Genomic DNA, 56342 nt, shown 5'->3' on the forward strand with positions numbered 1-56342 from the left:
CAAAACGTCGCAACGCCCGGAAGTTGCTGTAGGACATAAGGATGAAGATCGAAGTTAAATGTTTTACCATTTTTTTTCTTATGGCCAGTCGTATTTCACGAGCAGTCAATCTTGCAGGAGGACATAAATTAATATTTATGTATCTTTGGTTTTGTAAAGACATCTAAACTTTTCGTCACATAAGTAATTTACACGTACGTTTTACTGGCTGTGCTTTGAGATCAGTACGCCTGAAGTTATGCAATGCAGTTCCCATTGTCAGGCATGGTGAAAAATGTTGCATAGTTTCAGGCTGTATTGATTGATCGGAAGCAGCCTGATTAATATAAAACTATAAATATTCATAATTCAAACATGTGAATATAGCTAACTTTCCTGACGCTCACTGTGAGAATTGTGAACAATCAAAATAATATTATAATATAGCATATCGACAAAATAAGAAGCCAGAAGCATGTTCAATGCCCAACAGAATATGATGCCATGGGATGTGAAACCAGGCACTCTGGCTGTAACATTTGATTCATTCTATCATATGAAACAAAGAATAAAATTCTCAACCCAACAGGATTGAAATCCAGCTCGATATCACCGTAAAACGAATCACTTACCCCGATATATGCTAGCACTGCCCGTGCGCAGGTGACCCCATCCAGCGACGGAACATCCAGCCTCATTCCCGCACAAAAGTGTATTGTCTCGTCGCATTTGCCACATTTTTTATCGCATCAAGTTTCCCATTGTTTTGCATCTTGGTTCTTTTATGCTGTTTGCCATCATTGTTATCCAGTCTGCGGCGAAAACTCGCACAAACTAACCGCAGGCTATCGGGTTTTATTTGCTAAATTGGAGACCAGCAAACCTGAAAAAAGAAGTTTCCATGGCTTCCAAAAAATAAATGAAAAGAATGGATCCTTGCCAAGCGTACGGCGCGTCGGCAAAACTTTCACTCACGGTGTTGAAAGGGATAATACACGATCTTTGACAACGCTTCTTCTCAACTTTCGAAGGGAAAGTGGTCGGGAAATAAGCACCACACCTAAAAAAAGTGTTCCGCTGCAGTAGATAAGAACAATTGAACGTAAAACTCACCCGGTTCAAATCAGCTCCAAAGAAACTCTTTTCAACGAACCATTCTTTCCATTGATTGACGGAAAAGGATTTCTGTTTTTTTTTTCGGCTTTGCCTTCAGGTGACAGGTTGGCCGATTGTTCACGAAATCACTATTACCGTGGCGGGCTGCTACTGACATTCCAACCGGTTGTCAAAGTCGACGTCGAGTGGCAGCGTTCCGTCAACGCTTACTCAGCTTCTTTTCAGCTGAAGATCAATCGGTTTTTTTTTCTCTGTTACATTCATCTGGATTCAAAGGACGGGATCGTTCGGGCGTGTGGCTCTGCAGGGCACGTGATGCATTAAGAAATGGTTCCAATTGAACTCGTGCAAATTCTATTCTGCCGTGCAAAGATGTGGACTTGGTGTGTCGCATGACTGTTTCTTTGCTTCATGAGCATTCAAAGCTACCACTTCAGGGTTGAACAACGAATTTAAGAGATAAGTTTAATAATTAGTTATAACAAAATGATTAGAAAAACCACCAAACAGGATGGTTTGCTGATGTGGAAAACAAAATTACTAGAAACATCACTTTGGGGAATGTTTATCATTTTAGAAGTTATTACAAGATTGTTCAACCCTGACCCGAGCAGGACCTAAAGTAGAAAACTCGTTGGTGTATTGTTACAGCTGCAATAGCATTCACTTGTCACCTTCCGTTCTTCGTTAGCCGACAAAGCTACAATTATCCCTTCCCGGTTCTTTTGTAACGGTTCACACCCCAACCCTACCAATGCCACCCATTCTTTCTGCATGCCAAGTGGATATACTTCCGGTTGGCTTATCATGGCTTTCGACCGCAGGACGACGCCACGGCACGGCAATACAAAGGCTGCAAGGACGACGATCGTTTCGCGAATTGTCCTTCGCTAACACTAACTTTTAATCCGCATGTGTCCACGTGTGAGTGGTTGCATGTTTGTGCGTGCTTTTTTTTTTGGCGTTCTCATCCTGTTCGGTCTATTTCTAAAATCCCGGACACCGTTTTGACGGTACTTTATTTTCTGTTCTAGCCGGCTTCTCTATCAGGCTGTGGAACGATTTAACAAAAAAAGTCTAGGATTTAGATCACTTTCTTTTTGTTAGTAGCTTTTTTTGTGTTGGGTTGATAGTTAGCTGCTCGTTCGTGTACCATTGCGTCCTTCGCTTTCGAAGTGCTGGCGTGTTCTTTTAACTGCTTCCTTGAATCGTACCGATTCCGAGGTGTCATTCGTGCTTCACTATTTTTTGCGCTTTCGACGTTTTGCCATTTAACCCACACCAACGTTCGGGGGTCTTATTTAAGGTATCCGGGGTTTTCCGGCTACTTCTTGCATTCTGCCCGTTCCTATCTCCACGTGCGGTCTTCGAACAGTGTTCAAACTCAATTTTCAGCTTTCTAGTTTATTGACTTTTCGTCGAATTCACTCCCAATTCCGTAAGCTACAGGAAGCGTGGAGCTGTGCTGGAATCCGTGGAGAAGATCCGTGGCGAAGCGCATAAGAAGCATGATGGAGCGGACCGCACACCAACGGAGAATGCTCCCCGGTGATACCTCCTGGCCGGAATAGTGACAGCTGTCGTAGCGGTGAATTGTTCCCAAGTTCCGTTTCGTTTGCTTCGAATGGTTCGTCTGTTGTTTAATCGTGTCCTTTTTGAGTTTGTATGTGTGTGTGTGTATGCGTGGAGCCACACTCCCACACTGGAACACTGCTGGGATATGCTTGTTCCGTTCCCTTCACGGTACTTCCCACGGTGGCAACCCAGGGCCGCACCGAAATGCAAATGCAAATGAGATCGAATCCCTCCGCCCCCAACCGAGCGGATGTTCGCAGTACCGATGTGTCCCGTGGTACACTAACGCGCTCCATTAGGCTTCCGACGAGTTTGAGGCGGGGAGCCGGTACCAGCCGGTACCGATTGTGGTTCAGAAAGGTCCTTATCCGGTAGGTTTGATGGTGCGGCCGTCCGTGCACTGGTGGTGGTTGGTTTTTGAAGCTGTGCGAACATAATGGCAGTTGGTAGGACGAGTTGTTACCGAGCGCTATGCATACAATAGTATCGCATTGCCACGCTGTTTACCACCACTTTGTTTGAAGGTGTGCTGAGCCGTGTATTGGCTGGGTGCAAATGGTAAGCTTTCGTTTGCAGGGTTTGTGTCACCTTCCAGCGCTTCTCCCATTCGGTGTGCACCATTTCCGGACGTGGTATTCGATAGCTCGAGACCACGAGCGATTCGATAACTGCGACCCGTCACTGAGCAGTGCGAGATAGGGGCCGAGTTCAAATGTGCGCCTGCAGGGTATGCAACGCACATCGCACCGTAAGGGTTCGTATAGGAAGAAACGCTTTTAAGCGGCCACGTGAGATTAAACAACGTCTTTCGGAGTGGAAAAACAAAGCAAACGCGCAAAGACATTATTGCTCATGTTTCATTAACCGGCTGTGCGATCAGTGTGATGACAGTATGTATTCGGTATGTTTCAACGATATTTTGGTGACACTTCATCGCAGCACGATACTGCCGTGGGACGCACACGGCCCTTCCTTATCTGAATGCTAATAATACCGGCTCTAATCGAGCAGCATCTGTTTGTATTGCCAGGCCGGCAGATGCGTTCCCTATTCAATAAGCATCATCGTGTCGCGTCCGTATCTTTGAGTAGCGGCTTAAACTATCCAATAACCTTACCGTATAGGACCGAGCTCGGTTCCTAGCGGCCGTTTCGCCGAACGACAATAGTTAGATTAAATATCTTCCAGCTCTGTGCATCGTAACAGCACGCAAACAATGCTGCATTCGTTGTGCACTGTAAGTCGTAATACTACCGGTGCGGGCGTTACGCGACGTTACGCGACGTTACGCAACCTTCTCTCCTTTATCTAAACATTATCTCACTTTTGATGTCTTCAATCGCGATAATATACAGTGCGAACAATAGATTAACCTAAGGCTAAAGTGCAAAGCTATTCAATGTCGTGATCTGAGGCGTACCTGCGTGATGCTGTGAGGATTGTTTTATCTACAATAACCGCTACCCTACTACTACCTAGTGGCCCTACTCGTTTCTACTGCTTGTGTTTTGCTGGAGCGCAGCTCGCGAAACCACTGCACATAGGAACAGACAGTCTTGATTTTGTGTGCTTTGTTTGTGTATTCTCATGCAAGCCATGAGTCAGCAGGTCACACAGCATAATCGCTTCCAGAGTGGCCGCTTCCGTTTGCTATACTCCTGTGATTGCAGTGCGTCCCAGATGGCTGTATCGAATACCTCTTTAATGTGTTCCTGGAAAAAGCGAAAAGAAAAAAAAAAACAACATACCATTAAATACGTGCACACAATTTGTTTTGTTCTACAACACTAAGCGCGTCGGAGCAAACTAGGTGTGACTAATTCACAATTTTGCCATCACATGAAAGTCGTCCAAAAGTATTCCAAACATTGTTCGGAAGCAATTAAGACATCGTCCACGCTGGTTAGGCCATTAAGTTAGTCCTTGTCATGTTTGGCCAACACGGTTAGTTTCATCTAGCTATTGAGCTGGTTGAAAGAATAACTAAATAAACGATAAGTTAGTTGACAGCACATGCAAACACACGGCACACATTTATCCGGGCCACCTGCAACATCTCCCACAGTTTGCTACTCGTGCAGAACCAGCTCGGGCCACAGCATTAAACACACCGTACCATCACGCTGGCTCTTAATCCCCAGCGGTCCCTTCCTCTCTCTCTCTCTCTCTTTCTCTCCATTCAGCACCATCTACTGAGCTAGCCTAACTGTTTCCGAATGTCAGCAGGTCGTTGCTTGTGTTCCGTTCCACCCAACCACCCAATCAACCACGAACCATGGGCGCGGAAGGGCCACGACAAACCCGAGCGTCTGCTTGTCCGTTGTAACCGTGTCCGATGGTCCTATGGTTTGCCTTCGTTGACAACTTGTTTTATTGCCGCATGGCCAGTTCACGGTACACGGGTCAATCTGGTCGAAGACGGCCCCAAAATCGTGGAACCTTGAACAGGTGGTGGAGACCATGAACGGCACAGTGAAGTGAAGAGAACAGCAACGACAACAAAAAAAAACAACCCTAAACGATACAAACACAGACCGCTTACCGCTCATTCGTCCGTGAAGGATGACCTTACGGAAAACAACAACAACAAAAAAACGAAGCAAAAGCCCCACTTAGTCGAGTTCATTACGCTCCAGAATGTGACCATACAAGCGAACGCGGAAGTAAAACACACGGTTCCGAAAAAACGGTACCCCAAAGTAGGAGTGGAATGAGCGAAAAGCTCCAACCGGTTAGTTCAGCTAATATGTCGCTAGTCCCCAGTGGTGGTAAAAGTTGTCGCACGTGTCGCAAACATATCGGCAAGTTTGCTGACGACGGTGCATGTGGCAGGACATCGTGTGTCCTTCAACGTGCAGTGTGATTTATTCGTTACTCGCTTGTTTTGGAATTTGAGCGGAGTTTAGTCATGTGGATGGGCTAGCCAAATGGGTGGACAAACTTCAGATTAGCAATAAGCTTGATAAAAGCCACATTAATATAACAACTAGTTGTAGGAATTGATGTTTCAGGCAGTTTGTTCTGATCATCCTGTTCGACTCTTACAGCTGCCTGTTTGAAGCTGAATTCAAACATGATGAATTGTTTCACTATAATTACCTTCTTGTGTGACGATGTTTCAATGTATTTAGCGCCTATCTTTCGGGCAAAGTCCCAAGCAGATGAGAACAGGATGGGTTTCTCGCCCTGAGCCTGAAATGAGGTGGAAGAAATCAAACGTTATTGAGGTACGTCCCAGATGCTTTTTTTTTAAATACTGTCGACAATTTTCTACGCCTCAATCATTACCTGTAGCTTGCTGATCGTATTCTGATCGTTCCGTAGATCGGATTGCGTCCCGACAAGCACCACCGAGACACCCTTCAGCTTGCTAATTTCCGGCTGCCATTTGGTGGCCAGCGAACGGAAGCTGACCGGCTGGACGACGGAAAAGCACAGCAGGATAACGTCGGAACCGGGATAGCATAGTTGCCGCAGTGTGTCGAGCGCGTCCTGTCCTGCTGTATCGCACAGCGTCACACCGATCGGTCGTCCATCCACGCTGACGTCCACTGTGAGAAGGGAAGAATATGCGACGAAAATTGTGAGAAGGAGCAAACTAAACTACAAGCTCATCAATTGAAGAACTTATTCTCGACTCGGATAGCCTCGGATAAGTACCAGGAGAAAAGAAGCATATACGAAACGAGCATGTTATTACGGGTCTTGTCCCTTTGGGAAGAATTCTTCAGCAAACAAAAATGTCCAGTAAGCTGTCCTCTAGCAGCGAAAAGGTTAGTCAAGTGGTAGCTACCGCAAAAGGACCTCACTTTCTGTTAAGGATTTTATTCTTTTAATTCCGAACGATGCCACGAAACTAAACCAGAGGCCCACTGTCGGAGTCTTATGCGAGGCCAGGCGGAAAAAGTGATATAAACTCACTTACTAACTTTTTTCCCCCCATAAAACGAACAAACGGGAAGGTTTGTCACGAGAAATTTCTTCCACAAGCGGTGTCGATCGTTGTCCCGTTGTCGCATCAAGTTTTAAAGTTTATTTCCAATTAACGAAATGGTCGTAAAATGATCGACACATTGCACCGCACACTGATGTTGTCCTCCCGCACAAACGGTGAGAAACAAGATGTATTCACCACACACACAAGAAAAATAAACTCCACATTCTCAGCATCATCAACCTTACTTCGATCCTAAACATGTCTTATCACACAAAGCTCAAACACGATCCGCAGCTTGAGGGTGGGACAAATGAAAAAAAAAAACTAAACTTTAAATCCATATTTTAATCTAAATAATGACCCGCAATCGAACGAGGTCCGACAGCCGGAACGTCGTTCCCGAACACCTCATCTCGACGGCTCGAGGCGTGGCGGAATGGCCGATGGCCTTTGCCACAATGATGAGTTCCCGGAAGGGAGCAAAAGGGTCTCGCATTTGACACAGGTGGCGCGCATCGTTTGGGATTTTGGGTTCGGGACGTCCGATAATTTTGCTTTTTTCTTCTCCTTTATTCAACCCACTATCGCCGTGTTTGCCTTCTTCTTTACGGGCTGCATTTAATGAAACCGCTGTCAGATGGGAATCGATTAGAGAGTTTGTGTGTGTGTGTGTGTGAGTGTGGGTGATTTTTGTTATTCAAGTTGGAATGAAGTCGTGACAATGAAGATGGGATCTGGAGTTTTTTTTTTTCATCGCTGATAACTTTTAACGATACGAACAAAATGGGGGTTTGAGCTGTGAAAAAGTATCAAATTTCGGGACTGATTGGGGAAAATGTTTAAAGGGTACAAAAAATTGGAGGTAAGGAAATGAATCTGCGCTTCGTGGAATTTATTAAGTCCTCATTCCTTTTGCGTTTTGTTTTATAAATAAAATAATTTTAAATATTTTATATTAAATATTAAAGTTTTAGACGTTAAAATGATTGTTAGTTAAGTTACCTATCTGACAATGTTGAAGAGTTTTGAAAGACAATATTATTTCATTTTTAATATGAATGTTAACTGTGATATTATTAAAAATGTGTGATTATAGAATTAAATTTACTAGACACAGGAATAAGAATGAATTATAATTTGTTTCTTAATTTAATTAGCTACAAACGCAGGCTTGGAAGTTCAAAAACACATTTTTAATTTAAATTCGTTAATTGTTTATACTTATTTGAAAATTGAAGTTATGTTTTAAAACTTTATGTTAAAAAACAATTTTTTTTTATAATAATAAACCAATGAAACAATTCTCGAAAAATCATTTAAAAATAATCGATCACTTCGCGGTGTGAACATTCGACTCAACATAACAAATAGCCATAAACTGTAAAGGTGAAAATGAAGAGCACACAAAACAACATGCATAAAAGCTGAGCAAGATAAGCTCGGCTTCTCCACTGTGTCATGGTCGCACGCTTTTAACCACAGCCGTATGCACCGAAGGACGTGTAGGTGGTCGATTAAGCGAACGGATTGCCCGGCCCCCGGCACTATGGTGAGTCAGCCCATCAGGCATTCTTGCTCGCTAAGAGCCTTAAGCAGAACCGGTTCAAAACGTGCTAAACTCAAACTCGCCAGGTGCTTGTGTGCGTGTGTGTGTGTTTTTTTCTGTCCCATTATCTCAATATAAATAAAACCCATCCGCGACACGAGATATCTTAATAATGAACATTTTCTAGGTTATCGAATCGGTCATCCGTTGACAGAGTCGCTCACCGTCGGTGCAGTTTGCTTGCAACCCGAAACTATCTGAACTCGAATGACCCCTGCTCGGGGGAGGTATGACTCCGATTTTTTTTTTCGTTCTCTCTTGCACTATGCTCGTACGCTGCTAGTACCAGACCACCATGGGACCTGTTCAGAAAACGTCAGGATGCACAACGGAATCGATTTTGCGTCGTTCAGGTTGCATCACCCAGCACAACAGCAGCAACATGGTCAACGGTGGCGGATGATATCAATGCAATTACCGCTCGTGCCTCGTGGCGCCACCGTCCACTATCGTCCCACTATCCACTTTTGCACCCAGCCAACAGCGCCCTGTCTTGCGAATGCACCACACTTGCACTCGAGTGCTCTCGAGTGACGTTTCGAGTGGCCTGCATTTCGCATTTGCGTTCGGGGTCAGCTTCATGCGATTGCATTGAAATAGATATTGAATTATTTCGCTCGAGCATCGACTCGTTACCTCGAGCTGTGGTTACGTTTTGGGGAGGGCGAGATGCACCCAACACCCAAACCTTCCCTCCCCATCCTTTGCCCAGCCGGTTCACGGGGATTGGAATGAAAATTCAGACGCCCTCGACGCCGGTGTATCGATGCAAGTGAATGAAAAATGGAAAAACGATACACCGGCGAGACCCGGACCAGTGAGACGCAACTTCGATCGACACTCATTTGCATAAACGGGTGCAACTGGACAGGTTGATTGACGGAAGAATATTATCGTTCAATGTGACGGAAGGCAAACGATGGCGCATCGGCAGTGCTGCACGGCACTGGTACGGTTTATGTAAGCAAATCTTTTCAAGGACCATAGCGCGTAACGATAGTTTAAGTGCGATATCGGCTCCGGGTGTTTCAATGCGCTGGAAACGCGATATTCATAACCGTTCGATACCGCTCGTGGTAATGTTGAGCTTTGTGGCCTCGTTAATTGCTACATTGTGAAGTAGTCGTCAGTAATAGTTTATCTTTAAATTGAATATTTCAGTAGGTAGGAGATGTATCGATTATGCTCTCGACCAATATCAGAAATTCCACACAAAAGCGCTGTTAACGGCTTCAAAATGTTCGGGCTGTTACGCGTTTTATGAAGAACATAATAGATCACTTCAGGTAAACATTCTGACTACATCAAGTTGATGGTCCGAAAATTATGAGGCCATGTATTTAGTTTAGAATTAATGGAAAACGAACGAACTTTTTCATCGCAAACAAAACTACAGAAACAGAAACCGTTTTTCAGAACCATGATTCTTGAACCATTTTAAATTTCCAACGCGCAATACTCGTCAAAGTCATAATAATGGAATCAGCTCTAGTGTAGTCTACTACGTCTACGTCTGATGCCATTCTTTTAAATTGATTATGCATTTCCTTTAGTTCTCGAATGTGTTATAATTTCCCAATTTAGCATAACACTAAGATGGACGGCGCCGGTCTTCACACGAACGGACCGGACCAAAATCACATCCGGACCAATCACAACATCACGGAAAAAAGTCTAATGACATTGATGTTTAAACAGACGAAATTTAAATTTTGATTTCAAACAGACGTTTCAATCTTTAATGTGATTCGTTATGTGACAAAAATGTCTTTATACGTCTTATGTATAAGACTACACCGAGCAGATGAGAAGTTAAAAAAAACAATAATTTTAACTTGTTTACTCTTCCTGTTTGTGATCATATCATCATTTTCGCCTTAAAAGCTCATGATAGGAACAACCCACTGAGAATTGTTCACAGTTGCCCAGTAACCCAAATAGGGGGTGGCCTCTCCGAGCTGGAAAATGACCGTACCAACGGGACATGTTTGTTTACCACCCTGGAGTACAGATGGTTTCATTCTCACAGGACGTTTCTCGGTTCCAATGAAAAGCATCCCATTTCAACAACAGTCCTAATCGTAATCCAATAGAATGGGGAAGCGTTTGTAGATGTGGCCAACATGGAAACATTGGAATTCATCCCATCGACACCATCTCACCCACCAACGTTACGCCAGTGCAGGCTATGCTTTTTAATCTTGAAAATATAAACCTCCGCTCCACGGGGCAGCCACAACAAATAATCGAGCCCAGCATCAACAACAACATGCTTCGAGGCTGGCAAAAACCTATACCGCAACGGAACGGAATGGCGACCGTTACAAAATGGTGACCACCAGTCAGGCGCAACATAAAAGAACGTTTCAATTACGGACAGCAGCGGAATGGCCGTAACATCCAGACAAACAAACGCAGCGGGTGGGTGGGCAGCGATGCTGGCTTTGCAATCTGGCCACTGACCGCCAAACGCCATTACACGGCCGTATCACCTGCACCGATCCCGTTGAATCACCTGTCGTTCTCGGAAGGTGCCCAAACATTCCCGGTGATCCATCTGTCTTAATCTTCGGTGTCGCTTATCGATATCTATCTCGGGCAAAGTTTTTGGTTTGCGTTGGCAGCAGGATTTTCTTGCCCGCGTTTTGCGCATTTTGTTTTATGCTGCATGTTGTTTGCAGAGTTTTTTTTTTGTTGCGCCCAAGACTTTGGTTTGGTTGGACGTCTTATCGATATCGGTGAGCCCGTGACGTGACGTGGGTTGAAAATGAGCACGCTTGCCGCGTGCAGATAATATCTGCGATAAAGCGCGTAGTCCAACAAAAAACCAAAAAGGATGATACCCGAACCGAACGAGAAACATCCTACCATTCATTTGCCGTTCTGAAGAGTACATCCGTCACACGCAACGGCCCCAACCGCCGAATGTCTTCTTCGGTATCTGTTTTTTTTATTCGTTTTGCACCTTCTGCAGAAGCTGTTTGTTTCCGGTATCGTTTCACTCGGTACGGTGGCTTCATTTTATTTCGCCATTTGATTCAACTCCTCACGGTGTCTTTCCGATTGCTGACGCATTGGAACGGATCCGGTGTGCGTACCATGCGTACCGGCTCGATTTAGAAGGCGCAAAAACACGGTGCAACACACTCAATAAATCTTGATAATTTCACCAAACGTTCCATCCACATAAACTACACACACACAAGATGAAGCAGCGGCACTGATGTAACGTGCAAGAACCGATTAACCAGGTTCGGTACATGCTGAACAACGCAAAAAGGTAATATTGGTGAAGCACAGCACAACTGCAACAACGCGGAATGTGACGCCATCGAACGCCGGAAGATGATGTAATGCGCGCTGATTTATTTACCATTTGGGCAAATTTTGATGATTTTTGTTTTCAATTTATTCCACACTGTTTGCATTTCATTTGATCGGCACACCATATTTCATCGTATCGGGCCGTACGTGATGGTGAATTAAATTTACATTTACGTGGGAGCTTTCGTTCAGATCTTTTCCGCCCTTTCTTACTGAATCGCGAGCCGGAGCTGGATGAGGTGCAGTGGAGGTACGAGTAAATCTATCAAGAATGAAGCGTTCAATATCGTGCCTTGTCTTTGCCACATCTTAACCGAGAGTGTGGTGGCTTAGTTTATGAACTCTTTACAGGCAGCGTGTGTGTGTCGCACTTGAAGCATGTGGCTTTTTAGCATATTGACATAGACGGAGAATGGATGTCTTGAACAAATGTTCGCTGAGCGCTGATACCGCGTAATGTTTTAACTACGGTATGATTTATTTTTATTATTTATCTCGTAACGTTCCATCAATTTGTGATGTCATTTTATTACGATTACGATGTAGATAAACTTTTCCCACAAATTTAACAAACATTTATCTGACTTTTATTGCTATTAACTCTTCCTGACTTAAACAGTAATCATAACAGGAGGTGTATATGGATATCTTAAAGATTTCCGTCCAAAAGTGGCATTAGTTGCCCGTTACTTGAAGAGTTCATAAAATATCTAAAATATCACAAAACATCAGAGACAATAATTCTTCGGGGGCTCATGCTCATATCTCCGCTCTTAAAGCTTAACCACTGTTATCAACCAATGCATTCGTGGTGAAAAGTTTAACTCACCATTTGAAAATTGGTTTTTCCACTAACTAACTTCACGTTGCGCCCCGCTTCCAGGATTATTTTCCCATTCCAGCATAACATTGTAACGCAACGGAAAGTTGCCAGGCAGCTGTGGATTCCAATTCACCACAGCTGCTCAAGGTTCCGGTTCGTTTCAAACAAGCACGATAGCATGGCAGCCCGACGGTCACCATTCCACCCGGAATCACGTTTCGCTGCGGTCTCGGAAATTGTTTGGAGAAGAATTTTCCACCAGCATATATCACGTTTCCGTGGCCTTATCGCTGGCAAACCCGTGCCGGGCCGCGCCGAGGTGTCAAGAAGCATCAAGGGCTGAGCCCCTGGTCCGGTTCCAGACCCTGCGTATGCGTGCGGATGTGTGTGCGCTGGTGGAGTGCTCGAAAGGATCACGAGATCAACCAGCTAGCTGAGCGTGCAGTGTCGGGTTCGTTTTGTTGCTGCATTCTCCCACTAGATCGCCGCTACCAGCGCCGAACCCATCGCAAAGCTTATCATAGCACACGCAGCATTTGTGCAAACAGCGCCAGAATCTTCGGATACTATATTCTGATCAAATATTTGCTGCTACCTTACACGCCTCGAGGGCGCTTCAGGCGTACACTGGCTCGTACACGTGCAGCACTAGGAGAAAGTTTTTTTTCCCCAAAACGATATGTAAGCCATCTTCGTTACGTTACGGTCCGCTTTACAAGCCAAACATCCAAAGGCTGATATCGAAGTCGACTGCAAACAGCTTCGACGACCGGTGGCACAATTATCCTTAATTCTGGCGTAATACGAAGTCACATCCTTTCCGGTAACGCAGCTGGCGGTAGCTGCTCCCATCGGTTTATTGGTTCGAATTGTGAAGAAACATTCCCGGCATACCGGACACAATCCACAGCACAGCAGCTGGCCGCGCATACCGACGTTCGCAAGCTGCCGGTGGTGGATAGAGGCAATCAAAATCCATAGCCATACTGGCGCGCGTGGAAGCGTAGTAGCTGGCAACTATTTGTGACTTTCATCGCGGCATTCTTGGCAAAGTATTGCAAATGAACGGAAAAGTGTAAAGTCTTTGGCGAGCAGCTCCCAGAGTTCGATGGATCGAATCTTGTGCCCCAGGACATTATGAGTGCCCATCACAGAGAGGTTCTATATTAATTCACTTCAGATTGAAGGTTGTTGTTGATGGATAAAGAATGTTTGCTTATGGACGGTGTAGCAAATTTTTCAAAACGGTTATTTTAGCTATGTTATTCATATTTGTTATGTGTCTGGTATAGTGCAGTTTTGACACAGTGCGGAACTTATGACGTAATTCAACATCCGAGGGAAAAATAATTCTTTAAAATAGCTGGGTTTAGTTCACCTTAGTTGAAATATTTCAGAGTACGAATATATGACTGAGTATTTAATATTAGTTGGGATTTTTGTCCTTGCGCATTTGTAGTAATTAATGTGTAAAAATCCAGATTACAGCGAGCAAATTTTAAAATTTTGAGAACAAACGGGAGTTGTTGAGACGGGAAATTTCGTTAACCTTTTATCCCGATCCTTTCGTCGAACGTTGGGTAAATTCAATGGTGCGATATGTACAGAGGCATCAAAGGACAGAGAACAAATCAAAGCGCAATCGCAATTGAAGCCACCATAATTTTGTTTTATAACTCGGTAATCTTTAATCCGAAAGTTTTAGTCGATCGTCGTGTATGCATTTGCTATTAACCGAGCCGTAAACCAATAATATCTCTACCATCAGCGTGTGTCAAGATTTCCATTGATTTCCATTGAAAAATTAAGGTTAAATTAAGGAAAAATAAGGTCTCCCATAGCATTTTCCAGTATTAGGTGTAGACAGACCAACCCCGTCATAAGCTCAGGGAGAACCTGGGATATTTGCAAAGCCCTGTGGCTATTGCGGACTTATACCGTCGGGCATTTCCATGTTCCAAAATTTTACTCTGGTAATGCTATTCATTGCGGCCTTGAAATCAACGAGGAGATGGTTGGAGTGGACTGTTCCACGACCTATTTGTTACACCAGCAAACCATTCCACTAGATGAGACAGTATTTGTTTAGGCACAAGGTCAATAGGAGAGATTATGATTTTCAGCAAGGTTTTACATTACCCCTTATGTTTCATTGATTGCAGTATGATAACATCGACATTCGTTTGATATGTTAATTCAATTTCTATTAAGAAAATCAATACTTTTCATCAATCAAAACTCAAACACAACTACATAAGTAAAACACATAATTCAGAATTTAGAAATGGTTCGATTTACTTTATTATCTTGGGGTAATTTGTCTCTCAATAAGTATTGATCAAAGACACAGCTTTCAAGTTCCTCATTCTCATGAATATTTTTATATTTAACAATCTATATGAAATCTTTCCTACCAACAATTACATTATCCGAGGCGTCTTTATGATTATTTAAATTCTTCGAAAGTACGTCTACATCACATCTTCTTTCAAGATAAACCTGAAAGCTTTAAAATATTATCCTCGATCCTTAAAGCCTTTGATAAACATTAATGAATTAATCATAAAAAGCTTAAGACGAAACAAATGGAAAAAAAAGTTCTCGAGAATTTAGCATTCAGCACCCATTAATCAATGTTAGTCTGCGGGAATAAAAATAACACCCTATGCCAAGAACATATTCCCAATTAAAACGAGAGTAAATAAGCAAATAACCACGAACCATTCGATCCACACCGGCGCGCTATTTCTGCCTGGCGGCTTTTTGCTTAGCAAGGATGCGTTAATTAAACCAACATCGCCATGAAACAACGTCATAAAAAGCGACCTGGAGTAACGCGGAATTTACATTGCTGGACCGGCTTCGTTACACACGACGCAGGAACGCTACAGCTGTGGTGATGGGTTGAAGATTATTGTAACGCCCAACACCCGCTGGCAGCGAGGACGATGACGATGGAGCCGCAAAACACGGCTTCAAACATGGCGCTGGCAGGAAACGGGACGGATGCCTTTGGTCGGCCGGTTGGGGTATGTGCGCATGTAATAAAGTAAACGGCTTGAAAAAAGCGCGAAAGTGTGTTCAGTGGATGAAAACAAAAAATATCCATAAACACACACCAACAGAGATCCGCGCGTAACATGGACCCCCACTTAGGGGGCTCCATGTTGGAAAGCGACCACCACGGCACACCCACGGCAAAAATGTGCAATGGTTGCAGTATGAATATTTATGCATCCCAAAGCCTCTGGTACACCACCTCTGGCACACACTCATACTACATTCTTGCACACACCTGACCCATGCATCGACTGCATTATGGAACGTCAACAGATGTGCGTGCGTGTACGGACAGGGCGCGTGTAGGTTTGTAAACCACCGCCAAAGGAGACATTGTGGCGCTCGGTTCAATGTGCCGCCCCGATCGAAATGTGTGTGAAAACGTGTGAAAAATATGATGCAGCAATGCAACACGACCAAAACAAAAACCGGATCCACTGTGGAGCGTCAACCTAAAAGGAACTGTGATAGTGAAAATACTAAAAAAAATATCGAATAACGAAGGGTGATCAGCCCTTGTTCCAGACCGAACGGTAGATCGGGACAAATAAAACAAGCGTAATAACGGTGTGGATAAACAGAAATAAAAAAGGAAAATCGAGAAAACTCATTTTTGAAATTAAAAATTTACGCGCATGTCGCGCCCATTCGCTTGTCAGACACGACGTTGGCCCCGATTGATCTCAATAGCATTCAATAAATTGCACTTTTTAATTCCCTTTTCCGTTCATCTTCTTTCCAACTCGCCCTTCCAACAAGCTCTCTTTGTGAGAAAAATGAATTAATAAAAAAAAGCTCTCGCACACATCGCTCGCCATGCGGAATTGGTGCGAAATGATCGACATTTATTATTATAATTGCGATCTGAAAACGGTTACGAAAGGTCACCAGGGGGAAATGCAAAAAAACGCCACTCGATGGCATTAAACCGATGTAAAATGGCGAGTGACTGTGCACAAAAAGTGACAGATGTCAAAAGCTTACACAATCTTATGTTTTATCATCCCCAGGCCGGTTATGAGGTTGCACTGCCTGCTAGGAAACGGGAGGGACATTATTTCAATGCAGAGGATTTTGTAAAAAGAAAAGAATGAGTTTAAAAAAGATGAAGTAATAAACTGTCAGAAAATAAATTGTTTTCCTTTTTTTTCGCTGGAGTTTCTCCTTTTCTTGCCATAAACAACACCAGCAGTGGCCGGTGGATGGTGAGCAATTGAAATCACGTTTGCGAAAATACAAACTTGCGCTTCGGCCGGCCCCTTTTCGAGTTGAACATTTTTGATACGGAATTTGTTTTATTTCCCTTATCTATGGTTCCGGCTGGACCTTCCCATCCTACTATCCTCTGCTGTTCACTATCCGAACCGAATAGTTTGACGTTGGGATGGATTTGCTTTTTCTAACTTTCGTGCGACCAGCACGAGTGTACTGCTGCGACGAAGTTCAGCAGATTTGGGAATGTCCGTACTCCATTTCATGGTACGATAAAGTGCAATGAATTCTTTCCGCTCTCGCCCTTCACACGCTCCAAACTTCCGGAACAGCGTCGGGTCGGAAGTTGCAGCATCCAGGGGCGACAGAACAAGATGTCCTGTTCTGCCTCACGAGTTGCATCGCTAGCGGGTGGACAACAAAACAAAATGAAGAGATAGAAAAGTTGACCTCTCTCCGGTTGGCGAGAGTTTGTGATTTAAGGACCGGCGGCTTTTGTGATGTTTCCCACAGGTTTCCTTCGCACCGAATTTCCCCCCGCATCAGTCCTGGACCACCCGAAATGCTGCACAGAATGAGTAATTCCCATTCATGGTGCCGGCGGTACTGCTGTTGTCCACTTCCGGACGTAACACCGGCAGAAGGATCATGATGGCCATTATGTTCGCTTTTCGCCGTCCGCCTCGTTTGGCTTCCGTCCGGCGTGTAAATAGTTTCCGGATAATCACAGTCACAGGGATTGCCGGACAGTAAATTTACACCCGACTGAAGCGGACAATCGGCATAAGTTTGGTTTATCGGTTAAAAAGCTAAACGCCTACAGGGTGAAGGTGTAGCGGAATGTTAAATTGAAAGGAACGGACCGGATGGTTGAGTGTGACGACGGGGTTATAGGAATCTGTACTTATGCACCCCGCCGCACAACGCACGTCGGTGCACGCTTGAATAAATCAATTGGACAATGTTTCATTACATTTCACCCGGTTGGGATGACGCATGTGACTTCCATACGGTAAGATGTCACTAGCAGGAGGGATTAATCATTATCGATGGTTGGTAATAAAAGTTCCTGAGTTACCGAGTATCTGTGAGTAAGCTGTACTGTTTGTAATCTATCTGCGCCAGACAATCTGTGGGACACAGCAGTGAACCAAATGCAACATTGTTTATTCATGGAAGCTATCCTTCCGTGTTTTTCAAAGTCCTACCTTTGCGGCTAAAATTAAGACATGTAAAATAACTTACCATTGTACTTATCGAATGCCGTCGGTACGTATTCGTGTGTGAACCGGTCCTGTATATAGGAGAGTATAAGGTTGGTTTTACCGACAGCACCGTCTCCCACGAGGACACACTTCACGTTCGGCGGTACGTTCGCTTCGGACGTTCGTTTTTCATGCTTTTGTTTCGATTTTTCTTTTTTCTCTGCAAAGATATAAGAATGTACACAAACATTAGAGTGTGGAAATGAATGACCGGGTGTCAACTTTCAAACGAGTCCTAAATCTCGGAATATTCATGAGTTTCCACAAGCTCAAAAAGTGGGATAGCGTCAATATCATGAAAATTATTACGTTTAAACCATCCCTGGATTATTTTTCAATTGAAGTTAAATATGTAAAGGTAGAATCTTTCTCGAGCTTACACAAGGAGGTTATGACTGCACGTGCGAAGCTTTCGGACATGACAGATGCGTCAGTTGAGAACAGATTTCGCTTCACGTAGAAAATAATCTAGAAAAGGTTTTAACTTTACCAATTTAACTCGAAATCCCTGCACCTCTTGTAATAAAATGATGTATCACGTCATGGCGAAAACTGTCATAATGGAAATATAAATAAATAAATATTCCAGTGCTGCAAACATTAGGAAATATCGATTCAGCTGAAATTCTTTATTTTATCAACTATATTAATTTATAATTTAAAGGAATGCTTAAAACAAAGCTACATTTCTACTAAACCGCTCAATGCACATAATTGCTGAAGCTCCACATTTCACGGAAACCGTAACCCATAATAGGTTGGCTTTTGCCACAATAGAGTCAATTCAAATAATTACACAGAAAATTTAATCGTACTGCAATCCTACATTTGCCCTGGAAAAATAAAGTACTAGAAGCATCGCGCATGGTTGCTCATCCATCTATTTCATTATGAATAAGTCAACTGTTTGTACTCATGAATGCAATTGTGCTATTGCAATTTCAGCTGAAAATATAGCTACGTTCAGAGAACGCATATTAAAAAGCTTACTTTGTAAAATATTGTTATGGCATGATGACTGTGAGTTCGTGTTAAAAGTTCGCTAGCTTTCCAATCAAAATACTCATTTAGTGCGAGCAAAGTAAACAACAAAACACGACGCCATAAATGGTATTTTCTATTTGGGTAACCGTGAAAAGCTCCGGTCCGGTATTTCCACTAGAAAATATTGAAATGCTCCCACATTTCATGCTTGATACATTGTTTCCGATTTAGTGTGGTGAGTTTTTACAAAACAACCAAATGCAACATGCTAGCGTACTTCCGTTTCCGCGGTTGCATACATTACAGGCGTTTGAAATGGATTTGCATTTTTGCTGTGCTTTTTTTCTCTCTCTCCCGTTGAGCAACATTGTTGCAATCCATCAACCCTGCCCAGGCAAAGGCCCCTAAGGACGTACGTCGTTTGGATGAGAAATGACGGACGGACTTTCTATATTCCTTAACCCATTTTTCATTGACTCGACCACAGTGACTTTCCGCTCAGCAAACCGCCCACGCGCACAAAAACAAACCAAAAACAAGGAAATAGAACCCCCCCTCGCCTCCCACACTCACACACAGAAAGAATAAAAATGAAAAAAAAAAAACAATTTCAAACTAAGAAACAAAACGGCGAAATATTTCTGTTTGCCAATTCGAAAACTTTTGCCCGCCCATTGCATCCATCTCGCGGTACTCAACCCCACCCTTAGGGGTGCATGGATAAAAGGACGACGGAAAATGGGCCCTCGTGTTGCGTTTCGTCTGCGAACACTCCCGCTACCGGTTGTGCCATTTGCGACAAAAGAAGGTCAAAACTTTGGTGTGGCCATTGTAATGGAGAGCGAAGAAGAAACAAATTAATTTTTAAACTCTTTTTAATTTGTTCCAGACGCGGAACTGGAAACAGGCTGACCGCCAAACTCCGAGGCATCGGGGTGTGAAACTGGGAAAACATCGGCCACAGTGTGTGCGAGTGTGTGTGTGTGTGTGAGGGTAGTGGCAGTCATTTAGCACAAAATCCCTAACACGTTTCGTGTCCTGCTGCGGGTTGGAATTTAATTTTCCACCTGACCCACTCGGACCTTTTCTGGTCGGATCGTTGCTGGGCCACCCAAAAGCGTTTGCGTCCAACTGTTGGGGATTCGGTTTGGCTAATTAGTCAAACCAGTGGTTTCGAGTTCTTTCCCAGTTTTTCCTGCATTTTTCCTCCATCATATTCCGGAAGCGTAATGCAATAAGCTTCCCGAATCAGTTCTGGCATTTGGCACATTGTCACCACAGTGGAATAGTTTCAGCTTTTGCTTTTTTTTTTGCAGATCACTTTCACGAGGTAGAGATTTTTCTTTTTGCGGTTCTGCAAGCGAACATGCACATCGATTTTGTCAGTTTTGAAGTCGCTGCAAACGACCCTGCCCGGCTTCGGTTATGTCATTATTTTCCTGGCCATCTTCCAGAAATGGCTTTGCCAAATGGACACTGTTTGCCAAAGCTGACGGGCTGCGCGACTGGATCGATGACGAAAAGCACGATAAACTGTTTGTGCTTGGACGGTTCATTCCCGTCGTCCGAAAGTGAGCTGAATGAAGCACAAAAAAAAACACAGCAACAAATCAACTCTCCCACCGTTACCGGGGAGGACTCAATCAAACGCGAAATTGTCCGAAAGAACGGTGGAAGCAAGGTGGAAAAACAGGGGTGCGGATCTGGGAGCGCGACCCGAAACATGCATCCGTCCAACTGCCAATCACGCTGTACCAGCCAGTGTTTTTTTTTTTTGGCACGGCGTAGAAGCACATTCCAGGCAGCAACAACAACAGAGTGCAACTCTTTCCATGCTTCAAGCGGTCTGTTTGTTGCTGTTGTTTTTCCCTTCTCCATCCAGCGCGTGCAGTGAAAAGCACGTGAATCCCAGTGGGACGGAAAATTGAAACAATCGTACAAGAACTTGGACGGTGTACTTGCTGCCCCGCGCACGGAGACGATGATCGATTGCCCAAACGAAACGGGACCGAATTTGCATAATAATGTATTCGATCCCTTTCTTCGTGTGCGTTTCTTACGGGTACGATTCCGGCAAACGTCACGTTGGGCATTTGCGGGGCATAAAAGGCCAAAAATTAACTTCAGTTCTAACATCAAACTTAAAATGGCCATTAGCAATTTAAAATTTTTGAATATCTGTACTATCTTCTAGATGCGGATAAAAAAGTTTGTAAAGTCAAAGTCAAGTCAATACTTTTATTTGTCATAGCTTCAATTCATTGGAAATAGTGGAATAATGGTACAATTTCATTAATTTGTTTGAGATTTTTAACAAATTTGATGGTTTATTTTAATGAAATATTTGAAAAGTGCGTAACACTGTTATAGGTTTAATGCTATTATTGAAGAGGTATTAAGTGATGGCGTTATATTATACATCAGCGTATTTACTAAACAATATATAGGTAATTTACTCCACAAACCTTTTAAAATGCGTACGTTATTAAACGTTTTCCGATGTTCATCATGATCGTGAACTACTAAACCAGATGCAATAGGTACTAGGCGACCCCATAGCAGAACATTTTGACATTGTAAATTAAAGTAAAGCCACTCATTCGAGAAATAAGGTAGCGTTCCATTCAATTAAAGAATAAAACGATCAAACTTTACATTTCTTGCTAATTATTTGGAAAACTCTAAAAAGAGCTTAAATTAAGTTTTTAACATAGTTTCATTTCTGATTACTATCTCTTAGTTTTATTAATATAAATAAATAATTTTAAAAAAAGATAATTTTCATTAAATATAAAAACCCTAACGTTCATAAATGTCTTGTACTTATTGAAGTGTTGGAGTATCACTAACATAGGGTCAGCATCAAATATTGAAGCTATGGAAGCTAAAGCTACTGACATGAAAGCTACTGATATATGACTAACAAGAGTATCCACTAACATGTAACAACAAAAACTTTGAATCTTTAGGGCCTTTTTGGTGGTCAATTAAGTCCAAATTTGAAACTTGTATATATTTCTATGAACATGAACATGAGGCTTAAAAACTAATCCATTATTTACATTTGTGATCAATATGATAAAGGTTAATGTTCAATGATGAATCGATCATTAAATGGTCCTTTTTGCAATAATACAAGCGAAGTAGTAAGTTTATTAACCATTCATCTATTTTTCTCCTTTTTTTGCGCACGGTTAGTGTAGTACAGAACTAAAACAAAATGTATGTTCACTGTAAAATATAGTTTTATCCCGACATTTGTTGGGCACATCCCAGTGTGGCATGACCTGCCAGGATCTGAGCGTCCCGGCAGACGGATTGTGTCGTTTGATTTTTGGATTCATACGATCCCTGCTAGAAGGGAACTTTTTTATGCCCATCGTAGGTCACCAAATCACCTGGTACCACCTGGTGCCACATCTTGCTGTTTTCAGGGTCAACTTATACCCCGGGTCCATTACGCCGTCGTCTACCGAAAGTCATCCCGCAGTACCATTTCTTTATTATGCTTTTGAGCAATCGGAGAAACCGGGGACAGTTTGATTGAAAAATATATAGTTTGTCCTTTCGGCACATGGGACAAAAAATATTATTCTATAATTTGGGACCATGTGTGAGGGTAGTGAAAACATTTTCCACGAGGCTTTCCGTTCCAGGAATACATACGTCTATGAATCGTGGATACAAAAAAAATCGGGTTCGGTTCGGGTTCTAGTGCGTGTTCTGTGTCGATATTTTCTCTTGGCAAACACATCAGAAAAGAACCCATCGGCGATACAGTAATCCATAAAAATCAAAGGCCATCCAACTCCCAGCGGAAGTACGGAAAACCGTCTGCCTTAACGCAATCTCCTTTATTCCCAGCCTTGGCACAACTCCTTTCTCGTTCCGCACACTTTCTTCGCTTTTTTGCCATTCCCTGCAGCACGAAGGAAGGACGAAGAACCAACGGTTGAAGGCAAAGGGAAAAAATGCCAAAAGGAAAACGAAATTTTCCTAAAGTGCGATAAAGCAAAAACACACACACACACACATCTACCAACGTCACAAGATTCTTTCCAAACTCAAAAAAAAATATCCTTATAAAAGCACGCAAAAAAAAAATGGATCAACATCATCAAGACTTTCTCTCCACAAAATAACATCCCAAAACTCATCCCGTGAAGCGAAAAATGCCGCAAAGCAAATAGCGACGCAAAATATCCCAGAAACGACATTATCGTCAGTGACCTTTGGTTAGGTTATTAAAAATTGTATTCCTTCACTTTCCCGTGCTACGCGGTGTGTGTGTGTGTGTGTGTGTGTGTGTGTGTGTGTGTGTGTGTGTGTGTGTGTGTGTGTGTGTGTGTGTGTGTGTGTGTGTGTGTGTGTGTGTGTGTGTGTGTGTGTGTGTGTGTGTGTGTGTGTGTGTGTGTGTGTGTGTGTGTGTGTGTGTGTGTGTGTGTGTGTGTGTGTGTGTGTGTGTGTGTGTGTGTGTGTGTGTGTGTGTGTGTGTGTGTGTGTGTGTGTGTGTGTGTGTGTGTGTGTGTGTGTGTGTGTGTGTGTGTGTGTGTGTGTGTGTGTGTGTGTGTGTGTGTGTGTGTGTGTGTGTGTGTATGGGTGCGTTTTGATTATTCGGTCGGTTTGTTTTCACGCGCAAGGACTCGTTCCTGTGGCGCGCGTACGATCCTTTCGCCTTCCGGGCCTGTGTTGCTGTGTACACACAATAAAAAGCGAAAGAATATGGGCAGAGGCTATAAAAATGATCCTTTTCTTTCGCATCTAATAACCATCGTCATTAGTCCGATACTTCCGGTCGGGTGAAATTTCCTGCACATCCCACCCAACCGTCCCACTGTCCGGTGCGGTACCAGTTCCGGAAAAAAAATGGAGAATGAACAGAACAAGCCTCGTTGTGTTCTGAAACCAAGGCAAGCGGCAGCTATTTAATTAACAATGAAACCTGCTGCCTGCTCAACACCGCCGGAAGTATTACACCGCGTCCCGATCTATGGAAGATGGTCGCCGCCCCATGGGGTCCTTTTGCATGGACTAATTTGTACGCTGTGATTTTGTGCGATTTGTGGTTGCCACATATTTTTACGCTCTCGTTCGTTACTCCCTGTGCTGCATCCTTCGCTTCCGGTGCTAATTCTTACCGTTTCATCATCATTTCGTTTCGCTCACGCCAAAGGTAAGCTGAAGCTGTGGGAAAATCTTCGCGCAACAGCAGCCACCAAATCGGTGTGGGAAACAACACGACCCGGCGACGGTTGGCGGAAGAACCTGCATAAGGGTTGCAGCTGTGCATAGCTTCCCTTTTTACAAACACACCCATACCATACCGATGACCGTTCGTTTTCACTCGTTTGCTCGCAACTGCTCAATCATTTGCACGAGAGCTGAACCTTCGAAATCTACGAAACGTTCGACACGATCCGGTACATGCAACAGTTTGTGGTTCTGAACGTGCGAATGATAAACAGTGCAGGCTTTCGGTTTGAAGCGCAGTCCGGTTCCGCAGATCCGTTCGCTTCCGGGCAAACCATACTTGCTGGCCACAAATGTCCATGTCTGGCTGATTTATGCGCTCCGTTTGAAGCATGCCGCTCGCGCAAAAAAAAATCAGCAAAGCGGCCCATTTCTCGGACACGAATCATTCGTACTGTTGACGAGTTTTTGTTAGCGGTGGAGGTACAAAGGAAAAAGGGCGCGGGGCAAAGGGTAGCAAACAGCAATGGTGCAACCCTGTTAAACGACGAACGGACGATGCAAACGATCCCTCTCCACAGCAGGATTGTCATGAAACAGGAATCTATTTACTTTCACCAAGGTGAGCAATAGTGGTAGACGCATTGGAACGAACCCTAGTACGCAACGTGTCCCCATTAACACCAGTAGATGCATCCATTTTATGTTCTTGTCCGCTTAGTAAATGCCGTATCGTGTGTTGGATGGCTATTAAGAACCAATTACTAACATTGAAAGCCAACAGTGTGCAGCATTGTTAAGATACACATGGTGTAACTTCTTAAGTATTTAAAGTGAAAATATTTTGTAACGAATGTTTCAAAATCAATTATTTTAGATAATTCTTAAGTAGGTAGTTCTTAAAGTTAAATAATCCTTACTTGTTTGTTATCATAACTCCTACCACTTTTATTTAGAATATTATTTTCAACATAAAATATTGAAATCAGACATAATTATCGCGAACGGATGCTTGAAACTGTACAAAAAAAACTCATAACATTCATAATTGTACTGTGAAAAGCATTAAAATAATCGTTTTAAAAATCAGCTTTTAATGAAACAGTTTAAATTTGAAGAAAAAAAACAAGCGCTTGAGGAACTCTCTCCTTCTTCCATTAAACTCAAAATCTACGCATTCATTATGGTGTAACAATTTCAAATAACGAATTCCGTTTCGCTGAAGTCAGCCAAATGCCGGACAAAAATATGACCACAAATTCCAATTTGTCCCGGCGCAATCGTTATCAGCTGCAACAGCGCTACAAAACTAGCAGAAAACTTTTCGAATGCATTTCGTTGCCTCCGTTGTATCCAACGGGCCAAACTTCCCAGAGCATGACAATTGCACATCCGCAAAACCGAAACACCCAGCCCGTTGCCCCGCTCTTTACTTACCGATTTTCGATCGTTTTGAGTTTTTCTTCTCCTTCACCAAAGCGCGTCGTGATTTCTCGCTCGAGCTGGTATCGCTGCTGTGCTGCAAGTAGAAATGAACGAATCCATCATTAGTTTTTGGGTTCTGCAAATTACGCATTCCCAACCGCATTCGAAACCGCGTGCAAACGACGAACCCCGCGATGGACGGTGCAGATGCAGCGTACTGCAACGCGGTCCATTTTGATGTACTAAACACGTTCAAAGTCGCTGACCGCCGGGAGAGAACGGGGACGCGCACTGGCACACCATCGAAACAGAATGGTGTCCCGTAGGCGACAGACGGGATTAAATGATAACTGGGCTTCATTTCGATTTTGGTTTAAGTTTATTTTTGTTTTCGTTTTTCGGCACTGCCAAGGTCCGGTGGAGACTGATAAAAACGCGCATGGTTGGAACGCGGCTGCTGACAGTGGTAACGTGACAGGATTTAAGTTTTGTCACCGATGCAGACGTAGACAACCGTGAGCGCAATAGTAGCGAAATCTGGTCGGAATGTTCCAACACGGTTTGCATTTATTGGAATCCTCACCGTTCCACAACAAAACTTTCAATTTCGTTTTACATAATATCTTTGCCAAGAAGTGCATTCGCTTCTAGCGGAAAATTAAACACAAACCACGCTAAAACGATTCAATGCAAAAGGTAAACATTTTAGCAACATCAAACAAATGCTTTGGCTTCATTTTCATGCGAAACCATAACCCGAGCATAACTGGCGGAAAGACTAGAACTGCACTGCCATTCTGGGCCAATGGCTGCCATGTATGGATCAGTTCTTACTGCGGAAGTCCTTAGCGGAGAAGGATCCCTTCAAAACTAATACGCTCACAACCCGTAACGTGTAAGGTCGAGAAGACTCGCAAATGAAGTTTATCAAGTGCTTCCAGGGAGCTTTCTTTGCTCGGGAAACGGCTGATGCAATGGTGCATAAGATGGTGCATGCCGGCGTCGGTGCAAAACTAATCCACGTCAACGCAAACAAGCACACCGTAATCCATTTAACGAGCTTGTTTACCAACTGCAGCAACCATACCCTTTCAACGTTCGCATCTGTTGCAATCATCATCTTGTTGATTCATTGTCGATCCACACAGGAGTCGAACGGAGCGGTGTTAAGCCGCAACATCCGTCTTTAAACTAACAAATCATTTCGGAATTACTCTAGTGTCTAATTAGTTTCTACGATGGGCCATGAAGCATATAAAAGCACTCTCTTCCTAACAACCGCTCCGGCTGTATAATTAGTATCAACAATCAGCTAGAATAAATAGACACATCCTGCTGCTTTGGAAGTATGATAATTATGCATTGCTGAGGATTTTCGATCAATAAGAATTATTCAGTAATGCAAGCAGAAAATGTGGACCATTTATAGTACTTTGTGGACTAATACATCGTAAGATATATTTTCAAACACTTTGGATGATTTCGTAGGAGGTTATTGTGAAAAGTACCCTCAGTCATTCAAGCATGTTTTGTGAGGAGACTCCACTACTCCACTACATAGCGAGCTGGTAATATTAGTCGTCATACTCAACGGTCACATTGCCCCAATTTCACCATTGAAAGCTCCTAGTGCATTGCCCTCTGTACCAATCCCAACGTCTAACCAGTCGCATGACGGGCTTGCTATAACGAAACATAACCCCCACTCGTATCTGACTGCTAGATGTCCCTTGAGCTTGATGGTCCTGCTAGTTCTTTACCATAGCCTTGCTTTTGCTATTACTTCTGGTGGAATTCCTTTTCGAGTGTGCGTGCTTCGTAGCACCAATTAGAACCGCCCAGTGCGGTGTACCATCGTCAACGGAGGCTTTTTTGCCTTCTGCTTAGACGAGTTGTACCTGGGAAACATAAATACCACGACCAGTAATAAATAAGAACGGAATCACAGAACAAGCTTCGGAACATACTTCGATGTAAATTGTAGAGAAATCGGTGAAGCATATTTCATGCTAAACACAACATAGCCAACGCAGCTAGCTTCCACGTGCAACCTTTGCGCTTCTCGTTGGAAGGGGAGAAAATTTCCGTGTAAAGCTTTTCTGGCCCTACACCGTGAGCTGGGTAGTTCTTCAGTGCGAGCTTTACAGTTCGCATAGTTAAGTACATTTCATGCTGCTGTTGGCATGTGATGTGATTTAAGCAAAGTACGAGCTACATATGTTTTTTTTAACCTTTCGCTGGCCCGACTGTTTTGCTGGGAACGGAATGATATTGCAGTAAATAAGGCGGTAAAGTTATATTTCACATTTTGCTGTTACGTTAACTATTGCACTGTGGACTCAAGCCTATTAAATTGAATGTTATTTGGTCTTCCATCCTTTTTAATTACCATAGTATTTGAAGTATTTGAGCATTAGTATTAAGTTGATTTTGTTTCTATACCATTGAGAACCATAACTGTTGAGCTATAGTGCTTCTACAAAACGTCTATTTTACCTTTTGCAACAAAAATAAAAGCAAATAGTGCTTCTTTAATTTAGACATTGCACTTGCACATCTAAAGTCTGCCGCAAAATTCATTCGCAGACTAGCGTATCTTACTGCAAGGTCATGGTTGGCTCTGTTGGCTCTTGGCCATTCGTTAGGCGAACTTCAAGTGAGCTCCGTTATCGTCTCCGGAAAGAGCTCTTGATCAGCCAAGCATACATATACACCCACAACCAGTGTCACACAAGGTTATGCTGTTGCACTTCCCGCGTTATGTGCGTACCATTGCAATGACGTATCATTTCAATAGGAGTCATTTAACTCAGAGCTGTAGAAAGCCAATGTACCCTATTTTCATTCATCCACGAAATGATCTTGGGTGTTAGAAATAGTACCGATGCGGTTTGCTCGAAATTTCTATTAAGCTACTTGCGACTCCTTGCAGTGGCACCGTTACCTAATTACTTCAGAACGGAGCATTCTCAAACATCTGACATACACCACCTTTCCAAGGTATTAAGTGATGTCCTAAGCTTATCCCGGCAACGGCATTAGCTTCGTTAAGCATTCATTTTAGCCGTGAAAATACTTCATGCAGAAAGATTCTTTGGGCGCATAAGAAAAACCATCATCAGAAAGCATATCTTCACCAAGGTAGCATATCAGCTAAAACCGCACGCGGGTTAGTATTCGAACAGAACAGGAGCAAGGAAATTATTTAGAAAGGTTCCAGTGGTCTTAAAGTAACCTCGCTACCCCTATCGCACACATTCTTCAACAAAACAAAAGAAACAAAAAAAAATGAAAAGCACCACAACCGTAACGCAAGACGAACTATGCATTAAAAGAATTGCCTTTCGTGCCTGCCACCTCGAAAAAAGAAATGCCTATGCATGCAAATTAAGCTCACACCATACACAGTGCCAAACCGTAGTTGCTGTTGCTCCCTTCATTTCGAATGCGAATGTCCTGCAATGTTGTTTTTTTTTTCAATTCCTTTCATTTCATATTTCAAAAGCACACATTGAAGTGCCCGTGGCGCACTCAGCCCTAGAAGCTCAAAAATAATAACCTCTGTGCGAAATGTTCCATCCGTGGGTGGTATGGCAAATTTCAAAAGCGACAAGAAAAAGATATATCTTTGCCACTTCCTTAAATTGGCACAAAAAAGAATATTTCAATAGAATTCACCAACAGACTTTTATGAGAATGTGTTAATAACTCCAGGAAGTTTAATCTTCCAGTATTCCAGGTAACCATTTTCCGATTGATGACGGTTCAAACTCACTGCAAACAACACATATCGACAGTCTCAGTAGTGGGTTGCCATTCTGAAATTGAACAGCAATGTAAAAGATTTCTCAAAACACTACCTTATTACGCATCGTCTTCTGCTATCTATCACACCAAATTTTAGTATGTTCACTATTAGGCAGCAAATACATAGAGCAAAAGCTCCACTCCCAAAACGTGACATCTCTTTTCTGCCCATAGCAACACCAGTTAGGCGACCCACCCCCCCTACCCCCCCCCCCCCTCCGCCTGTTAATCAAATTCATAGAATGCAACGAAAGCACTCGTTGAAAAATCATTCATCTGAAAGATTTTCACATAAGAACGAATAGTCAATGCGTATGTGATACGGTTCTTCGGCTTACTGTATGCTTCACGTGCAGGCGTGTCGGATATGACACGTGTTTGGCACAATAGGAACAAACCCCCCCCCCCCCCCCCTTACCTTACGCCCCGCTCAGCTTTTCCATGCACGAGGAAAAGCGATACACTTTCGGGCTTTTCATTTGTGTGATTCGCAGTCGTCCCACATTTTATTTCACAAAATTGACAAAGGGTACATTCTTGATAGGCAGCCATCAAAAGGATGCCGGTGTGCTGAATTCTGATTCTCATTTGATATTATTTGATATATCAAAAAGGCTGGGGGTTTTACAATTTCGGTAGCTGCCGACAATGATAAAACACTGTCTATGGGAAGGGATGAAGATGAAAGGCTTTTTTTAACTAGATAGTAGAAGCTTCAGCGTGGAAATGAAAATTTATGATACACCTATAGAAGATTACCCAACACAAATATTAAGAGGTGAACATTCACTTACATTAGTCATACTATAGCATGCATTTTCATTTAAAAACTTCATTAAGACCCTCCAAGAGCTTACGATGGTACTGATTGATGGACGAAAATTAAACACTCCAAAATAAAAACGTTTACGTCAAAACTGCAGCTATTTTTGCGACATGCGGAAATAAAACACGCTTACCTTTTGATTAAAATTTGTCAAAAGCCAAACTCCTGGACCGGTGCTCGCCGCGGCTTACGAAGCCCAACAACTTGCCTTGAAATGGCGTCTCGGTGACTACCGCTATTCGCACTAATCAACCAACCAAAAGCCCTGAACCACCTGCAAGATGGCCGTTCGAGAAGGGTTCATTGCGGCTTCGGTAAAACCGGTTCCAAGCCACCACCATTCGCAGTGGAATTGGTTACGTACCATACTAAAACCACCACCCGCAACTCTGCTGCTCTGCACCCCAACCGGCAGGAACCCCACTGTAGCCTTCCCCCTCCCAAATGGTATGAGATTGGAGAAACATGAATGAGATTTCAAACCAGTGCCTCCAGTTTTGCCATCATAAAACGCTGGCAAGCTTTTGCTCAGCAAAGAATTGCCCCTGACCTGGGGCGCGGAAGAATGCAGGAGTAGGGTAAAACTCCGAAGCCACCTTCTTGTGCGATTAACATTTGACCTTTATTTTATTTTCCTGTTCCACCGTTACCGGGTACAGCGCGTTTGAATAATGGAGTCGAATAAGTAAGCATGGAAAATGTTTTGTTTTCTTTTTTTCGCGGGTGTTATGAAAATAATCTTCTTAAAAGCACAGAATGTTCAATTCCCGAATAAAAGCGGCCCTCCAAACGTAAGGCACCTTAGCCACACAGTGCCGAATAATGAAGGTGACCACTTCCGATGACTTCTCTCGGTTCCGTTTCATATCATTTGTATAACATTACTAACAACACGGCGAAAAATAAGCTAAAGCTCAGCCAAACATTCGTGGGTTTGCGACCCGGACGCGGCACAAACACTTGTACCCTAATCCACTTAGCGTCTAAACAACTTAAACTGCGATAACTATTATCACTCGGTTCGCCCATTTTACGATTACCACCACAACATGCCCACAAGCCTGAATGATGTTAGTGTGCGTTTGGTGGAATAGAAATTGAATGGCCGCGTTCCATAAACCAGGTCCGCACCGTTTCGTACAAAACACGCGAGACAAGCAATAGAGTGTAATATGTAGCAGCAAAAACTGTAAAAGCGCTAAAACTGTGTAAAAGAATAAGAAACCCGAGGGAGAGATAAAGAGACAAATGGCGACGGGCAACTCGGTGGTGAGCGGAGTGCTCTACCCAACCGAGCCAAACCTTCCACGGGATGAAGTCACCGAACGGTACCAGAAGTGCTGGGTGACGTTTTATCATCTGGATAAGAAAGCAGTTTCTTCAGCCGTTCTCACTTACTGCATCATAAGCCCAACGAAACGATTCACACAGTCTCAGCGCAAGTCTCGCCCGGGATACGGCACACGGGCAAGCGAATGGCAGAAGGGACTTTAATCAGATTATAAAAATTACTTTCGCAACAACGAGTTTCGCCCTGCCGACTGCTTGCCTCCGCCAGCTTTCGAACATAGCCGACCACCTACAACCAACCGCTTCTTGCCGGTGAGCTGCTTCCGGACGCATCACCTTCCCGTAGTTGCTTCCTCCATCCAGTTCAGTGTCATCTTCAGGCCCGCGTCTTCTAGCTCGGTTTCTAACCGTTTCTGCTGACATAGCGATGCCACCGATTGCCTCAGGAGACGAACGCTCGCACATAAATATGAACTCATTTGCCAGACGCTGAGCTTGCGCATGCCATAAACTACTCCCCGGGCAATAGGAGGGGGTAAGCCGTGAAAGCGAGCGAGCCGGTAGGTGATCATCCGTAACGAATTTTTCGTGGCTTGGTGAAATAATCAAAAGCTCGTTGCCTTTAAATAGTCCAAGCTACCACACATACCGTTTCCTGCAGATCGTATCGACAGCACCGGTAAGCGTCGAGGGAATACTCATTGCTTCTAGGTTCTTCGAACAGGCCAGACCAGACACGGCAAAACTTCCTTCGCGTTGGACGAAAAATTGAAAATGGAAAATATCTTAGTGGCCTCGAGCGCCTCCGGTTTGGGATGGTTTCGGTAAAGGTCCATCCAGCCGAACAGTGGACATGGAAGCTTAACCTACCTACACCAACGCTAGCCGAAAGCCCACCACCATTCAACTCCTAGTATGCTTCCGTCTACGCCAAGAACCGACCGACTCGGCTGGCTGGTTCGATTGAAACCATAACAACAGCGAGAGAACAATCCGAACCATTTCGCATTCTTCTTCAACCGTTCTACACGCACGGTACACGCGGCTACTGATTTCTGCGCCGGTTGGGGGTTCGATTACCACCGGCCTCCAAGCGAACCCCCTCATTATGATGGAATTAAATTCTAAGCAAATGAGATTATCATCATTAACGCCACAATTGAATTGATCTTGTGCGAGAAAGTCAGCAATCTTTAATGCATTGTACCGCCATCCATTTTCGCCTCCCTTCCGCTCGTTCTTTACTAATGATCGTTCCATTCGCCTGCAGCGATTCGAGCGAGTGTTCAAAAGCCTTAATGGTCTGTTCCTCTATTTTTTGTGAGGTAGAAAACATAAATAAATAAGCGTTAATAAGTCACGTTGGGATATTGCATTAAGGTTAAGGAAAGACTTTACAACCGCAAGCATAATAGAGTTTTAGAATATTCTCAACATGAACGAAATATAAAGAACAATTTTTTTGTGAAACATGTGTATGAAGGAAACTTCAAGCAAAATTTAAATGTAAATTTAAATTCGATATAGTACAAACTATGAAATTTTACGTTTAAACCACCCAAAACTGTCAGCCATTTTCTTTTTTTCAACTACGTTTCTAGCTACAATTTGAACCAAACCTCAAAAAGATTGGCTAAAACTCGATAAATTTGATTGATTAGCAATGTTTTACATTTAAATTACTTTAAAAACAGTGAGCCTTATATTTATAGGTATATAAATACCAACCATCAGTCAAAATATTCGCCTTTCTCTAAATAAATTACTTCTATTTTATACTATGTACAATAGATCAATTCCACTCGATTCGGAGGGTTTTTTACCTTTTTATAAAATAATCCCCTAATTGCATCTACGTCATTATATGAACCCTTTGCTAGTCCACACTCACACTACATGCACTGTAATGGACTTTTTGTTTTTCTTGCACTTACAACATTTCAAATAAAACCACAACATACTGTCAACATTTCATACTCGCCAAACGTGAACGACCACCACCGGATTGTGGTGGCGCTACAATAAGCTAATTGTAAACCATGTACTCCCCCGGGGGGGGAGGACAGTCAAAACATTTCATAGCCATTTTCAATTAAGCTACGGATGTCGATGCGTTTCGCTGAAAGTTAAATTATCGTCGTGCAAAAGGTAAAAATACAAACAACCAAACCAACCGGGTGCCAGTGTTGCAAAACTGCGGCTACCAATGTGTGACCGTGCTTGCGGTTGTACGGTGTCGAAAACCATTGCCACGAATTGGACCGTGTCCCGCACACGTGTCGGTGTGGCGAAAGCTCATCACCCCAGTGGCACACTTACCACTTCCAAGCACAATCGGCACAAATACAGCTACAGCGCACATGTACGCTTTAATTGAAACGCTCCAAAGCTCGGCCGGGCATCATCGGTTTTCGCACCGTCAATCATCTGTCTCCGCTGGTCGTTTCATCTGACGAACAACGAACCATCTAATTACCGCAGGTTGCCAGACCCGAAAACCCTCACTTCGGATGTGTAGAATTATGCCACCGAAAGTCAAGAGTTTAAGGGCACTACGAATTTGGAGGCAACAGCAGCAACGCATACGAATACCGACTCTCACACCATCACCATCCGGGTATCTGTGTGGTTCGCGTGTCGCGCTATGCGCCGGAACTCTTTCCCGGTGAATGCTTCTCAGGCTACCACAAAAACCATCTTGGCAATAGCATGCCACCGGCTCATATCTTACTCGCGTTTGGGCGTTGGGCAATTCGGAAGGGCTCTCAGTCACCCGCTGCCGTTGTTGACTTCTTCTATGGCGCAATGCTGTATCTGTGTTGTTGGGGTTTTTGACGTCAACGTCAGTCGCTTAATTTCTTATGCAAATCAAAAGTGGTTCCGTTCGGTTGTTGTACATCAGCCTTTCGCAGCTACTCCCAAAACCACACGCTCCGTGACCAACGCTTCGAAGCTTTGCAGAATGAAGGTAAAAAAAAGCTCAATAATATAACAATAGCTGGCAGGACACAAAAAGCCATCAGCAGCTTGGTCTTGACAAGGAGACCAGCAAAAGTCTCGTACGTGCCTACTTCTCATGCAGGATCGGCCATTTCTTGAGCCCGCTTTCCAACACTAGCAGCGAACTCTTCTAGGCCGACCGTACGTGCTCAACAACCGTCCAAACGACATCCTCTCGTGGATTGTGCCCTGCTTCCGTTGATGCGGTCATGTGTTTGGCTGTTTCGTGGGAGTGACGCGTGGTGTACCAAACGCCTGGAAGGTATGCAACCGGTGCCGCGCAACCTTGAGCAATTCAAAACAGTACAAAACCACCCCATTAAGTGGTGCCGGCGGAAATGAAACCTAATAGACACACACACACACATTCGCACAAAGCCCCGTCCCAGCTAATGGGCTGCTCATTGTTACCTTCATTACGCACAAATTGTGTGAGAGGGATGTGCAAAAGTTTTCCGGTTCCGGAGCTTGCCGGGAGCAAAGAGGGGAGTATGACTGAGCGAGCATAATTACCGACCACCCATCCCATGTGGGTGTTAACCGCGAAAACGCACGTCCAAACTGCCACGAAAGCACATGCATTGAATTTTGAATGATTTTAATTAAATTGTACTACAAACAGGCGGTACAAACGTTAGCCACCAGCGCACGGTTCGTGTCCTTGCTGCCTATGTCAAACGGTTGAAGTGGCTTCATGTATTATCCAAAGAAACCCTTGGCATAGCGCAGCCTCCTTAGCATACCGCTTGTAAAGTTCGGGTCGGATTTGTGGTTTACCTATTACTTGACAATACGTCAACAAGCAAACACACGCACACGCGCACGGTGACAAATGATATTGTGTAACGTAAGCTTCGTAATGCCTTGATATGGTGATAAAGTTTGGTTAAGCAGTGAATTAGCATATTCAACAAGGTGCTTAAACACACCGCTTGGCAGAGGAGGAGAACGTACAATAATTTGGTCGTGCGCTGTGGTAATTCTCAAATGAATTTAATTTTTCAAGAGAGCAAACTTCTTGAGTTAACGGTGAAGAAAAGTTTCAGGATCGGTACTTCAAGGGTTGCATTTCGCGTTCGAAAAATACAAAAGTTTCTTTTATTAATTTTAGGAATTTTATGAACTATACAGTGTCTCTAAATTGGAAAAGGAAATTAAACATAATGTACTAAACAAATCGTAGTAGAGGTATGACTTAAGCCTTATTCTAGACCGCTATTAGAATTTTCAGGTTGAGGCAGTTCTCAATTTCTGGAAATTCTTCAAAATAGAATTGATTCTACATAAAGCTGTTGCTATCCGCAATCGCACATCTGTGGAAACATTCTCTTACATTCATCACGTCGGAAAGTTTTCAAATTTTATCATTTGAGGTGTGTTTACTTCGAAGTCACTCTTCTCTTTAATCCGGAATTTTATCCTCAAAGAGTTCGAGAAATATGGAAAGCTTCCATAGCTGCCACTAAGTATTCCGTTTTGCTGGAGAGTTCTGAAACACGTAAACGTGGGCCGCCTGTTTGTACCTTAATCTCACGTGTAATGATTTACAGGGCTTTCGATATGAAATGGTAATGTTGGGACCGGTTCTGGATACTTTACAAATTGAAGTGGAATATATAGCGGTTGTTGAAGAATCTTTCTCGTGATTGACGCAGTGAACTTTCGAACCTCTATGAAGCACCTCGCACACTTTTGTTTCCCGAAGTTTGACAAATGTTGGAGTAAACAACATACAAAAATGGACAATTACTCGTTGTACATCATTCAATAGCCAGCTCTTTATTCGCAACAACCATAGAGCCTAATTTGATAAAAACACCAACAACAACGAAAATCTCACCTTCACACAAACCCCTTTTGCGCTTTGGATAAACATTCAATATCGCAAACCACGATCGTTCGCGTTTTGGCCGAATAGGCGAACGATCTTGGCAACACCTTGCTATTTACGCACCATGTTTGCAGTGCGCAATGGGAAAGCTACCGGCGATAAAGGTGATAAAATGCTGCGAACAAATATGCTTACCCTCGCACCACCGCTCAATCCTCAGCATCTCAGCCGCCACCCCCCCCCCCCCCCCCCCCCCCCCCCCCTCTTTGTGCGATGGTGCTTTTGGAGCAATGTGCGATGGTGCTTTTGGAGCTAAACACTGAATGGTGTTCAACGCAACACACCTGACTCGGTTCCAGCTAGGCAAACACCGAAACGCGGGATGTTGTTGTACGTGTTGCCAATTGGAATGGTTGTTTTGCACCGAAAGAATTTGCCAATCAGCTTTTCGGTACCGTAAACATATGTTGCCAGGTAGGACGCGACTCCCGGGAGGGAGTGCTGCAGTTCTTTGCAACCGGAAGATGAATGAGGGCAGAAAGGTATATTTCCAATAATAAAATATTTTTAAAAATTGTGTAAATACAACATGCTATATCCAATATATAGCAAGTTCAAGTTCAATGAGAAATGCAATCAGCAAAAATGAGTCATACTCGGATGGAACAACATTCCACCAGTGGCAGTAGCTTGTGAATCACATTCTCTAAACATGCTCACTGGAACCAATGAAGAAAGATTTCTGCCACTTTATTGGCGGCACTTGACAACATAGTCCGGCCACAATACGTACCCATTACCCATTGCTTCCAACGATCTGGCTAATTTGACAATCAACACAGCACAGAAGCTAATCTTTAAATTGCACTTTCTAGCGATATTTACGACCGGCTGGGAAAGACACCAAAAGTGGACAATGCCAAACCCCAATTCCCGAAGGAAAAAAAATACAAATAGGAACACAAACCCTTCCGCTGAATCTGTCCTGAACTGCACTGATAAACAGCGCTGTACAATAAAACGTCATAATCAGGCATCGGGCGGTATACGCCGGCAAGATAACGACGTCGGCGACGGACGTCGAGCGCAATGTGATATTTTTACATTTTTGCACCAATGTCGCAATAATATCGCGTCCCCGGGTGCCATTTGCCGCCCCGGACCGAAATGGTCGTGGTTCTTGTGACTCAACTGATAAGACCGATAATATCTGACCGGAAGACGGTGGCTTTGCTAGATTCGTGCATCCCCCGTTCCCAATACCTGCGGAAGGTTTTTGTGCTAATGCTGCTAATTATAGTTCGGTACGAAACCCTTGCATTTTGATATTCAGCAACGTTGCATACAAAGGCCTGCAATCAAATTCAATTACACTACATTAGGGTCACCTTCTGCTCTTTCCGGATAGGGACAGCATTCGCTCTTTTTCCCACGGAAGAATTCCGTCGGCTCGGGAACGATTTTATGGATTGGTAAACGAGGGCGAGGACGTCCCGTCCCCTGCACAATGACTTTGCAACGGCCGAAGCATAGCTACGGGGTTTCTTCATCAGGAAGGTTTCAGGTACGAAAAAAACAAACAATTTCGCCTTAAAAAGCCCTTTTCGAGCGAGTTGTGGACAATTTTTTCGTGCACTCAAGCCGAACGTTCCCCGACGATTGTTTTGCGCTGGGGAAGATGCTTCACAATTTAACGATTCCGTCTTCACATTCTGATAGTTTGTAAACCACCAGCCAACCCTCATAAATTATTCCAATGAAGAATAGAATGTGCTTGCCCTGCCTTCGGTAACCAGCGCTGCGTGAAGACCCACGATTCACCATAGGTCGGCTCGGGAAGACTTAAAGCGATGGCACCCAATTTCCATCTCGTACTGCTGTGGGCTGTGCGCGGAAACTACCGGAGGGCAATGTTTTATGCAAACTTGGTACACAGTCACAAAACGGGGTAGAAACTCTTTCACCCCAAACCGTGCCGAGGGGTTTTCGCAGCCTTTGTCCCTTTGGCGGAGTTACCGCACACCGGCGGGTACAGATCCGCATTTATACCTATGCCCAAAGCCCGGGTGATTACTTTGTTTGCAGAAGTTGTCTTTGACTGTGTCCACACGGGAACCCACTTACTCAAACATCGTCCTGGTTTGTTCTGCGATCAGCACACTCGAACGCCCATTAGACGAACGTTTCGATACGGGATAGAGAGATGCCCAGAGAGTCCTAATAATGGGCTCCGGAACAGCAGAATCTACCCCGCAGTCATATTTGCCCATCGTGCAAGACATCGTTCAGCGGAACAAACAACAATATCGGCAGGTAGTTCGATCGCACTTACCTGGCTCGAGTCGGGGCTGGAATGAAGCGCATCCTTTGCATCCTTGCCGCCAATGGCCGTCGTACCCGTACCGTACAGCGTCGCCTTATTGCCGTACGCTGGCGTGAAGGTGTTGGGATGATGTACACCGAACACGAACGGTCCGTCGAGATCGGCCACCGGTCCACCCCCGGTCGGTGGTGATTCCGTCCTGCGGGGCGGTGGTGGCGGTGTCTTATGCACCGTCCGCTGCGGCGGTACTGGAGGTTTCGGCGAGGCGGCATCCAGTAGCCGCCGGCGTAGCTGCTGATTGGCCACCTTCAGCCCGGCACCGTTCGACGCGACATTAAGCTGATTGTGATGATACACCAGCTCGTCGTAGTCGTCATCGTCGTCGCTGTTGTTGCTGTTTACCGTGTACTGATGCACGGTGCGCTGATGATGTTGGGCCCGCTGAGGTCCCTCAATGTCCGAGAACTGGAAGTCGTGCCCGCCGACGTCGTGTGTCGGCGACGGTGGACTACCGTACGGGTAGCCCTTGTGCGAATGGTTCGAGTTCCACGCGTCGTACTGACGACTGATCAGGTTAAAGTCGTTATAGCCACGGGTCGGCACTTTCGGTGGCTGACCGGCCGCACCGGATCCGGCACCGTAGTGGAACGGTTTCTTGGTGCTCACCACCTGAGGCTGGGCGCGGCGTTCCAGCAGCGGTCTGGTGGACCGGTTGAAGGGATGATCGCGGGACTGCATCTTTGTGCTGATGCTACCACTGCTTCCCAGTATCGGCAGTATCTGTGGTGGCATTTAAATCGACCACCCTCACAACGGGGCCGGTTTCCGGTATGTACGCCGGGAAACGATTGTATCTTTGTCGCTTACAGCAGAGAAATGTTTCTCCTAAAACCCATCAACCAGTGCTGGCCCTGTTCGATCACTATCAAACTAACCGTTGGAATGGAGCTAAAAGACCTGCCCGTGCTTTGGCCAAATAAATTTCCTTTTCCCTTGCGGGAACAAAACGCTCACTTTCAGCCTACAACACCACCACCACTGATTCGTGAATTTTAAAAGCTCAATCGCCCGAATGCATAAAACGCAACATGCACCGATTTTACACTGCACAAAACCACTTTGCGCCGCACTGAAAGCACACTGCACAGACAAGGAACGGAAGAACCGTACGGTTTAATGCCACTTCCCCAGACACACCTACTGCAAACACACGTTCTTTCCTTTCCGCGGCATCGGTTTGCAACTTCCGACGTTCCGGTCAGTGAATTTTCCACTTCCCACTTTTCACTGCCACCGACGACCGAGCGAAAGGTTTAATTTTCATCGAACACCCACACACACACACGTGCGCGCACACCACTCCACACCAACACAGCGTAATGCACTAGAAAGCTTCTTTCTTGCCGCTTGGCTGACTTTGTGGATTTACATCCATTTGCCCGTGTGGGTAACAATCTCCGTTGCTTCGGCTTCCGCTTTTACACTTTGAATGATTGAGTGATTGGTGTCGATGTATACTTTTTTTTTTTGTATTTCTGCTGCTGTTTGCCTCCCTTGCACTGCTCGTTATCGCTCGATTATTTTTTGCAGAATAATTGATTACTTGCGAATTTCACTCACTAATACGTACACTCGCCGGAGAACAACTACAGCCCTGTGTACTTATGGTACGGGCGAACGTGGATGAATGCCGGAACTGCACTTAAACACTGTGCGCTACTTTCTCGATGTTTCGGTTACAGCTTTCTGATTTGTGTTTGAAAAAAGAATTGAAAACACCTGAGGAAAAGAGGAAAAGGAAAAGAAATAATGCGGTTAGGTAACGATTGGTTTGAAATCGCGTATTCGCTTTGACATTCATTTGACAGGTGTCAGATCGTAGACGACCTTAGTAGATGCAATGCAGTTACAGTGATCGTGATTGGTTTAAACCCAAGTAGCCAAATCAACATGCTTTCCCATTTTGGCAGATCTGGTTGTTAGTAAGACAGAGTGAGAAAGCTTGTTGGTTTCGTCAGTGAAGAAACGACGTGAACGCTTTCACATTTATTTGACAGCTGTCAGAACGTGGACAACCTTAGTAGACGCTGTTTGTCACAGTGGCAACGATCAATATGACACGAAACAGCTACCCAAAAAAGCAGTGATCTCACAGTGTAAACAAAGCGGCTGTCTGTCAGGTGCACAGTAATACATTGCACTAATACATCGTTCCCGGTCGTGTTTCAATCGATGTCAACCGCAGCAATGAATGCCATGTTTTGTTGCGTGTTCGCTCGTGTACAGGGCTTGCCGGTACGGTTGCAAAACTGATAACAAGGTAAACCAGAGAGGGACGATACTCGCTTATCAGACAACCCCTTTTACGCCTACCCCTAAGAGGGCGACTGCCGTTCCTCGGGCGTGTGTGCAATAATGACGCCCGATTGAATGATGTGCATGCACCGTATCTTTGAACGAAAATAAAACCTGAAAACAAACCCCTTCTTTTCGTTAGTGTGTGCCGATGCATTTGATGAGCGGGAATGAACGTAGCACCCCTAGCGAATAAAACTGTCCAGCAATGTTCCCTTTCCCAGCGCATAGCTTTACTGCTGGGCATGGCTTTTTAGGTTCCGGGGCCACACTTTTCCCACCCTGTGCAGTAGGCTGTGGAAAGATAAAACACGGTTCGGTGATGCAAACCCTTTGGAAGGTTCGGTTTAGCTCCCTTGTTTCCCACCGAGTTGAATAAAAAAACAGACCCTTGCCGCTGCACAGCTGACGGATGACAGTGCATCGGAAAACCCTGAACACCGATGCCGTGAGACAAAATTAATATACGTATACAGCTAGGGGATCTTCTGCTGAAAATGGATCGTACGACGGCTTTTCGATTGAGGATGCATGAGGGTGGAACCACACTTCCTGTCTTATCGGCGGGTTTTTTTCACACACCTAATAGAAAATTCGGCCCCGTTCGATTGATGAATGAATCGGAATTATTTCCCAGTTAGCAATCAATCACTTGCCCTTCAAGATTTTGAAATTTTGCTGTGTTTTGGTTTTTGCCAACAGCATTGTTGCATTCTGAGCATCCTCGCTGATGCTAAGCACCCGAAAAAAGCTAAGGAAGATGCATATTTACGTCCTTTTTTCCAAGAAAACTTCACTCGCATTCACATTCACTTTGCACCTTGAGCAAAACGTCGAGAAAATAAAATCCCAAAAGCATAAGCAAGGGAAGAAAAGAATAGAGGAGATAAATTTTAAATGCATCATGCACGAACCGGTGGAAGAGAGAAGCAAAACAGTAATGATACGGTGTTAAGAAGAAAAGGTAAAAAGGTGAAATCAAAGCGCAAAGCAGATGGAATAGAAGGGAAAAACGAAAACAGAAAATCTGGCCCAAATAGCAGTAAACCGTGCGAGCAGCAGCAGCAGCAGGACAGGAAAATGATCTCGAAATGGTAGAAAAAGGGAACCAGTAATGTTGGAAGCTAAGAATTGATGCAACAACAACAACAACATAAAACAGTGAAGGAACTTGTTAGTCTTCCCTTGGCATTCGGTCGGTACGAGAAAACGAAAAAGAAACAACAAGAACATGTTAGAAAATGAGCATCAAGAAGTAGCGAAAAGAATTCAATATTGAAAAGGTAAGAAGGAAAATGAAGAACGAAACACACAAACAACAGGCGGAAGGAAAAGTGGTATAGAAACAAAAGAATAGCAATGGACAGCGAAAGATAACAGCAAACAAGTAAGAAGAGAGCAAAGAAGCCGGACAGATGATAGCATGATTCGTAAAGGCAGTAACGAAGAAGGTAAAGTTAAAACATAAACAGCAGCATCATCATCAGCAGCACCAGCAGCAACAAGATGAGCTAAGACATGAGGAAAGGTAACAAGATCACACACGTTCCGCCAGGCCGGTTTAAACGGGGCGACCGGAATGGAACGAAAAAGGCCCGATAAAATGGAACAAACACACACTGCTGGCGCTGCTGTGAAGCTTTCCTTCCGTCCATTCGTACACAGCACTCGCAGCCCCAAAGCCCCAAACCGAAAGCACAACATTACCACCACCACACACAGGCACCGCGATGCGGGAGGTTAAACAAGCCCATTGCCACAGCAAACAGCACAACAACAACAACAAAAAACAGAAGCACAAAGTACCAAACCACCTCACTCGCACTGACTCACATACGATCGGACGATTAAATCACGATGCAACATCGATTGCCAATTGCACTGCCACACGAAATGAGCTCAGAACTTACGTGAAATTTTTCTGACTGTTGGAATATTTTCCCTTCAACCTTCAACACTGCAACACACTGTTCTCTACCTTTTCCAGTAAAGGGGTTGTAGAGCTAAACAGGGTGTAAGTTGGACCGAGCTTCGAAACCGCGAAAACAAGCACCTTCCGTTGCCGTGAGGTGTCAACACGCACGGAAAACGCACCGAGCACGCAGACTTGCGCCGTTGAGCGATGGGGAGAAACTAAGAAAAAAACCTGCGCTGCGAGACCGACTTTGCTCGCGCCACTGGCTCTCTCTCCGTGGTGACCTGTTGAGCGCGTTACGACACACGCACACGAATGCACGCTCACCGGTTGCCAGTGCGAGAGGTGCGAGATCCAACCCCGTCGCACAGCCATTGCGATTCCGCCATTTGCAACCCCTCGAGCAAACCCACCCGAACATAACTCCATTCAGTGCACACCTCGATCGTGTACTACGGTCATTGCCTACTTAGCTGGAAGGTAGCCCCGCTCAGATGAAGTTCGCTTTTCTTTCATGCTCTCGCGCTCGCCTAAATTGTGTGCGAACGAGGCAATTTCGTTCAGTGTGTGCGTGTCGATCGGGCAGCGTAAAGGGTTTCCCTTTGTTAACATTTTTTTTCTTAATGCATTTTAAAACGTTAAGTTACCAATTGGAAGCTATTTAGCAAAATTACATACATTTGTCCATCTTTTATTGATTTGATGGTAGAAAGTTTTAGTTTTAGCAATTTGAAATTAGTAGAAATAGCAGTTAGTACTATTGGCTTTTTTCAATGAGAATGGATAATTTCATTATCGTTATGAAAATTTACATAGCATTAGAGAAGGTCTCTGCAAAGTTAATGAAATTGGTTTTATTGTTTTACTTTTATATGTCTCAATTGATTTCTAGAAATTTTTGTAGGTGCTGTTTTTTTTAAGTAAACGTCATACAGGAAATATTTACTCTCTTTTTACAAAGAATGAATATCGAGATAAATGATACAAATAACTCTAATTTTAAAACGTACATATAGCAGCAGCAGTAATTTACATTTTTTCAATTAAATAGCAATGTAGGTAAATAAATTGATTTAAAAAATAAATAAACAGACAAATTTACTACATCAGAATGGAGTAATATATAAAATAATAAAATATGAAAATAAGTAAAATTTATTACACAGTGATGTGACTATTTATGAAGACTTTATGAAGTAAAAAATCTAAGATCGTATTATAAAAGGGGTGGTGCTATAAACGTGAAAATAAGGTATGCAGAAAACAGAACGAGCATTAAAACCTGGTTGCCTTCAAGAAAAAGCATTAAATTAATTAATGTGGAGCAATTTACAGAAAAAGCACGAATATCCTATTTGATGGTTTACCAAACAAAATTCGTGATTTGCTTTTTTTACATACAAAAAATCAACTTTGTATCTAAATTTAAACTATGGTTTATAAAACACATTACGATACAACACTACTATCTACAAAGCAATTTTTAATGTATATTAGATTTTTTAACTATAACATGGAAAACATGAAAACTATTTAAGATAGTTTTATAAAAGCTAAAATGCAGTAACCCTGTAGATGCCGAAAACGAACATAAAAGCAAACCGTGCGAACTGATTCATACCACTTCGCAGGTCCTCTCTTCTCTTCTTGGCCCTACCGTTTGCCTACGGCAGCAAGTTGGGATCAAGGAATCCCAATACGATGGTGCAAGAATCAAGGTTTTCCTCCTTCTAGCTGCCTAATCTTCGCAGGTAGACGTGTTTAGGAAGCTGCCGATTTGCGAATGGACTAGGAAGAGCAAGCGCAATGTAGCAGAAGGGACACGCGGTCGAAGAAACCGACGACGGCGGTTCTTTCCACAACTTAACGCACGTTGCGTTTGGAAGGGTACGTTAAAGGCTTTAGTCGGTTAGTTAATCTTGTTCGCTGTAAATTGTTTACAACCTTATTTAAGAATATTGAACCTTTTGCTACCTGTGGAGCACAATTTGCCGCTATCGTAAAGCAACTTGATTTTTTTTTTTTTCGGTGGGATGGCTTTGTCGTGCGTCGTTACGGGTTGGAAGTTTAAAGTTCTGCAGAGTACCGAAACGTGTTCGGAAAGCAAGCGCTTCCGGCGTATTCGTTGAGTAGTTTTTTTGGTTTTTTAAATGGAGCTGTAAAGCATATTTTATGTGCCAATAAGACTGAACTCATCTTATGGTCCGTGAAAGTATATTGATTGTGTGCAACAAGTTGCTTAATACTGTGGTTCAGGTTGAGGTTGAAACTCATCTTTGGCAAAATGGAAAATTGGGAATGGAAAACGCAAAAGTTGTATCTTGAAAGTTAAGTTATTCCAGTTTGAACACAAAATATCAACAGCATAAAAAATCCATATCTAAACGTTGACCCCAACTCTGTTGACGGTCGATCATAATTATGGAACGGAAACCGAAACAGGTCGTCGAATCGATTTATCCCAATGAAAGAAAGATCTCAAAACTTTCAGCCTGTACGGCACCCCCTACCAGTCCAGTTCTAGTGCTCCCGCAACCCAACAACCAAAGTAATGCTCCAGCCCTACAACAAAAGAATCATCAACTCCCGAACACAATCAACGATTATTACCGTGCGCTCCCTCCCAATTACTGTGGACCACCGTGGCAAAGGTGGCCGCCATCCATATCTACCACGGTATCAAACCCGATCGCGACCGCACGGTGATCGGGATGCATCGCACCAACCGACCGTCCCAAGATCGTTGAACTTTCTTTTGCGTTTGTTGTTCGTCGTTTGCGGAACTTCTTCAACGGGGCAAGTCGCGGTCACTGCGTCAGTCCTGCCCTCCGGATGGGGGTGGAACGTTACTCGACCATTCTAATGCTTTGTTCTTCGATCATCCGCCCGCTGGACACCGGTTCTGTGTGCGTTGCAACTGGGCACCGGACCGAACGCGATAATTGGTGAGTCATGAAATGGAGATAGCGATCTGGACGGAAGAATGAATGCAGTGGAAAGCTCGAACACAAAAGCCTCTCGCAGTGCCCAACGGCGGCTATTGGGAGGCAGTTGAGAAGACCTGTTTTTTTTCCTTCGTTTCGTATTTTGTGAAACGTTTTTCGATACCGTTGATCGACAAAATGGACGCAGCACAACTCACATCTACTTGATATGCGGCTTATGCATGGTCCCCAAACGGTACCGGTCGGTGAGACTTCGACGAGTGGCGCAGTTCGCGTTTTGAGGCTGCGCTGTTTGTCGACACGAAACCATTTTAAGATTGCGCTCCGTGTGAATCTGCCATAATGGCAAGATTAGCTCCAATTGAAATCTCCCTTTGCTATGCCCCTCTCCCTCTGTTGTGTACTTGCCCAACAGCTCAATTCCGTTCACCAGCACTGGATCGGTCCGTAATCGGTCAGCCATAAAAAGAATCAAAACGATACAGTTCATTCCATCGCCGAAACAACCGATCTGTAGATAGACGGCGAACCAATATCTTTAGCAGCACTTCAGTGGTACGGCACAAACCCGACACTGGTCACGGACTGGCCAGAAACACGTTGCTTCATCGTACAGCATCACGGCACTCCCCAGCATCCCATCCCTTCCGAGTGCAGCTGTGCTTCTATGGTGGTTGATTTTCTCATTTATTATTGCTCGCTTTTACGGTTCGGGGAGTTTTTTTTTTACGATTCATCAAGCGATCGTTGTATAACGGCATCAGCATGGTCCACACCATTTTGACCACGGAGCAGGCGATTGCAGCGAGCAAAAACAACAACAACAATACTCACCCGCCGGCGATACTACGAGGTGTAATTTACCAAATTATATTTCACCACTCTCAGTTTCCACACACACAGCCACGGTGCTCAAGAAGTTGTCCAGCGTGATGATCATCGGCGGCGATCGTGAAAGGTCCACCGCAGTAGATGCACTGGATCAAGTGCTGGTGGTTAGATTACCACCTTCATAGGCATCTTCACGATCGCGTCGGCAGCATATTAGAGACGTCAGACGTTGCCCAAATATTTGGACATCTAAGCTCCATCACACCGCGAAGGTCTTCGGTTCGTGCTGGTGCTTACCGACCTGCGTGACCTTTCGCAGGCTCACCTGATGGCCGGTAAGGCCACGATGGTACAACGTGCCAGTTTACTTCCCGGGTAGGCTACGGTAGTTGTATACCACCGGTGCAGGTGGCATTTTTGGAAGAACGCCACAGAAGCGGATGGAACAGATGGATGGATTGTCAATCATGCGCGGACCATAAATTATAGCGCGCCGTTTCGGTGGTACTTGAACACTGCGGGACAACACAGAAGGTATTTGGGTCATTTGAAAACGTCGGCAGATGAAAGGTGTATCAGCTGCACGGTGCATAATGAATTCTGCAGCACATTCCAAATGCTTTAGACCTTCTCTAGATCGAAATGCGCTCGGGCACCCTTGTTGGTTGCTATAATTTATACAACGCTCTTTAGCTATTTCACCACCGAGCGAATAAATTGTCGGGAAGTGGGTTTCGCTTCCATAAATCTTGCACTCCATTCCCAGCGTTTGCATCGATTCGAAGCATCTTAATTGCTTAACATCCCCCGCATAGACACACTCAACCTGCAACCTGCGCAGCGAGTTCTTTCAGTTAAGCTCGTTTGATTTGCTCTCTTCCCTCCGCAAAAGTTGGTCAAGTTCTGGGAGGATATTTTCTACAATTTCTACTCCACAACTAGTTCAAGGCCACCGGTTATCCAATAACCCCGTTGCCACGGCAAGTGTGCAGGTAATCCTGCCTGACAAAGGAAAACTTTGTGCAAAATTTATTAAAAGGTTTTTTCCTTGGCATTTTCTCAGCGTACCGTTCGCCAAACGGGGAGAGGCAGACGTAAAAGATGGAGCTTAAATTTCCCGAGTGCACCCCCGAACCTAGCGGGACGTGAGAAACAAATGTTTCCGTCGGTACGTTGCTGCACCCAACAAGCGTTAGCAAAGTGGGACGAGAGTTATCCAAACCAAACGAAAACCGTGGACGCTAAAGGCGAAGAATCCTGCTGGTCGTGATAACGCGAACGAAGCAACTCTCGGACGGGATGGCGAAACTGGCAAACTAAGAACGCATCTGGTTGCAGCTGGGTTTTATTACTGTTTGCAGTCGGTTGCAATTCCTGTTTACTAACGTCGCTTAATGGCTTGATAAACGAAACCGATGCCGGCCACATTGAACCTGTCGTAAAATTGCCATCGCTGCAGTGTAGGGCAATTCTGCTTTATTAATGTTTTAAGTAACGATTAAATGAGCTTATTTGATACTGTATGAAATTTGTTGAACTATAACAGTAATTTTTAGTAGATTTACTTAACCTTTAGCTGAGCTCAAACCGGACTGAAATGACATTATCAATCATGGGACCGAGCTCGTTAAACTATTTCGTTCGATTTTTGTTTCGATTACATTATTATGACTACTTCATGTATCGCTCATTAAATTAAGTAAACTATGTATTTTTTTAAGTCTTGAATAATCACAGAAAAGGAAGCTTGTTTTTTGAAGACTATAAGTAGGTAAACAACGCAGCTTTTCTTAATAAAAAGCACTGTAAGTAATACACCCGCAGATGATACAGTTCATTAGGCTTACGAAGTTAAATAACTTTTTTAACGTTTTTTGTCCTGCTTGTACCAACGGCTTTATCTGTTTCATGCTTGACCAACCCTGCATACCTCGAAGCATTTGCCATTCGTCAACACAATTTTTGCTTTGCTTCACACTGATCAAGGGAACGAAACGTTTTGTGTTATTGCATCGGCCTTCTTCCTTCGCCAGTTATTTCTTGCCATCGCATTTCCTTCACCGTGTTTGTTTCCCGTGCACAGCGGCAGGTGTTCAACTTGTTGAAAGCCCCCGGCCGCATGATCAGATTCAAGTTCGCATCGCATCATGTTTACTTCAGCATCCTTCCCGAATGGAACGTTTAAAAGCGAACCAACATCGAGCCCAACCGAGAAGCTTTGTCTCTTGTTCGTGTTGGTTCTCGTGCCTTGCAATTCCGTTTGCCCTTCGTATGCACTTTGTTTTTTCTCAATGCGTTTCTTACCCACCACTGGCACGTACCGTTCGACTGGACAGGGCCGACCTGATTATGCTCGCTCGATTTAGTGAAACAAAGACCCACTGCGAATCAATCAGCTGCCGGTGGAAAAAAAAACCGGGAAAGGAAGCTCAAAACACTCCGAACATGACGATCAGTTGGGCCGGATTGTACGATCGGGAGGCACATAATTAGCGATAATTCGCAACAATGGCAGCGCAACTGCAATCGGAACTGCACCCGAACAAAGAAGGCAGGACAAAATTTACAACAAAAGGACACGCGGTGTGGTACGTTGTTTATTGTTTAAGATGTGAATTTTCACTTCAGCGTTGTGCGCTGTGTTTTACCACCAGGAATTAAAAAAAAAACCATTCTAAATTCCAATTCCAATCTCTCGATTTAGACATCACAACCTTTTGCGAGCTTTCGTACCTAGGCAGGTTGCGCACGGTACGCCATCAAAGTGACTGTATGATCTGCAAGATTCAGAAAATAAAAACAAACAAACCCCCATGAGAACGTGTGGTTGAAACGAGCCTAGAGCTTGTGTTTTTTTGTTCGCAATCAGTTCATTGACGGATCTTTATTGCTTGAGCTAGCGATCAGTCGCGTCGCACTACGATCCACGAAACGGCATGTCTAGCTTTCCTGCGGGACTGGAACGGCTTGAGCACCTGCCGGGGAAGGGGGGTGGTTGTGCCGGGCGGACGAAACGGGGACCGGGTGAAGGCGGGATAAAACGGACAAGGGAGACACAAAGTAGAATCAAAAGGGGGAACATGGTGTTAGCGTTGGTAAAAACGGTGAGTACACACACAATACTGAGCTTCTCCCATCAAGAAATGAGCCGTCGGACGTTTTGGTTTAGGGGAGAACCTGTCAAGGAAATATACTTGCTGGTGATAGTACCAGTGAGGAGTTGCAGCTTTTCAGTATCCCACGGAGTAGCGTCACGTCATCTGGCGTCAGTGCCCATCCGCTCAGCTGGCCAACGCTCTGCAGCTCCGGACAACGGTCCATCAGTATCTGTCGGTGGAAGTCGTCCGTGAATTTGTGGAACACAGCAATGACCGAACAGCTTACCTCCACGGCTGCGATGGAAAGGTACGGTGCCGATGTAAACCAAACGTCTTCCAGCTGATAGAAGTCGTGCTCGATCACCATCGAGCTGATGTCTTCGTCGGAGAAGGTAACCGCATCGACCGCCAACCGACGCAGCGTGGTCGTGTGGCAGATGAACCGTCGCAAGCTCGGTTTCAGTATGGGACTGCTCAAGATCTCCAACCCCTGCAGGCTCCCGAAGCTGGTATCACCCGTGAACGTCAGCGAATCCATCATGTAGAAGTCGAGATCAATCAAGTTCGGGCAGGAGCGCACGAGCCGATCGATCTCCAGCGGTCCATACCCCTTGATCGCGGTCAGATGGTACAGGGCTTTGCCGATGTGCTCCATCAGGCCAACCAATTCGTACGAGCTAAATTTGTACAGCTTCATCCGGCGCAACTTCACCGAACGCAGCTTCTCCAGAATACCCGCCTCCGGTGAGTCCAGGTAGATGTGCTCCAACCGTGGACAGGACCGTACGATTGCATCCAATGTGGACGCATCCGTTTCCGTGTCGTGCACGTACACCAACCGGCACCGGAAGTTAGCATCTTTCTTCTCGATAATGTACTGCAAACTGCGGCCAACGAACGAGTACGACTGCAGGGTGGCCAAGTTGGGAAGGTTCTGCAGCAACAGGGCCACGTCTGTGTGGCAAATGTTTTCCTCTCCGAGCGAACCAATATCCACATAGGTGAGATGGTTTCGACACTCACCATAGCAAAGATACTCGATGCCAATTTCCGTAATGTCAGTTTCGCCACTAATGTCCAACTGTCTGATACCTTGGCTGTAGTCGGCGATGTGCTTTAGCAGGTTATCGTTCGCGATGTGAGGGATGGTCAGTTTGGTCAAGTGCGGCAAACGCTTCACAATCTCAAACATGTAGCACATGCACTCTTCCTTCACCCAAACACCCTTCATGTTTAGCTGGCGCAGCCCGCGACCCTGGGCCGCGATCACCTGTAGTATCCGCTCGTAATACGCTAGTGGAAAGATCTCCGTCACCAGACACTGTACGCCATCGTTCAGAAGCATCTGCATGCAGCAGAATCGCATCGAAGCTTCGAGTGAGTCCGAGCAAAGGATCACGCGCAGCAGGTCCTCGTAGATGTTGCTCGTCGCACCCAGATTGTCCATGTACGAGTTGATCTCCACCATCAGGAGCGTGTAGTCGGGCGGAATACCGAACGCATGGCTCGTCTGCACCATGGTACCGATCGCGCCCACTATTGTGCCAGCCAGCTCCGCCAACGTCAGTTCGCTCAGTGTGCGAACGGGCAGCTTTTTGGACATCTTGCACCAAACACCAAACTTCCTCGGTTTCACGCGATTCACCTAAAAAACTTTAAACTAAATTAATGCCGAAAATAGCAATCTGTTTTGCTGATTTTTTTTTGCGTCTCAATAGTTTGCAAATTTGTCACCTTGGCCGTTAGAGGGTCCAAATGTTTCACAACAAAATCAATTGCCACCTTGTAGGCATGCGCAGTGCGCCTTACTTTGCACGGCAATTTTTTTTTTTTTGCTTATATAAGGCTCGAAAGATTATTGCTGCCGGATGTGTTATACTTTTCACCCTTAGCAAATCAGAACACATCAAAGTGGTCGAGCTGTATCACGTTCGTTTAGTAACACTCACTTAGAATGCACATAAATCGCAGTTTTCAAAATGCTACAAACTACCTAGTGTTTATACCAACCGGAATCAGATCTGACAAAATTCGAGCTCAAATCGAAACTGACATCGTGAACAGTGGAGTGCGTGTGTACGACTATTATTTTTAAACCGTGCGCAGCGGATTGTTTGTACACAAACAGGCCTCAATTCTAGCGCATGCGTAATAGAAAGCAAATCGCAGCCGGGCGTGTTTCAGTCGGGATGACAGTTTGTGCCTAGGTGATATTGTTGGATGTGATGAAATATTTCCTGCCGGCCAATACGATGAACGTAACGGATCAGTCAATCCAGGATGTATGGCTGAGAATTTGGAATGAGCTTGAAGAACAAAAAGTTGAACCCAACATTAATTATATTTCAGTCTTTGTATACTTAAATAATCATTTCATATAATAGTGCCACGTTCTACAAAAATACAGCAAATACAAAGACCTCCGGAATTAAGATCAATATGGTCTTAATAAACATAAATTACAACGAAATAATAAATTAATTAATAGTAATACCATCAACCTCATTAGTTCCATAAAAGCAGCTAATTACATCCCAGCATATAATAGTTTATAAGCCAATATAATATGTGTTTTAAATCTGCTTCTATTATACTTAAGTTCCCAGCTTACTTTCAATGGTCTTCGGTGACATTTTAAGAGAGTCTTTAGTTTTCGGAACCCTTCGTGGTCGGAAAAGGGTAAAAAATAGCAAGAACAAGTTAAAAAAAATCATATAATCGGTTTCGACCATGATTAAATTTATGATAAAATAATAATAGACAAGTGTTAGAAAAACGAAAAAATAAATGGAAAAAATGATTTTCAATTCTTCAGATATCTCGAGTTCTGAAGCTGGTCAAATGAAACTAATGCCCTTGCACCCTTTTTACTGTCATTCCTGGAGGAACTTCAAAGTTTCATGCCATCTGGAATATGATTTCAAACCTCTGGGATGTTTTAATGGGTTAAGGCAATCGGAAGAGATGGATATAGTATTAAATATTCCGTGAATTGGTAGTTGGTCCCATAGAACTAAGATTTCCATCAGACTTCATCAAATCATTGCCTCGTTGTCAACATCGTCGAGTATCATAGACTAGAAATTTAAAAATAATCAAACCTCCTGCATCACTCAAGAGACAACCCGATGAGACATAATAAATACCTTACAAACAATAACCTCTATAAGACATATAAAATTTTATTTACATTCTAGCTAAGAAATGTTACTAATTGGAGATATTCATCTTAAAAATAAAGTATCTTAATGTCGCAGGGCTGGACGGTTTCAGGCTTCCACCAATGAAGTTATTTCAACGTTTTTGAGCAGTCAGAAGAAGAGGGACTTACTTACACCTTTTCGACACTTTATCATGTCTAGAAGTGTCCGGTGCTGCACAATACTTACCGTCCGTATTTTCAATGAGCTTTCCCTCCCTCGTCCGTTCACCCATTTTCGCGAACTCCCCAAAAAGTCACCCATTCCCGTACACGCTCCACACCATAACCGGTTCGCGTGCAAAAACGTGCTTCAGCTGCTACCGGTTAAAAGCAGCTGACTTGCTCATGTTCCATTTAGCGCACAACCAGACACACTCCTACCACCTTCAAGCCTTTGCCAATTTTGTACCCGATTGACCCTATTTAGCGTTCCTCACGCAGCTCATCTCACCGTCTTTAAACGGTGCGTCAGGAGACGCACAACTTCCCATGGCCGTGGGTGAGGCGTTTTGTTTGGTTGGGTCATTTAGTAAGCTTTAGTTGGCCAAAAAATATGTTTATTTCAGGTCATTGTTATTATATTTGGCAAGCGTTTTGGGCATCCTTTACTTCAAGACATCTGCCCCAACCGCCTGTCAACCTCATTCAGTTGCGAATTTGGATGGTCTATTAAGCCGAGACACTGAGCGAGCCGAAGAGAGATTTTTCATTCAAACAACTTATAAATGCTTTCGATCCATTCTAGCACACAATAGGACTGACAGTATCCGGCAATTATACCATGCTTGGTGAATTGCAAGAGTATTTTGTGAAACCTTCGGAGCCACAATATAGGTGGGAAAGTCAACGATAGAACGAATACGGGAGTGAATAGGTTCAATATTTGAATAGATAAAACATCTTCCCCCGGCCAATAAAAGGTCCGCACACAATCAGCGGCGGGACTGGTGTTGGACGAAGGCAAACTAGCACCTTTCGCTCGGTTTACGTACGCACATAAATATTTTATCTTTCCAATCTCGCAAAGTAGGCCCCGAGTAGGACGGTAACAATGGTCCCACCGCTCCACAAAAATAGTCGTCCATTAAATATATCCTCTTTGCCCGGCGATGGTTTAACTTTACAACGCCGTCAAACTTGAAGATCGGTAGGCGACGTGCATGCGATGTCACTCTGAGGCATCGCAAAGGCAACCTATTTGGGGTGTACATAAAACCCCAAAACGCCCGAAAGCTCTCGAACGCAATCTGACCCGGGATGGCCTAATAAGCGTCCCGGAACATGATACTTTACCCGCAAGGATGTCGGAGGCGTACTGCGCCATCTTACCCATGGAAAGGCTCGAGGACAACACCCCGTTGACGTTTATCGTGTCGATGTCCCGATGAATGGTGATGCGCCACAGATTCCTTTTTCCAGCGTTCTTTTCTTTTACGAGCCACAAAACCATGGCAAACGTTAAACCGCCTCAGTAACCCACTCCTTTGGGGTGAGTGTGTGTGTGTGTGTGCGTGTTTTTTACGCGCTCCTTAGCGCATTTGAGATGTTTGAGCAGAAGCCTTGTGCCGGCCGTGATGGTGAGCACGGTTTTTGTCCTGCTTTTAGTGAAATCGAACCCATCCATCTTCCTAGCTCAGCAGTTAACGACTGTTCGAACCAACCATGGGACCCGTCCGCGGAGGATCAGCGGGACCCGGTGCGAGATTCGAATTACAGCGTCGTCAGGTTGTCAACGGTGTTTATTTACGGCACTTTAACACAATCGAACTACACCGCGCGGATGAAATCAACTGCGGAGCGAAAAAAAAATGGAGAAAGAAAACAAAACTGGAACTGGAAAACTGGAAAAGCTTGTTGAATGGTGTTTGCGGGTGAACAACGGTCCTGCGCGTACGGGATACATAAGACACTATAGTATCTCCCCGAACACGAAATGCTGTCCGCGGGTCTCACACCGTTGCATTGCACTTGTTCTGTGCGATTGAAACGAAATTCGATAGGCCAAGGTGCGGACTCGGTTTCCATCGCCATCCGGTTTGGGACCGTTCTGTGAGCCGGGGAACGAAAGCTTAACAGCCCGACAGCCGCTTTTCACGAGCTCCAACAGAACTGTCTTCGAAGGGGCAGCGAAACCGATAGACATATTAATTATGATTTAGACGCACTATTACAACCGCGATCAGGCCGGCCATCCGAAGCGCCTATCGCTCGCAGGACAACGGCAAGTCACGGTTGGAAAGTCGCTGCTTTTGATGAATGATGACCACACACCGGATGGCGAACCATCCGGCCAAGAATATCACAAAACGACCATATCTCCATTCGACTTCGCAGGCTTTGGCAAGTCAGCACCATTCTCTACACTCCCCACCCCCCTTTGGGGCCTTCTGGATGATGTGTTTATGATGAATGGAAATTAACTTTTCATCCTACACCTTCGACCTTAACCCGGTACCGAACCATCTTGATCCTTGCACGCTTCTTCCCAACAGTTCGACCCGCAATGGTTCGGCGGACCCAATGATTGATGCTACGAAAAACCGCCGCACTAACTACCAATGTTCGAGTCACCGAGGCCCCCCCGAAAATCCCTTCCCCGAGCAGAAGAATGCTTGTTTTTGAATCGCTTTTGCTTTTCTACTTCACTCGAAAGCTTCCCAAAGAACGAACCAACCAGCGCAGCGTTCTCGACGAGCGGCGAAATTCCACCCAGTCAAGCATAAACCGTTCTGTTTATTCTTGCCGAACTTTAAACGTTTGAACGAATTCTGCGGTCAACGCTGGAATGTGGTGCACACATACGTGCGGAACGGGAAAAACTTCACCCAAAGACGGTCCGGATTTCGTTCGTTTGAAACGCAACTGGTGGATCGAGTGTTTCGGATTGAGACACGGCAAACCGTTGCTGCATACCTTTCGAGCAGAAGTTTGTTACCTCATGGATCAGGTTGGTTTTTGGGGTGGATTCACGGGTCCCGAATAAAAAGGGCCAGAAACCCGAAACGGCCATCCATCTAGCCGTACGAATAGTATGGGTGGAGTTTTGCAGCGAAATTGGGGATTGTTACGGCAGTGGGCAACGGTACGGATGGGATGCTAGGAACGCAATAACCTGTGTCCTTCTGAGTCATCTGAAGCAGTAGAAGGCTAATGCTAACAAATACCTGAAACCATTGGAATGTATTTTAAGCAGATCGAGACAGGTATTGGTTGGTGTTTTGATCAAGAGTGGAATTGAACATCCCTCTTCAGGGATGTTCGTGTTTTCTTACAACCAAAGAGTGCTGGTTAGTTTAAGGTGTTTCAAGTGCCATTAACAATATACAATGATTATTACAAATATTTAGTGTTTTGAAAACAATTAAATGCAATGTAAAGATTATTTCAAATTGAGTTCTTGGCGCTAAAGTAGTGTACTTTCAA

General features: G+C 44.3%; 2 protein-coding genes across 3 annotated transcripts; both read right to left on the reverse strand.

Annotated features, from left to right (window-relative positions):
- Positions 1-3559: 3559 nt before the first annotated feature.
- On the reverse strand, positions 3560-39890 carry LOC128296710 (uncharacterized). Its single transcript, XM_053032185.1, has 6 exons — positions 38583-39890; positions 25509-25590; positions 17878-18057; positions 5959-6221; positions 5770-5862; positions 3560-4382 (listed from the first exon to the last, which is right to left on the reverse strand). The coding sequence occupies exons 1-6, from the start codon at positions 39363-39365 to the stop codon at positions 4272-4274; spliced, it is 1512 nt and encodes a 503-aa protein (XP_052888145.1). The 5' UTR covers positions 39366-39890; the 3' UTR covers positions 3560-4271.
- A 9332-nt stretch (positions 39891-49222) lies between these two features.
- LOC128310898 (uncharacterized) lies at positions 49223-51595 on the reverse strand. Of its 2 annotated transcripts, none has more exons than XM_053047647.1 (3): positions 50004-51595; positions 49830-49946; positions 49223-49396 (listed from the first exon to the last, which is right to left on the reverse strand). In XM_053047647.1, the coding sequence occupies exons 1-3, from the start codon at positions 51318-51320 to the stop codon at positions 49379-49381; spliced, it is 1452 nt and encodes a 483-aa protein (XP_052903607.1). In that variant the 5' UTR covers positions 51321-51595; the 3' UTR covers positions 49223-49378. The 2 variants fall into 2 exon arrangements, with proteins under 2 accessions (XP_052903607.1, XP_052903606.1); XM_053047646.1 differs by lacking the exon at positions 49223-49396 and adding an exon at positions 49455-49594.
- Positions 51596-56342: the final 4747 nt, after the last annotated feature.

Source organism: Anopheles moucheti, chromosome 2 (assembly GCF_943734755.1).
Source record: "Anopheles moucheti chromosome 2, idAnoMoucSN_F20_07, whole genome shotgun sequence".
Taxonomy (NCBI): domain Eukaryota; kingdom Metazoa; phylum Arthropoda; class Insecta; order Diptera; family Culicidae; genus Anopheles; species Anopheles moucheti.

Bases quoted from the DNA above. Each gene is read 5' to 3' on its own strand.
- LOC128296710 (XM_053032185.1), bottom strand. From the start codon at position 39,365: ATGCCACCACAGATACTGCCGATACTGGGAAGCAGTGGTAGCATCAGC. The intron at 6,222-17,877 runs GTAAGTTATTTT...CCCTTCTCACAG, and splicing joins GGCATTCGATAAGTACAATG to TGGACGTCAGCGTGGATGGA. The intron at 4,383-5,769 runs GTAATTATAGTG...CGCTTTTTCCAG, and splicing joins AAACATCGTCACACAAGAAG to GAACACATTAAAGAGGTATT.
- LOC128310898 (XM_053047646.1), bottom strand. From the start codon at position 51,320: ATGTCCAAAAAGCTGCCCGTTCGCACACTGAGCGAACTGACGTTGGCG. The intron at 49,947-50,003 runs GTAAGCTGTTCG...TTCCACCGACAG, and splicing joins TTTCCATCGCAGCCGTGGAG to ATACTGATGGACCGTTGTCC. The intron at 49,595-49,829 runs GTACTATCACCA...CTTCCCCGGCAG, and splicing joins AAAGCTGCAACTCCTCACTG to GTGCTCAAGCCGTTCCAGTC.